Source organism: Sapajus apella, unplaced genomic scaffold (assembly GCF_009761245.1).
Source record: "Sapajus apella isolate SASKATOON/1434 unplaced genomic scaffold, GSC_monkey_1.0 scaffold90, whole genome shotgun sequence".
Classification (NCBI taxonomy): domain Eukaryota; kingdom Metazoa; phylum Chordata; class Mammalia; order Primates; family Cebidae; genus Sapajus; species Sapajus apella.
The window spans coordinates 5,100,346-5,172,434 of NW_022437030.1; the positions used below are offsets into that span (position 1 = coordinate 5,100,346).

Genomic DNA, 72,089 nt, shown 5'->3' on the forward strand with positions numbered 1-72,089 from the left:
CCCTAGGCATACTGTACTGAGTCCGCTCAACCAAGAGCTCCCTCTGGAAGCCCCCTGAGGGAGAAATCATGTCTTAAATTTTGCCAAAGACTTTATGAGGTGGTGGTATTCAGTTCCTTTCCTGAAACAAATGTTCAACATATTTGTTGACTTGGAATTCAAGGCAATGAATCAACATATGAATAAGTGTTAAGTTATGTTTTTAAAAAGAGAGTGAATGAAAATAGCTAATAAAATTGACAATGGTGGTAAAGAAAGCTAATATTTGCTAGGAATAATGTGGCGCTATGTAGATTTACACACCTCATTTAATCTTCACAACAAACTCATGAGGTGGGTACTGTAATCCCCCACATCAAACAGGAAAGGAGACAGGAGCTCCAGAGTTTAGGTAACTTGCCCATGTCACCAAATACGAGATGGTAGTGGGGATTCCAACCATGCCTTCTCTGACTTTAAACTCTTACCTAACTCTGAAGCATGACTTCCCACTTCTCTCTGTGCATTCCTATTTAACATTTTAATAGAATTATAATCAACAAATATTTGTGTTTAGACTTTGTGCTAGTGCTTTGTTAAGCCCTAGAGTTACAGAGATGTGCTTTCATCATCAGAGTTTTCATAATTGCGTAGAGGAGATAGACATATAAGTCATAAATAGACATTTACAGTTAGAAATATGTGCAAAAAGAAGGGAGTCCTCAATTCTCCTGCATTATTTTTTTGTTGTCTTCAAAAAAGTTGGTCAAGGAAGATAATAGATCTTAGATAGTTATCCTGTTCTATAGGGGAGCATTATTGTTACACAAAAAAAGGCAAGAACGCATACACATATGTGCATATATGAATATCAACACATATATTTACATATGTAGTATTGTATAGTTGGGCACGTTTGCAATGTTTCCTAAAATTTTCTGATTGTAAGAACTTGTTAAAAAAATTCCCAGAGGCATCACGTTTTATCCAGTATCCTAGGTGATTATTTCGGCTCTGACAAGTTCGGAAAACATGCATATACATAAAATGGACTTTATATCTCCTCATTTTATATGGGATCATAATTTTCTAGATTAATTTTTAAGTGTAATGAAATGTTTTACTGAATTTATTGTTACTTGGATTTCTCAGTACCACAAGTTAAATTGTGCTGCTTGAAACATAGCTACTTGTAGGTAAAATTCCAATATAATATAAACTGACAATAAAACCTTTAAAATATTCTCTCCCACAATACACACACACACACACACATACACACATGCACATTACTTTGTCCCAAAGCAAAGATGCTCAAAAACTTGTTTGTTAAACAATTCAATAAATGCAGTTAACTCTAAGCTGGACAGTAATTCTTTAATATATCAGCATTACAAAAAAAATTGCATCCAAATTACTATGTCTTACATAAGCCATGCATGCAAAATTACAGGGGACACCGTCAAATATTATTTTTCTATCTCTCATCTTTCAGCAAAAACACCTAAGTGCAAAATGCCTTTCTACACTCCACAGTCCTGTTTATTCGTCATAATGTATTAATGGGCAATCCAGATCTCCAAGTCCACCTTCCACTTTTTGCTCCCCTTGTTCCCTGTTTACTATTTCCAAACAATTTTACAGTGCAATTAAGGAAGGCCTGCATTAACATCAAATATTTATACCTCTGTGATTCTGATTTAGAATTTAGCTTTGGAGTAAAACCCAGGGCCAAATTGCTTCGTTAATCAGTCCTACAGGGCCTTTCGTCTATCCTCCTAGGAGCTGACAGTACACCAAGCCTGTGTTCCTCCTGTGAGCCTGCAGCAAAAACGACAGCAGTGGGATCTTATGATATGACACCAGAGCCTTCCATGGATGGGACTTTGATGGAGTAAGTAAGGTGGAATGTGAGAGTGAGCTGGCCCAGGAAGCACTTCCGAGTAAGTTTTGAAAGCAATCTCCTATAGGTATGCTCTGCTCAACACTCTACTACAGCTGCAAATGGTAGCCAGTTGTTGTAAGCCAGACAAGTCAGAGCCAGTAAGATTCCGTCCTGGAATTTTGTTTTGAAGGAGAAATTTTCTTTCTGCTCTACTTACTGAAAGAGTACAACTAACAATAGCTTCCTTGCTACAATATCAATTCAAAATGAGATCCCCTTTGGCTCTAAGTTGGCATACCTTTGATCCTATGGATTAACTTTATGGAAACGGATTAATCAGGACTCTTGCAAATGACGGAAACCAGTTTATTGGCTCAAACACAATTGTCATGACTTGGTTGCTTATCTCGTTTTTTTGATCCATTTGCCTCTATGTGGCCTCACTTCAGGCTGGGTTTTCCCATGCAGTGGCTAGAGGGTCAGCAATAAAATAGGCTTATATCTTATTATTTCTTTAAATCCAGCAGAAATAAATTTTTTTTTCACTGAAAATCCAGAATTGAGTCTCACTGACCCTTCCTTGCCTGTGGTCAATTGATCAACCTTACACAATGTGGTGGACAGGCTGAATGTGACACTCTGATTAGCCAGGTCTTAGTATCACACACCCCACTAGAAGTTTGAGCTTCTAGTGGAGCCGAAACCCACTGAACACACAGGAGCTAAAACCTGGGAAGAAGTAGCTTTGCTGTTATCGGAAGACAAAAAAAAAAAAAAAAAAAAAAAAGGATCCTGGGCAGAAAAGACCATGAGGAAACAAATTCATTTCTGAATAACCTTCATGGCAGAAATGCTTGCCCAGGTGTAGATATCAAACAGTAGGATTTTAGCTTACTATTGTTTAAATAGTATTCAAATAAAAGGTGAACTCATGACTCTCATACAGATATACAAGGAACACATGTCAAAATTTATATTTAAATCATTAAACAAAATGAGGAAACAAAGCAGATGTCACAAGCAGTTCAAAGGAGAATCCAAAGAACATCCATGGTATTAGATTGGGAATATTGAAATGAACTTGCAAATGAATGCAAAACAGTCTTTCCATCGCGAAGGAGGGCTGTTCCTCCACAAGACCAAATGTAGTTGCATGTCTGTAGAAAGAACCATTTGCACTGCCATGAGTTCTCCAGTCCTTACAATTCAAGTACAAGAAAGACTAGAACTAGAAAAACTGGAGGAGTGTGCCGAAACCGTATAAAATTTTCCAGGAGAGATGCCCGGTGATCTTTTTTATTTCAAATTTCTTTATATTCTTCCTCTAAAAGAGAGATTATTCTGATTACCAAATAAAGTTGATTTCATTAACACTGGCCTGATTATTTACATACATGTAACAAGACTATTCATTTGAGACCGGAGAATAGGGTTGGAGGCAGGGAATCTAAGGCCCTTTCACTCTGACTTCCTAGAACTAAATTGAAAGGAAAATCCTAGCTTTTGACGCCTAGGTAACGAAAGGACCAGAAGCTACTCCCTTTGTAAACCCTCACCTTTTCTGCACTGCACATGGGAAATTGAAAGTATCTCTGATTGGTTGCTTTTGCAACCAATCAGACCTTTGCACAGGAGCGTAACTTTGTAACTTCACTCCAGCCTCTGATTGGTTGCTGTCCACAACCAATTTGTATACAAATACATATGTATATTTCTAACAAATATACAGAAATTAAACAATATGCTCCTTAATGACCAGTAGGTCAATGAAGAAATTAAGAAAAAAATTGAAAAATGTCTTGAAACAAATGATAATGAAAACACAGCATACCAAAAAGTAGGGGAAGGATAGAGCAAAAGCAGTACTAATAGGAAAATGTACAGCTATAAGTGCCTGCATCTAAAAAGAAAAAACACTTCAAATAAAAAATCTAATGACATATCTTAAATAACTAGAAAAGCAACAGCAAATCAAACCTAAAATTAGTAGAAGAAAAGAAATAATAAAAACCAGAGCAGAAATAAATTAAATTAAAATATAGAAAACAATACAAAAGATAAATGAAACAAAAATTGCTTTTTGAAAAGTTAAACAAAATTGACAAACCATTAGCCAAACCGACTAAGAAAAATTAGAGAAGATCCAAATAAATAGAATCAGAGATAAAGAAAAATACATTGAATTTCTGAAGTATCAGAAATTCAAAGGATCATTAGTGGCTACTATGAGCAACTACACGCCAATAAATTGGAAAACCTAGAAGAAATTGACAAATTCCTAGACACATACAACTTACCAAGATTGAACTATTAAGAAATTCAAAATTCTCAGACCAATAACAAACAACGAGATTGAAGACATAATAAAAAAGTTTCCAGCAAAGAAAAGCCCGGGACCCAATGGCTTCACTGATGAATTTCACCAAACATTTAAAGAATTAATACCAATCCTACTCAAAAAAAAAAGTAGAGGAGGAGGGAATACTTCCAAACTTATTATACAAGGACACTATTACCCTGATACCGAAAGCAAAGACACATCAAAAAAAGAAAACTACAGGCCAGTGTCACTAAAGAATATTGATGCAAAAATCCTCAGAAAAATACTAGCAAAGTGAATTCAACAACATATTAAAAAGATCATTCATCATGACCAAGTGAGATTTATTCCAAGTATGGTTCAACATATGCAAGTCAATCAATGTAATAAAAGGACCAGAAGCTACTCCTTTTGTGAATCTTGACCTTTTCTGCACAGCAGATGGAAAAATTGAAAGTACCCATATAAAAGTACACCATATCAACAGAATGAAAAATAAAATAGCATATGATCATTTTAATTGATACTGAAACAGCATTTAATAAAATTCAAAATACCTTCATCATGAAAACCGTGAAAAAACTGGGGACAGCAGGAATATAACTCAACAAAATAAAAGCCATAAATGACAGACCCACTGCTAGTATCATACTGAGTGGAGAAAAACAGAAAGCCTTTCTCTAATACCTGGAACATGACAAGGATGTCTATTGTCACAACTGCTATTTAACATAGTACTGGAAGTCCTAGCAGAGGAATCACACAAGACAGAGGAATAAAGTGCATTCAAATTGGAAAGGAAGAAGTCAAATTATTCTTGTTTGCAGATGATATGATCTTATGTTTGGAAAAACCTAAGGACTCCACAAAAACACTATTAGAATTGATAAATTCAGTAAAGTTACAGGATACAAAATCAACATACAAAAATCAGTAGAGTTTTTATATGTCAACAGAGAACAATTTGAAAAAGAAATCAAGAAAGTAATCCTATTTATAATAGCTGCAAATAAAATTAAAGACCTATGAATTAACCAAAAAGTAAAAGGTCTCCACAATAGAAACTGCAAAACGTTAAATGCAAGAAATTGAAGCAGACGTACACACACACACACACAAACAAACAAACAAAAAACTGAAAAGGGATTCCATGCTGATGAATTGAAAGAATCAATATTGTTAAAAGGTCCATACTACCCAAAGCGATCTACAGATTTAATACAATTCCTGTAAAAACATCAATGACATTCTTTACAGAAATAGAAAAAAACTTAAAATTTATATGGAACCACAAAAGAACCAGAATAGCCAAAGCTATCCTAAGCAAAATGAACATAACTGAGGAATCACATTACCTGATTGCAGACACATAGACCAAAAGAACACAATAGAGAACCCAGAAATAAATCCATACATCTACAGTGAACTAATTTTTGACAAAGATTCCAAGAACATACACTAGGGAAAGTACAGTCCCTTTAATAAATGGTGCTGGGAAAACTGGATATCCAAATGCAGAAGAATAAAACTACACCTCTCTCTCTCACCATATACAAAAGTCAAATAAAAAGGGTTAAGCAGACAAAAGATTCTGAATGAACTTTTCTCAAAAGAAGACATACAAATGGCAAACATATGTGAAAAGGTGCTCAACATCACGCTGATCATCAGAGAAATGCAAATCAAAACTACAATGTGATATCACGTCACCCCAGTTAAAATGGCTTTTATTTAAAAGACAAGCAATAACAAAGCCTGGTGAGAATGTGAAAAAAAAGAACATTTACACACTGTTGGTGGGAATGTAAATTAGTTCAACCACTATGGAGAACAAGTTGGAGATTTCTAAAAAAACTAAAAATAAAGCTACCATACTATCCAGTGTACTGTCCTAGGTGTATCCCCAAAAGCAAGGAAATCAGTATATCCAACAGATATCTGCACTCCCATGTTTATTGCAGATCTATGCACAACAGCCAGTTTGGAAGCAACCTTAGTGTCCATCGACAGACAAATGTATAAAAAAAAAAGTGGTACATATACACAGTGGAGTACTATTTAGCCAGAAAAGATGAATGAGATCCTGTCATTTGCAACAACATGGATGGAACTTGAGGTTATCATGTTAAGTGAAATAAGTCAGGCACAAAAAGACAAACATCATATGTACTCACTTATCTGTGGGAGTTAAACATTAAACAATTGACCTCATGGAGACAGAGAGTGGAAAGATGGTTACCAGAGGCTGGAAAGGGTAGTCGGGGCAGTGGGGTATAGAAGGCATGGCTAGTGGGTACAAAAAAATAGAAAAAATGAAGCAGTCCTAGTATTTGTGGGCACAACAGGGTGACCGTAGTAAAAACATAATTTTAATTATACATTTAAAAATAGCTAAAAGAGTGTAATTGGATTGTTTGAAATATAAAAGATAAATGTTTGAGGTGATAAATACCCTATTTACCCTGATGTGATTATTATGCCTTTTATGCCTATGTTAAAGTATCTCATGTAATGCATAAATATATACACGTACTATGTACCCACAAATGATTTTTTAAAGATATTATTAACATGCAATAAATATCATTGCTGTGTTCGTATCAACCAGTATATTTAAAAAATGCTAACAGTTTAAATTTCTAATATAGTAAGTATCAGTAGTTATAATCTATAAAAACCAAAGTCCTGTGAGGCCTACAGATGGAAATAAACAGAATGGAGGTTCATGATTTTAGGACAAAACAAAATCTTCGAAAACTCTTGAAAAGCAGAAGCATGTATGATTATATTTCTCTTTTAGTATTTCTCTTAATACAGTCTCAAATATTTATACTAATTAAAACTCTAATCAAGGTAACTAACTTCCATTTTAGAGAGCAAACTGAAGAATGAATAATTGAAAAATGTCTGTCCCACACTGACTTTCAACAGCCACTCATATTCTTTATACAGCTTCCCTAAGTCGTAGATATTAACCTGGTCCAAATACATAGCTTCTCTATAGCATATTTTTTTAAAAAAAGGAAAGCAAAAACAGACAACCTTGAAAATACATTTAGTAGTCAATGCTTTGTAGTGTACTGTACCTTAGTTAGAAATAACCTACTATAGAATGATTATCCATTAATTTACTCCATTTAACATCATTTTCAGATTTTTAGTTGCCTAAAGATGTGGAAATTTATCTTCAAGCTGACACACTACTGAATACAATTGCTGTTGAAATAAGTAGTTTGTGAGAATTATTACTCCATTTTATTAAACATAAAGTTACATTTACATTTTTCATAATTTAAACATAATAGAATGTGTAAGTTTAGGAAAATATACCCAAGCATAATAAAAAATATTTGCTTGTATTATAATTGACATGGAAAAAAAAAGAGAAGATACAGTGGTTTTTAATAAACAAAAAATATTAAACTAGTCTTGTCTGCCAAAGATTTACCTTAATTATATGAAATTCAGTTACTGAAGTATTTTTGAGTTATTTCTGTAAGAATATTTTTTTTTCTTTTAAGTATACAGTAGTATCACAAATTTAAGTATTAACAATTTAATTTTCTTACATTTGAGAATTTCAGGAATATTTAATCTGCACATGCATATTTAGCATTATAAACCAATTAGAACATAATTCCTTTAATTCTTGGGGGATATGGAAGCAATACATGTGCACAGAGAAGTCAAGTCTTGTCTGAATTCCAGACATGAAATGTAGACAGGGAGACACGTAGAAAGCTTGGAGCTTCTATTCTATAATTTCAGCCAAAGATCAAGAGAAAATCCAGAACCCAAAAGCTCACCAGTCTATCAAGGAGCTGATTCCCCTCCTGGTAGGCACAAAGGTCTTATTTGATTTGAACTCAAAATAAACAAACAGACAAATGATAACGACTAACAAGCCAGATTCCGTCATCTCTCACCTAATGGAGACTAGATAGATCACAATCAACCATTAATCCACATCCAGAGATCACCAAATGCTCTGACCACAAAACTAAATTCCCAAGTCAGTATTGCCACCCATGGGAAATAACTTATTGGCCATAGACAAACCAAAAGCAAAAACAAAGAATAAAGCAAAGAAGAAAATTAAAATCAGAAAAGTGGAGAATCAGCAAAGTATTAGTGCCAATTCAGATTCGCCTGATTCAGATTGAGAGCTAAGCAATGACATACGTGGGCTTAAGCTGCCCATGAAGTTCACCCTTTGACAGTGAACGCTAATCAGCTCTGTCAGGTGAATCCACTGTACATCTGGAGGTATCTTGCAACCTGTCAAAATATAATTTTCAAACAAAGATATAGTTATAACTCTCATACAAATACAAACTGAACATGTGTCCACGATTCTATATAGCATTTTATTAGATGAAGGACCCAGGTAGATGTTACAACAAGGTCAAAGAAGAATCCAGTCACATTTACAGATCAGGAATATTGAAATGAATTTGCAAACAGATGCAAAACTGGCTTTTCCTTGGTAGTGATGATGCTGGTGTGATGGTGGGTGGGGAGTGTGCGTGAAGGAATGTTGTTTCTCCACTGGATAGAATTCATTTGCATGCTCATAGACAAAAATCAATTGCATTACCATCAGTTCTCCACAACTTACAGAGCTATAACACAGCTCAAAGTCAATGCAAGGCCAGGATCAGATTACCCAGATAGGTATCTTCTAAACAGTGAATAACTTTCTATTGGAGACACTCAATAATGTTTTTTGCTTATTCCAAATTCCCTTTCACTACGAATGTCAACCAGAGTTTGACTGACTTTGAGAAATAGCATGTTCCTATCAAAAGCATCCCCGAGTATTCAGTTATCCATTTCAGTTAAAGGAAGAGACTGAATTTAACAGTTAGCTGCAGCTACTATGTCCAATGTACTGTGCTAGGCTATGTTTCAAGGATTGAAAAATGAATAAGAAATTGGAACTAGTTCTTACTTGTGCTTAATGAGACCATGCTTAATTTGCTGCAGAAAGGCTTACTACCAGTCATCTACTGCTGTGTAACAAAGCACTCGAATGTGACTGAAACAATAAACATTTATTTAGCTCATAAATGCATGGGTTGGTTGAGAGTTTCTTTAGGTCTAGGATACGCTCAGCAGATTTTAGCTGTCATTGCTTATGTGTCTGCAGTTACTTGAAATATCAATTGGGAATTGGCTTGCCTAGGATGGCCTCCCTGGGACAGTTGTCCTCCACATGGACTCTTATTCGTCAACAGGCAAATATGGGTTGCTTCCATGGTGTTCATGGTAGGGTACCAAGAGAGCACTGAGAGCAGAATGTGAAGGCAAAGCAAGTGACGAGACCATTCCAGATTTAAGAGCTGGAGAAACAGTATCTACTTCTTGATGTGAAGAATACGCTACCAGGACGTGGTTACAGGAGGAGTTTTGCTGATAAATGCAATTTATCTACCACAGGTTCTTAACTCATACAAGTTCACTCTCTAGAGCAGGAGGGAGCCATGACGTGAAAACCTGCCTCACAAAGGAGACTTTGATAGGTGCTGCCCTGGAGGCTCATACCACCGCCACGTAACAGTGGAACAGGAAAAGGCCGACTTAAGAATATCTGGGAATGCTTTATACGTGTGTGACAGGAGATAAGTTTTGAAGGATGGGTAGAAAACTTCCTTTAAGGGGAGTTGGAGATGACCAAGCAGATGCTGAAAGGCCCAGTAATTAAAACAGAAATCTGTAACCACATTCACTTTTCAGGTGCATATTTACAACTAAGGCCATGATAACATCCATAGAGAAATGGTACAGGGTTAAAAAAAAACACATCTGGGTTTAAATCTTGGTTTTCCCAATTAAAGGCAGAATAAATTTGGGCAAGTCATTTTTCCTTCTGAATTTCCTTTCTTCATCACAAAACCCCTATTCTTATTTAACAACATTAATATTTTTAAAAGAAAAAAAAACTTTCTTAGGACCTTGTAAACAAAAAACTCAAATGAAAGACCAAGATGTATTTAATCACTAAGGAGTTAGTATTAATGAAAGTTCTACAAATTAAAAAGAAAATGATAAACAACTGAAAATCAACATTTGCAAATAACATAAACAGGAAGTGCTATGAAAGAGAAATATGAGTGACTAATAAACTTACAAAAAGGTACTCTATTAGCCATTACTAATTGGGAGAACACAAATGAAATAATAAAATACTATTTTTTTAAGTTGGCAAAAATTAAAGATTGATATTATCCAGAGCTAGAAGAATGGGAAAATGAGCCCTGTGTATATTGTTGCAGGTTATAAATTGGCAGAATCTCTTTGTAGGATTTAGCAGACTTTATCAAAAATTTGAATTATATATATTCTGATCCAAAACACTCTACCTTGCCTAAAAACTTTTATAACCTTCTCTTTCTTTCTCTCTACCTGACTCTTTATCACACACACACATACACATATGCACACACGTTATGTATATGTATATATGTATGTATACATGTATGCATGAATACATAGGCATTCACAAGTTAATTCGGCATTATTATAATAAGAAAAACCTGAAGGCACCCTAAATGTCTCCAGTGAGGCCAAATTTTCACATACTGACGCAAAGAATATCCACAATATGTTATTGAAGGGAGAAAAGCAAGTTGCAGAAAAATAGACATAGCATCATATGTATATCATGGTATGATATGTATGCTATGTAAAACATTGTTGTGCCCTGGCTCCACCAAAGACTATAATGTTAAAACAAGATAGTAGGTGTTTATGTGCTTTGTAAACTGTGAAGTGCTAAAATGTTATTCAGATAAGGCACATCCAAACTATACTGTCAAAACTTTTAAAATATATTCAGTTATTTAAAAGCTCTATGGCATTCATTTAGGATCCACATTTGATTTTCCCAAGAAGTTGAAGAAATTATGTAATAGGAGTCTTTGCAAACTGATTTTGGATGCATTGAAATGCAAGAAAAAAAAAATTCCTCCAACTAGACCTATCTAATTTTTCCTTGGGGGGGGGGATCAATCAGCAAAGACAATATTTTGCTTTTCTCTCTCAGCCCTTCTCTTCCCTGAACAAATGCTTAATCTGAATAACAAACTAATAAAAAATAATGTGGAATCTGGGGCATGATTATGGCCACGAAAGACGCTGATGATCACTTCATGTGATCAGAGAAAAACCTAAAATAGAGCACTCTTCAATTACCATAATTTCTACTGTCATTGCAATTTCTGTACATAAAAGCATTTGGTCTGAAGCACAACAAATTTATCTGTAAATTACACAATAAAGAATGGAGAATGGACTTTCCTTTATAAGAACAAACAGAATCAGTCATTTATAAGGACATCTTCATCTCAGTCGGTATGTGAATGCAACAAAATCCAGACTCCATTGTTGTATAAAGTTCTGAAGCTTGTCACCCAAGCCCACACCCACCCTCTCCCAAGTTTAATTAAACCAGTATCACACTGAGACTGGAAGGGAAACACAATGATACACCAACAAACAAACATTAATCATGATCATTACATACATTTTATTACATGAAATAAATAATACTGTGAAGCTTTCACCAGCCGATAAAGCTCTTCCTCTTGGATAACATCCTAAGGCAATTGAGGGGTAAAATAATACTAATAATGATAATAATAATTAGTATGAAAAGAAAAAAAGGGCTTATCACCACATGAAGCAGAAACTGTATCCTCCTTCACTTTTATTAATCTCATATTTGCTCATTTCTTCTGTTTAGGTTCTAGTAAGGATTTCTTTTCATCGAGATAAATGAAAAATAGTTTCTTATTTGTAGCCAGACTTTGGTGTACATAATTCAACTCTTATTGCCCCAGGCAAGAAGAAATATGGAAGATTCTGTTAATATTCAATCCACACTTATGGGATTCCACCAGGAAATAGGAGAAGGGGTTTTGAACACTCAGACTACACAGGAACCAAAATGAAAGGAAGAGAAAAAGGGATTTGGTAAGACTGAAGACAATGGTTTCTGTCCTTGCTGGAAAAAAGTCCAGACCCCCAGTCTCCCTGTGTTCATTTTGTTTATTTTCTGAACTAAGGTTCTCTCTGGTTTGTCTCTGAATCAGGAATGATCACCCTCTTATGTTTTTCTTTCCAGAAAGAGGGCCTCCTGGCATTCTTTAGTATAAGGACCATGTTGAGAATTGCCACTAAGCACAGAACATGGCTGCCCAGCCCTATTGTCTCATCTCCATGTGGGGACAGCAAGAAATAGGTCCTCTCCTACTGAGATGCCCAGTAAGGGCCACTTCACCAGCTAGATGTGAATCCCATGCTGCGGCCTCACTAATTGTCCAAACTTGATGTTTTTTTCTTATGTGCTGGCATGATAACATCTTGGGGAGTCTCCTTTATCCAACAAAGACACCCTATCTGCCCTAGCAGGCCCCATGATATAGAAACAGATACATATTTCACAGATACCTGGTGTTCCCTCTGGAAGACTCCTGGGCGTATAATCGCTCAGAAGGGTAATAGAAGATTCCGCTTTAGTCTTCTCTGGGAATTCCAGAGAACTGCCTCAGCCTATTTTGAAGAAAGAAGCGATGATTACATGAAGATCTACTTTTTACTCCTTTTGAAAATTTTTATCTGTCCCACAACCTAACTTCTGTTTGGGCTTGAACGAACCTGACGTTTAATGGCTCACAATTCATGAGGGGGCCCTGTCTCTAGGTTCAAAATGGCACCTCTGAGCTACAGCCATGAATAGGTAGCCCTCTGGCCCTGGCGCTGTGGCCTCTTGTGTGATGTTTTCAGAGCTTGTTGCTTTGGCTCCCAACCCAGTTAGGAACTAGGAGAAGCAGATTCACATAGGGCACTGTCCGTCCTCAGGACAAGGTATCTCTCCCTCCTAGGTGGAATCCTCAGTGAAACTGCTTGGGATCCACTGCACATGGAGTGTGATCAGGGCTTCCTTCTCCTGGCGTCTCACACATCTGGCCCTCTCTCCTGAAGATTAATCAGAAAGGGGTCAGTTATGAGGAGGCCATTAGGGTTCTTGCCCTTCCCTACCCCAGACACTTTTGGGCAAATAACATGGGAAGGAGTAGGTGAGTGGACCCCCTCTACAGCCTCCTCCCTACCCCGGTCTTTCAGGGAACATCTCCTGCCCTCTGCCAATGAATTTCTAGGGCTGCCTCCATCATAAATACTCTGATTAAAATGTAAATTTAGCCAACCTATCAGCTTCCCATTAAGGGGACTCTTTAAAAACGCCGTTAATCAGCTGAAAGATATGTAGTGAAATACCACTCATCAATTGTAACTGCTTATGACAGTTAACAAAGCTTTATATTTGCCCCAAACATGTGCTGATCTATCCATTATGCCAAGGTTCACTCTCACGCTAATTGTACATTTTCTTCTCTAATGCATTTTTTGCTGTTATCTCATAGGCTAATGAAAGCCAGGAAATCAATAAATATAAATTATACATGCAAAGAAGGACTGCTGCGAACATAAAGTTTCTAATTAATTGCACTTGATTAATTTATATCCTTTAATTATCTTGCTAAGCCACAAACAACATAAATATCTTTGCAATCTGGTTATTGCTATGTCAGTCATAAAAAAGCAGACACAGTAAATCTATGAAATCTAGCAAACTGCATTGCCAGAAAACATGGAATGGCATAACCCATAAATATTATCGGACTTACTCAAGACACATATGAATAATTTCAGTGTGACAAATTAACACTAAATATGTTGTATGGTTATTTGATGAATGTTATAGTGATGTGATAAGTTTAAATGGTGCATACGGAATAAGCAAAAATGTGGATTTTACCATTGGGCTTATAAAAATCTGTTCAAGATGGGGAGGAGTGGTGTGGGTAAGGCCCCACATGCAGCTAACCTGTGTAGTTTTGCAAGTGGAAGTATTCTTTGTTGGCCAAGTTGAAAAACAAATTGCTAATTGTGTTGTTTCTTAGTTTCCCTTAGATAAGCTCCATCAACAAAGAATAATCCATTTCTTCTGCAAAGGCAAAAATGAAATGCGTATTTGAAGCAGAAATTTAAACCCAGGAACCGAACACCAGGTTGGAAAGAAAGATAGATGTTGCATGCTGCCATTGTCTTAAAAGATGCAACTTTTACATGGAAAGTGGTTTCTTTTCACCCACAGCCCCCCTCTTTTAATTTTATCTGACTCTGCTAAGCCAGCCATCTGTCACTGATCTGAAATCTAATCCTCTCTGTCCACCAAGCTTGCTCTTTGTCCTAGGCCACAGCATATTACCAAGCATCTACATCTACAACTTTCATAAATGTGTAAAAAGAAACTGTATCTGTCCTCAGCTACGTTCAGACAAAGACCATCTGTCAGCAATTGCAGCCATTCTTTAAAAAAGAAAGCATCCAAAGGGATTTGCCCTTTACCAAGTAAAGCCACTTAACCCTTCCAATAAGATTAACTGTTATTTGTTTCCATTAAATAAAAATGACCATACTAATATACATTTAATAGTTCTGTAACAGTTGCAGAAAGATCAGCTCTCATGTGGGTATCTTTTGTAGATAAAACATACATGCGTATAAATAAAGGAATTATGACAGCAATTAGATAACCTATGAGGCAGAGGGATGTTTTGACTTCCTTCCTCCAGTCTGGGGCTATGAAAGAGAAGCCGACATAAAATATAGAAGCCAGAAAGTGTCATACTCTCCCGTTCTTCATTTTTACAGTAAATAGCACTCTAGCTATAACAAATGGCTGAATACACACAATTATTAAGATTCAGAGGCTGTCCTGCGACTTCTGCCCTCTTATCACTGTACATTCTTGTAGACAGTTTTATAGCTTTTAGGCTACCCATTTCTAAAGTCTATATATGTGTGGTATATAAATATACCCTCACTGTGTATCACTGTAATTATGGGAAATTTGTTGGCGGATGGAGAAGAAACGCTGCTTAGTGATGCTAATATAGAACCACAGATAACATTTTGGGAGTTTTGTCTCCTATTTTCCTCTTAGAGATTGCCAGGCTTTAGCATTTCAGAAGCAAAATAAATAATGCATTTGTTTCAATGGAAAAAGCCCAGGCAAAAATTTCGAACATTTACCTATTCTCTAGATGTTTATGGACAGATTACTTCAGAGTTTTTAATGTCACGTAGTCAAACTAGTAATACTGAAACTAGGAAGGCCAAGGGCTGCCCACAGGGTGGCTGAAGTGTACATTTCAACTCCGACTTCATTTGCACCAGATTCCGTAGCCATCATGATACCTTCAAGTGCCCAGGACTTTGTTTTTTCACTTAGAAACGTGATGAGTTGACCGGAGCAGGTATTTTGTAGGTAACTGGGGTAGGGTGGGCACACACACAGTGGACATGAAACAGGACACAGAGAAGACGCTTCCTGCCCTGGTCTGGAATTCCTCAACTGCTAGTCTTTGCTGTGGATCAAGACACATTCATTTCTGGAAGGTGCTGGGGGATTAGAAGCAGGGAGTGGGAAACTACCAGGCAGATGAAATGACTTTGTTTCTTTCTCTCCCCTTGAGCTTCTAGGTTTTCTCCCTTAAAACATTTTACGAAGTTGTGACTACTCAGTTTCAAGGGAAAATCCAATCAAAAGATTCCCCAACCCAAACAAACCTGGCATTTGGTGAGCGACGCCTGCTTTTCTCCTCTCTTTGAGTGAGATCCTAACTCCCTATGGCCCTTTTGCTTTCCCCAAATGCTCAGGTGTTTGCTGCAGCCCCACCCCCTCCCCAGCCTACTCTTAGCTTGTCTGAGACCTCTGCAGTGAGAGGTGAGCTCCTCAGCCCCAGGGCTCCCCTTCCCCTGTGGGCCTCAGCTCTGGGACCCAGACTTTCAGCTTCATACCCAGCAGGTAGCTAGGCTGCCTGCTGCGCCTGGTGTCTCAGGAGGGAAGTATTCTGCGTTGTTTTCGATGTGGGTGTCGCTGTCACTAAGGAGACTGGTAAATCTCCCAGTGCTGAAATCAGATTGGAGAGGAAGATCCGCTCTTGAGGCAACTGACCTGCCTCCCGGCTTCTATCTCCAAGGTAATGAAAAAGCCAAGCCGGGAAGGCAGGCTGGTGACGAGTATGGCCCCTGTGCATTCCTCGGGCTGATGGTAGGAAAAATCCCAATGTGTCCAGCAGGGAGGAAGTATGTATCTCCCACTGGAGTTCACTAGATTTGTCATTTTCGATTTAATTCACCTAGGTAGCAAGCCGACTCACTAGGTTTGACTGCAATTACCTTATCTTTCCTATTTTTAGTGACAGGACCAGATTATTTTAAGTGCATTTTATAGAAAACCCTTCTTTACTGAAGTATAAAGACTGTAATAAAGACAATACAATGTTTTGAAACTGTTTTAAATCCTTCACTCAGCGTTGCTTCTACAGATTTAACATGTAGGGGTTCTAATCTTACCGCTACTAATTAGAGCTTTAGTGTAATTGTGCCAACAGGGTGCTTGGCATAATAATTACTATTGAGAGATTCTGGTGGCGCGGTAGCATGCCTACATAATGCAGATATGTCTAGGATTACAGTGCAGTCACCTTTGTATGTTGACTCAAGTTGGATTTTAACCAAGTAAGGGGTTATTTTGCCTTTATAATAAAGCTTAAAAGGCATATACATATGTATGATTTAGGTATCCATTTTTCCTCTTTGAGTCTTTTGAATATTAATTAGGAACCCCAGAAGGCAACAGGGACACATTTTGTTTCAGATATCTCACAATTTGGGGCAATTCACTCTGTGAGTGGGATTGTCCAGGCCTGTGTGGCAAAGAGTCTATTTTGATGCAACAGTGCACTGCTCCTAGATCATTCCCAGGGTGAGGGTGGAATCTTGCCTTGTTGTGACAAGCAGGATAAGGAAACAGGGACTCTCAGGCCAGCCAGGAGCTGGATTTGTGTAGGATGTGTTTCTTGTTTCCAAGAGGAATCTATAAAAGCAGTTTCTCAGTAACTCTCTAGCACTTACATCTTAGAAAATGTCAGGAGAGGTTGGGGAAATCTAAATCTACCCCAGACTCGGTAGTTTTGATGATCATTAGCCCCATTCTCGGTTGTTTTCTACAAAGGGGAGGTCTAAAAAACCTGTCCAGGTGGTTCACATGGGAGGTGTGCAGATGTGTGTGTGCATATGGGAGACACTCAATCATGTATACTCGTCCTTCTTCACCTGTGAAAGACCCCAGCATTGGGCAGGTGCCTTTAAGGCTTCCTCCAGATTTATCCAGGCCACTAGCAGGGGCCATGTTGGTTGGTTTCACTTTGAGTCACGTCAGCTCTAGGGAGGCTCCGTGCCCAGTGCGGGGGCTTCCTGCCACTGATATGCTGGGCACAGAAGTGGCAGAAACTGCATGGACTGGTACTGATACATTGTAATGCATACACACTGGCCTGCTGTTTTGTATGTGTGTATTTTTTTTTCGTGGTTTTAATTTTTGGCATATGTGAAAGAGTTTCTACAAAACTGATTTCACAGAGCAATAAGTCACCTAAGACAGTGTCACCAGCCATTTAAAGTGCACTACCGAGGTTTTTTAATGTAATAAATACATTGGAAAGGTAGTGTATCATGGCCCGGAGCCTGGGCTGTAGCTCCACTTAGCTCCGACAGCCTTGTTTTTACTGCCCCTTAGTGCCTCACTTTTAAAGTGGCAGGAAACTAATTTCTGATTACAAATCAATGGATTAGGATGTCACCTCCGGACAGTGAATTTAGCTGTAAATCCAAGGAGTCACGAGCCCAGGAAATTGGGGGTCAAGACAGAAAGGCAATTGCTTTATACAATGAAAATGGAAATACATTTGTGAATATGGCTCTTTAGAACTCTGTCTCTGGGGAAGGCCCAGGTAGCACCGGCCTGCCACTCAGTCCCTCCTATCAGGCCCAGGACCCAGCAGGGTGGATTTTCCAATTGCATCCAATGTGGCTGCACAATTTCATGCTGCCGTCAAGGCGGCAGCCTTTCCCCGGGCTGAGGACTGAGTGGGATCTCTTTCTCTCTGGACTACGCCTCACCTTGGCCACATCATGTTTACCAAAACTATCTATGCTCCTGTCATGTAAGATATCTTTTGATGAAGCCCCTTTTTTCTTTAAGCTTTTAAGATAATCTCAGAGAAATCATCAAGCTATAAAAAGAAATCAATGAAAACAGAAAAGGTTCCCATCACCCCGAAAAAAATCCATAACTTTTGCATTTTAATAGAGACGCTACAGGACCAGACCCGTCATTTTCTTTCTGATGTGTTCCTTTGATTTCCTGCGCATCTCACAGGGCTCTTGACTTTCTTGAGAAAGGGATTATTGAATTGTGTGTCTCCCTCAGATGTACTTGATCACTCAAGTATCTGTACTTAAGAATGTTAGAGTCTGTTCAGCTGTTGCCTCTTTGGGAGCTCATCGGGGCTTGTCATCTTAATATTAATTGGGTTTTGTGCAGGAATCTTAAGTCCCACATTGAGTGGCTTTCAAGAGAGAAGATTATGCCCAAAGCCAGATACAAAGACAAACATATTTAGCACAACAATTATGATAATTGCAGAAACATTCTGTTATGAAATAAGCAAATCTGATTAAGAGCCCTTCTATATTAACAAATATTAATCTGATGTCTTCGGTCTAACCTGGTTTGAACATAAGAGGCTTCTTATGGTTTTATGTATTAACAGATTTGTAGAAGCTGAACATATAAAGCCTAATAGTATGAGACAGCCTAGCCAGGGTAGTAAAAACATCTTTGCTGAATGTAATCCACTTAAATTTAAAATAGACACAGATAGGATCATAAACCTCAAATCAAAATTAAAACACACCCTGCCAATGAGACTTTTTGTATAATTCCAACCACATGGCAATTCAGAAACATATCATGGAAAGCATTATTAGTGGTCTTTTCTGTTAAAACAAAACAAAACAAAACGAGGTCAATATATTTATGGTAAGCCATCACAATGAAATGGACAGTCACTTGAAACTTTCCAGACGTTCTTGATACCCACACAACCTGGTTGGATACTGGAAGCAGTAATATGCTTGCCAAGCCAGAGAGTTAAATTTATTTGTAATTTTCAGCTGCTTTCATTTTAATTGCACAATTTCCTTAATTATTAAAGTTCATTCTGCATACTTAAGTTCATTAGCCATTGTCAAATGGGCAAATTTCTTTGCAATTTTAATATTCGTTGGACAAAGCTGTGTTAATAGATTCACCTCTCCAAACACAGTTTTCCATTTTTGCTACAGTATCCATCGATAATAGTAATCCTCCAAATCAGGAGGCAGAAACAGTATCTTTTTTTCTTCTTTTACGAATATCTCTTAGATATTAGTGATTTTAACCACACAGGTAGGCTTTTTTGTTTGTTTACTTGGGAAGGAGGACATTGGGGAGAGCAGCAGTACTAATGACAGGCTTGGAGTCTTTCATAAATACATATGAAAAAGCATATATGATGGTGAAATTTCTCAATATGTGTATGCAATTTACATAGATTTGATATAGTCATATGCACATAGTATAAACATACAAAAACACAACATGGACTTGTGAATAATCAAAAAACCAAATTTCAATCAGGTTTAAGCTATAAAAGTTTTGCATCATTATGCTATGTATAGTATGATACTATTATACATTATACTATATATATATACACAGATGTGTGTATTTCCGTAAGTACTTATCTAGGTGTATTTTAATTTTTCCACAGCGATACATTCCATTGCATATGTGACTACTGGCATCAGAAAGGCAACCTCTCTCTCTCTTCCTCTCTCTCTCTCTCTCTGTCTCTCTCTCACACACACACAAACACACACACACTCAGCAAGGCGCTATTTAATGCATACGCCTGTAGACTACATTTAAATACACATCCATGCTCTTCTAACAAAAATGTCAGTTTCTATTTGTTTGCCCCCTTGAAGTTATGACACACCTTTGCCCCCATTATCTCATTTGACTCATAATACACACTTGTTTCCTCCTGTAGATGCAGTTTACCACCGCATCTTCCAGGGAAAGTGATTCCTGAAATGTATGGGTACCTCTAATACGAAAACAAATGCAGCCCAGTCTGCCGCTGTATCTGTTCTTGTGCACTCAGACTCACTCCAAAATGTCTGGGTGCAGATAGGTCCAGACCTGGAGGACAGAATCCTTGCCAGCATGGCTTATCTCCCCAGTAATTAGGCTTGTGTTTCTGCTTTATTAACTCCAATACAACAGCACCCTGCCCTCTGTCACCAGGGGGACTAATAGATGATAGTCGCTCTGATTTGGAAACCATACAAATCAAATGACGAAGTGAGAGGAAGTGAAGTTAAGGCAAATTGTGTCAAGATAAGGCGGTCAGTCATTTACATAGGAGTTTTTCAAATGTTAAGCAGGGAGCTTTTGATTTTTACATCTGCAGATGCAAAACTGCTAAAATAAATAAGCCCAGTTTCCTTGCTGTGTTTGTTAAACCTCAACAATATGTGAATTCCTGAATGATGTTAGGAATAATTGACTGTGGATGTTTATAACCCGGGTAATTTTCTTCTCCTGAAGTCCCCACATTTCATTGTTTTTCTTGAGAAAGATTTTCTTCTATTAAACGTGGGTGTGAAACCATGCGCTTATTTTCCCAGGAGCATTTCAACAGGTCTCTATCTTCATCACCCAAAGGGCAGATTTGCTTTCACATTTTTAAAACTCATGTCCAACCTCTCTAGGAAAAACAATCAAACATCTTCTGGAGGATTAAAATTACCCAAGGAAAGAAAATAAAATTGAATGATGGAAAGAAAAGAAAAAGAGGCCGTCCAGCAAAGCTGATTTCCATCAGTCAGCTGCGGGAGCTGTAACAATTTGTTTAGCAATATGATTTAACAAGAAGCATTAGCTCCGGGTGTGTAGCTGCCGGGTTTTGAGAAGGCTGATGAGATGTGATTATCTCCATGCAGAAATATCAGGGTGGTTAAAAGATAATTTGAAATGAGGTTAAAAATGAAGCGACACTAAGCTTCTCTCACTTGTGTCAAAACAATCGTATCTTTTCTTTTCTTTTCTTTTTTTCTCCCTTCACTTTGATGACATTTGCTCATATTGGAGGTGGAGACATTCTTCATAGCAAACTGTAATCCTTGACTAATTTTAAATTTAATGTGGTTCTGTTTGAAAGACAGCTCTAAATTTTGATCCAAAATCAACTTCTGGATATTACAGATAGAATTTGCAGTGTTTGTAATATTTGGTGAGCCTTAAACATTACTGTTTTTCATAGAACTAAAGTTTCATTTCACTTTGTTAACTATGTTCACGGTATAAACAGCATACGTTGATATGATAAATGATATTTGGTTAGAAAATGTCTTAAACTTTGCTTAAAAAATGAAAACAAGTGAAAGAAAAACAGAATCAAATGTAAAAAACCATATGTTAGTAAATGAATATACTCCTTCATATTATTTAATGAACTTAAATATAATTACTGCTCCAAATGAGTAAGTTTCAAAGCCTGAGAATATTTCTTACTTTGAAAAAATGTATTTTAGTGTTAGATATATATGTTCATCGTCTAAGAAAAGGAAATCTGCACAGGAATATTTACAAAATAAAGTAGTAACATAGGTGAGGAAAGTTAAATATTGTCTCTATGTACATTAAGAGAAACAAGAATTGAGTCGCTTGCTGAAAACTTTTAAATAGTCCAAGACAAGATTTCAGATCTTGTTCTTTTGTGTTAAAGATGTTTGGGCCATTCTGCCAGTTTTAAAAGTTTAATGAACATTTAAGTAAAGGAAGCCCAAAGTTACCCTGTACACACACAACAGAACAGCTGTGTACTCACTCTTCAGGGCTATGACTCATAGTTCAATTTGAGCAGTAAATGCTTGGAAATTCTAAAACGCGACATTCACCTCCATGTGGAAGGAAAGCCCTCAACTTTCCCTTCCATCCCTGCTTTATCAATCAGTTGTGCATCAATTCTGCAGTGACTAATCGCCCCCAAAACCCCTTGGTCCGGCATCTCCCCTAGTCTGCAGTGCTGGAGATGTTTACGCTGATGCGAGGAGATGACAATTAGTCATATTTATCCGTGCTGGGTCCATTTAATCCCCAGTGTTTTTACTCATGTCAAATCCATTATCCCAAACAAAGCTTCATACATCTTGTCGGAGATGCACACAGACTTGCCTTGTTTACTTTGAGAAGACGGATTTTATGGCAACATTAAATACATACTGAACCCTAACTAATGGAGCCACTTGGCATGGTGAAGCAATTGCACTGGAAATTCCCATCACCCTTAACCCATTGTTGTTTAACCGGGTTCTGAAAACCCAGACTTCTGGCTGTGCCTTGGATGTTCCGCACAGATCCTAAATCTTCTCCACGATTCTACATCTATGATCATTGCACCTCCTTGTTTCCAGCAATCACATAATGCAACCCACTTCCCCCCAGTAGCCAGAGACACTTCCCCCCGCCCCCGAATACCTGGAATCTCCTCCTGCCCACTCTCATGCGTAATTTTTGAGCCTAGCAAAGGAACACCCCCTCCCCGCTTTGTTTATTTAGAAAGACAAAATCTTAGGTGCTCTATTTACTTACATTTCTCAGCACTCCTTTGTCTTCCAAACCATTTTAGCTCTTAATATGGAAGTTTTATGAGTTATTTTATCAGAAAATGCAGACCTTTGCTAGTTGACATGAACACTTAGGATGAGGCTGAGTGCTTGGAAACCCCTGATTTCACCAGGAAAAAAAAAAAAAAAGTAATATGTGGCATATGTTAACATCTAGGCCTGAAAACACAGCCAGTAAGAGAGTGGCGCAGACTAAAGGAAATCACTACTTAATTCCACAAACATTTGTTTCAGTCCAGGAATGGCACTAGAAACTTTGAGCCGTCTGTCTCCTTCCCAGCGCCGGCCGGGCACACGAGGGTCCATAACGTGCGGCACAGCGCCATCTGCTGGCAGGCCTGGCCCGGCCGCCTCACCAGCCCGCCACCGGGGATGGCTCTGAAATCCACACGTGTTGGTGCCTCCACCTTCGGCCCCCAGGGCTTCACGCTGCTGGGGAGTTCTGACTGTACTAAAGAAAGAGAGAAGGAGATTGTGTCGGAGAGAAAACACAGTGCTGGAGAAACCGTTTCCAAAGGCTTATTTAACATGTAAACGGAGGAAGATTAATATCTCTGGAACAGTCCCCAAACGTCTTGCCAAGGGCACAGGTTTTCAGCTTTAAAGGTGAAGTCGAGTTTATTTGCATGTAAAGCAAATAGTTGTTTCTCCTCTTTTCTTTCTCTCTGTTAAACATCATACCCTAACCATATCCTCCTTACACTCCGGGCTCTGTCTCTGTGTGCTTCTTTATGGAGGGGAGGTCGAGTTAATGGCAGCTGTCTGGGTGTCCAGGTTAATTCATTTCCTGGCGGCCTGCGGTGGTGGTGAGGGGATTCAGAAGTGCTTTTGGAGACACTAAGGCTCTGTTTGCCCATCCATTCCAGGAATCAGTGGAGGGACAGCCTCTCTCAAAGGCAGAATCTGAGGATTGTGGAAATGCAATCAACACACTTATGCATGCGTCCACACTGCTTTGAATGGGATCCCAGACTCCAGGGAACTCATCTCCGATAAATTGCAAAAGACCCAAACTAAATGGACCAAAGAGGCAGTCATTATGCTTAAGGGAGGAACCTCACTGGAACACAGAATAAAGCGTTATCTGCAATTATTTTTTAAGGCTGTGCTGGAAATCTCGGTATTTTCATCCCACTTCTAACTACGCTAACTGACTGCAACACTGCCTTCCAGCATCCTCTCCTCTCTGTCTTGCTCTGTCTTCCCACTCCTACTCAGTCTCGTAACAAACAGGTTGGGGTGGGTGCTGTCCATCTCCATATGACTTAGGGAGAAAGCGGGAGGCTGGATCCATTCCTGGTTTCCACCTAAGGATGGTTTGTTTAGGCCAGTCTTGTGGGGATTCTCTGATTCTGGGTGCCTCGTGGCTCACAACAGGGATTAATTGCATTTGTCTTTGTTTATGGAAGGGACAAGAGATATCTTTCTTCACTAGGCTTTTTCTTAGGGCACTCAGCACAGCACTGCCTGCCATTGAGACTGTTCAGGGGACAGAGCTCCCTAGACCAGCAAAGAGGTCTGGCTCTCGGGACAGCCATGGGAGGGGCCTATGCCATCAGGAAAAGGTGTTGTTTCCTCCAAGGCTGCCTCTCAGCCTAAAGGGACTTTTCTAAAACAGCGGTCCTCTAATGCCATGAGCTGTCCTTTTGCAGACTAGCAATCAGCTGCTGAGTGCTTTCAGGGGATTGCTCCTCTCTCTCTCCTCTCTCTCTTTCCCCTTCATTTTAGAAGCAAATACAGTCAGAATCATGAATTATAGAATTTGAGGCCTAGGGTTGCCAGAAAAATTACAGAACACCCAGTTACATTTGAATTTCAGAAAAAGAAGGAATAGTGGTTTGATTTTAGTATAAGTACGTCCCAGATATTACATGAAGCATACTTATACTAAAAGGTATGAATTGTTTATATGATATTCAAATGTAAAGGGATGCCTCTGTGTTCTTTTGGTTTTGGTTTTGGTTCCCTCCCTTCCTTCTCCCTTCCTTCTTTCCTTCCTTCCTTCCTTTTTTTTTTTTCCTTCTTAACCTGGCAACTTATTAGAGACCATTTTGTACAAATCTTTAGTCAGGAAACCAAAATTGACAGAGGCAAAGTAATTTGCCCAGTTACACAGCTGGTTGGAGGCAGAACTAAGGTCAGAAATCAGGTCTAACAATTTAGTTTAGGTTCTCTTGATTAACCACACTGTCTTTGCCTCCTCCAGGATAGCCAATTGGGAGCTAAGATACCACATAAGCTCACGTCATAAAACCAGTTCTTCATATAATCAGAGTGATTCACACGTGCTTCAAAGAACCATAAAGTAAAATACCACTCATCTGGAAATGCCACTAGTTTATAATTTGTGAGATTTCCTGGCAAAGTGAATCTTTACCTAGAGACCCTTTTCTCACTGCAGAGTCCCACAGCTTCCTTTTCTATGACCATTGTTCATGATTGTTTTTAAGGACTGTTCTACCAAGTGATTTCACACTCTTAAGCACACATTTAGATACAAGCAAAGAGTGTGCCAATTAGCCTTCTCTTCCCATTAAAGCAAAAGTTCTAAAGCCATTTCATCTTATCTGGATGAAAAGATTAATCTTAAAATATTCTAATATGTATCATTTCAAAGACTAACATTAGTTACCTATCTTGAGACTGTCCAAGATTGGGGGCAAAACTGTTATTCCGTATTGTGGCCAATCTCAGGGCAAAAATGTGTATTTGTATTTTGGCTACACTATAACAAAGTGTCCTTGTTCATGTCTCTTATGATGTCTGAGCCTCACTTTCATTATTTTTAAAAGGAGGGGTTAGTTCCTTGTTAAGTCCTGAAATCCATTTTCATTCTAAAACACTAGGTTTCTAAAAATCAGACATTCACTCTGTCAACCTCATCTATGTTTTAAGTTCCAACTGGAATTCAGCAGCAAGAATTGCATCTAAGTCTTTTGTAAGTATCCACTGTGCCCAGGATGGTGCTACACGCTGCCTGTGAGCCCCACAGCAATCTGGTCATCAAAACCAAATTATAAAACCTCACACCGAGGAAGGAAAGAAAAGGTGTTAATGAAACTAGCTGTAATGCAAAGAAAGGTCAGCTTCAGCTGCAAGCACTGAAATGAAACCGTATAATTGCAAGTGGCAAAAAGGGCTCCAGGTGAGACGAGGCCTGTGTTTACACCGTGCCCTTCCTTTCTGCCAGTCTTATAGTCTGAGCAGCTCTTTCTGGACCAGCGAAACAAGAAGTAATATTCTGAAGATTTGAACCTTCTAGAATTCGCTCCAAGTGCCCCAGCCTAACAACATATCTCCATGAGCATTTGACAGGCTCATTATTACTGGCGAGGGAAGGCTGCAGTCACGGGCAACAGAAAGAAGGAATGTTCTGGCAAAAGATAGCAAAATCTTCTTTTGCCTGGGAACTCTCTATTTTCCACTTGGACTCTGGATTTTTACAATGAATGTAAAAGAGCAGTAAATGAGGCCAGGTAGAGATAGAAAAGTGAGGTGTCCCTCTTTTCCTTTCTTTTTCTTCCTCTTTTGACTTTTTTTTAAGCTTAAAATAGTTCCTGCAGAGAAACCATTCAAGGAGGAGACTCAACCCAGAGCCAAGATGCTGGAGAAGCACAGGCTGCCTTTGTTGGTGGCCTCAAGCCAGGAGAAGCTTTTGTGCCTCTTGGGTGTGGTGCCCACCAAGGAGACCAGACACACCTGTTCACAGTAATGACAGGACTGTGCCTCCCAAAGACTAATGAATGAATTCTTTCAAAATATAAAATCCTCATGTACTCTGTCTATTTCATGAATGGAACCAGTTTAAGAACTTTGCTCTGAAATGCTATGCAAATTGTTTTCATTGAAATATTTTCCTGTGGCTCTACTCCATCTTTGAGACATACCTGGGGGCTCCTCTCTCGAGTACATGCTACAGTTTTGCAAGCTCCTTTTCTAGGTTGGAGATGTACTCTCAGGACTCTATTGGCCAAATCTAGACATAACTAAAATCCCAGGCCCAGCATGCTGAGGAGGGTGTTGACTATTCAATGACTGAAGAATTAAGATCTATCTTGAGGAAAAGGTAGTGACTTCGCAGCTTGATCAGGCAAACACTTAGGGCTGTGTCCATTTCTTACAGGTTAGAAAATTCCCACATTTGTTGCTAATAGCTGATACTTATGAGGGCTTACTATGTGCAAAGTATCTCTTGTCCAGGCCCACTGACAAGTACTGTAATCAGCATTTTATGGATGAGTGAAATAAGGCTTAGAGAGGTTTAGAAACTTGAGTAACATCACATTGCTGTTAACTAGTAGAGGCAGAACTAGAAACTAAGTCTCATTGACTCTGTAATAGTCAACCTTCTCAATGGCTTTTGACAATAATAGGTAACTTTTCAAGGCTGTGGTCAGCTATGATTGAATCACTGCATTCCAGCCTGGATGACGGATCGAGACCTCATCTCTAAAAAATAATAATAATCATAATAACAATAACAATAGGTAAGTGTAATTGAGCACCTACTAACTGCCAGGCACTATCGTGAGCACTTTAATGCATATTATTGCAATAAACCTTCACAATGACCTTGTGAGACAAGTACTACTATTAAGCCCATTTTATGGATGAGGAATGTGAAGGACAGAGATTAAGCAAAGAGCTGGTGACTTTAGTTACTCACCCATATTGGCCCTCTGGGTCAATGGAGGCTGTTGGCCTCTCGTCATCCTATAAAGTCTCATGCAAAATGCAAAAGAAAAATGAATTAGAAAACAACAAACATACGACAAAACCTACCTCTTCTCTTCCCACCTCCCAACTGGACAGCTACGTGTACCTTCTTTAGTCGTTCTTAAATTTCCCAACAGAGTTTCTCTTCTATTCTTCTTCTTTGTATAAAAATAAGACTTGGGGTGGGAGGCAATGTATGCCTCTAAAGTACCCGTGTTTCTCTTATTCTTTGTGGCCATAGAGAATGAAGTCAGTTCTCTAACAATTGCACAATCTCTCTCTTTTCTTCTCTCCTTCTGCCCTCTCTCTCTTTACAAACACACACACACACACACACACACACACGCACACATACACTTTCCTCCTTTGATTTCAAAATTCTGAAATGCAGTTTCTATTAATAGAACTTTCTATTGATTCATTAGCTAAGTACCAGCATACCAGTTTAGGATAGAGATGCTCTGAGACCATCTATTGCTGTGAGGTTGGGGTCCGGGCTCCTAGCCCAGGCACTAACCCACAGGCTGGTCAGCCCAGTAGCTGCCTGATGAAAGCTTAACTCTAAGGAAGCCAGCAGGTTTATTTCTCTCAGTAAATCTATTCTGATTAATGTAAACACTGTATAATACTCCACCTGTAGGTGCTGTAATTAAGGTGCATGGGGACCACAATCAGCATAGTGACAGGCAGAGGGAAAATTATTGACCTCCCACGGATTTTTTAAGTCAGCACATTTAGTACTGTGAAAATCACCAAGTCATTAGCAGAGGGATATTTTTTAAAAAATTCAAATGAAAGAAGTCTGCTCATATTACATTTATTTATTTGATAGCCTCCTTGTCCCCTTTTTTAAGGACTTAGTTGAAAATTCTCCCCCACTCCATCAGAGCCTCCGCAGACTAAGGGGCACCAGTCTTGGTAGGTGGTAAAAGTTTTCCGTCCCAGATTTGTAGGAGCAAATGGTTTCTCTACAGGAGACTGCCACCCAAGCCCAACGCGGAGGGTCCTAGCACAAGGCCACCAAGAAAGCATCTTTCTCTCATGTTTATAGAGCCAGGCTGACCATCAGTGTGCCTTACCGGGCTCCCATGTTGCCTAAGAGCTCACACCTTGGGGCCAAACTAAGCTCCATGGACACCTATGTGGGAGGGAGACTGATAGCTGTAGTTGGTGGCTCTGCTTTCTGTCTTCGGCATGGTAGGTGTCAGCATGCAGCCCTAGGAGGTAGACAGGCCCCTTGCCTCTCCCTGTCATCGGATAGTTTTTGTTTCAGCTCACAGCCTTCTTGCCGAAGTCAATACTCAAGCAGTCAAAACAGCCAGCTTGATATTTTTTGATTGAACAGTCTCCTTAATTTAACCAGGGACCTAAATTGTGGAGAAGTCTGAGATGTTAGCTGCTAAAATGGTTAGAGAAATGAACAGAATAACCTACCTTCAAGATACAATTCCAAAGACGTCATCATTTAAACACATTTTGGGTTTCACAGATGTGTCAAGGAATGTGTATCTATGTAGCACTCTATCAATCTATCTATCTATCTATCCGCAACTTAATCTTTAAAGTCAGTAAGATCAATTATACACAGATAGACAAGCAGTTGCTTAACATAGCTACTCATCATCTGAAAAGAAATGAATCCTGTTTGAGAGATAAGCCAAACTGACATTTTCTGCGTTACAGACCATGGACTTTTCATTCATTCATTTTACAAATACTATTGAGAGTACAAGATCTGCATTGCTTGGAACTAGGAGATAAGAAATGCAAAAATGAATAAACTTAAGCTCCTGTTACAAAATGATTAGACACAGCATATGGAGAAGACCATATTGCTGATCAGGGGGCTCTCTGGGAAAAATCCACACACCCCATTCATTACTCTGAAGAATTCTGATCAACATTTAGTTTTTACAGAGGCAAGGCCCCTCTTTTAACAAATGACACCATTTTAATGGAAAGAAAGAGGCTGTGTCACATGATTGTGTGCTAATGGCACCCCCTAGACTGATGATATTGACCAACTGGCTTTTAGATCCTGCAACAACAGGAGATTCACCTGTTCCTGTGCTCTCTTTCCTCTGTATGAGTCAGGCCACTTCTCTAACAACCAAAGGAATATTCCTTTTACAAAAATTGCTGAAATGAGTGCTACCTTCCTGCCACATCTATTTGCTTCTACTTCCTGCTTTTTCATCTCTAAGTGATTTGCTTTTCTTTCACTTTCTTCTCCTAGCACACACAATCTTTTCTCTCTCTCTCTGTCTCTCTCTCTCTCTCTCTCTCTCTCTCTTTTGAGACAAGGTTTTGCTCTGTCACCTAGGCTGGAGTGCAGTGGCGTGATTACAGCTTACTGAAGCCTTGACCTTCCTAGGCTCAGATGATCCTCTCACTTCAGCTTCCCAAGTAGCTGAGACCACAGGTGCCTTCCACAGTGCTGGGCTAACTTTTGTATTTTTTGTAGGGATGTGAGTCTCATCAGGTTGTCCAGGCTTGTTTCAAACTCCTGGGTTCAAACAATCCTCCTACCCTGTCCTCCCAAATTACTGGGATTAGAGGGTTGAGCCACCTCACTTGGCCCACTATCACAATCTGTAGGTTCAGCCATTTCCCACTTCTCCTGGCCCCACTCTAAGTACCCCAGAGGAGTAACCTGGTTCACAGACATATTTTGGGTTTCCTGCACTCTCGAACTTCCTTCCTCCTCTGATGTTTGACTCTATCCCAGATGTGAGGATTGCATGGTAATACAGTAAAATTCTATAAATGTGCTGGCTTCTGGGATGCGAGGGGCTTGGAGCTCCTGAGTTCTAAGCCCTAGCCCAAAGTTGGCCACGGCGCTCATTTTCAAAGGCAATCACAAGATGAATATCAAAGAATGTGCACAATGCACATTGGGAAACCTGTCAGAACATTGTTGGGAAAATAAAGTGAATCAATAGAATGTCAAGAGACCCAAATGGAAAAAATATTGAATATTCATTTTCTCAGTTTCACAGGGGTAGGGATTTACTAGGACCAAGGCAGCTGGTGGGATTTTCGGCTTTCCTTGGAATGGTTCAAATAATTTTTGTGCTGTGCATTGGATTAGTATTCAATTAACTCCTTTAAAATTATAATGTGCAACTTCAACAAACTTGTTAACGAGTCTACAGCACAATTAGAGCAGTTAATAGTCACCAGGTACAACAAATGAATCTTGTATTTCTATAAACAGAGAACATCTGAAACAAATTCAGCCATGGTGTTTCCTATTTGCATATCTCTTCTACTTTTAAAACCAGCGATTCCTGTAAACACCAGAGGAAAATTACAGAAGGGTCCTTTCCTCCCATATATTTATCAAATAAAATTTGATGTCAAAACCTTGTAGAGATTGTTTCTTTTTAATGTGGTCGGTCCCAATCCTGGAAATCTGATAGGCTAACACAACCAGCTCTTAGTGGAGAAACCTAATCGGCGCAGTTTGTTACTTGAGTTACAAACCCATCACATTAGTTGCCGAAATGTTTTCAGCATAATCTCTCTTTTGCTCCCACATAGGCAGTTTCAATTTAAGAAAACACAAGATGATCCTGTGAACACTGTATCAGACATCATTAATGGACTGAAAACAGGATCACTTGATGGACATGTCTGGCACTTTGTTCAGGTACATTTCACACAGTCAGACACTCACCCTCATCCAGAAAAACAGAGCAAACAGAAACATCCATAGTAGGGCTGGAAATTCCAGGAGAGGACCTAAAAGCCATCTGTCCTCCTGTTGAATATAAAAAACGATTTGAAAAAGAATGCATCAGACTTACATTATGATGATAGGATCAAGAATGTAACCTTTTGGACATTTCTGAGTTTTCTTAAACTGGATAAATAAAATGCAAGGTAAGAGCTTTTAGCATTTGGTTTAATGCTAACCCATATCTCCTGGCTGAAGAATTTTGCATGTGAATTGGATTTATTCTAAAATAACGGTGAAAAATTGATTTTAAAAATGAAGGTTGTATTCTCAATCATTTTATTCCCAGCAGTATTTTTTATAATTTTTCGTAATAGATTTTTACCACAGGATAAAACGATATCATATGTGATGCATCTTTATTTGTGCCTCGGAAGGTTTTCACTCCTTTTACAAATAAGCGAACTTACCCACACTCTTCTCCATGCACATCCACACAATTATGAAAGTATCATGTTCCGATTTAAATAGATTCACTACTTTTGATAGTTGTGGAAGAAATGCTACATCGCTTTTCGGCGAGGCTGTAAAACTTTCTCACCATTCTTAAATAACAGCCGAAATAATAAAATCTAAAAAAAGTACAATTTAATTTTTTTTCTAAGAACTGTTTCTTCTCTGGCCTTAGAAGATTAGTTTTCAAAGCGATGGTAAAATCATTGATGTATGTCTTTTCAAGTCAAAAGAAAAAAAAAAAAAAAGACTCCTAAATGCCAAACATTTGCTCTTTGGAGCATAGCAAGAAGAAAGGGAAAGGACCAGACGGCCACATCCTAAGAACAGAGTATTGTCCAGGTAGCTGTCGCCCAAAATGGGATCTCTTTCCAGGTCTTTCTGTTAAAGTTTTTCTTTCCTAAGTAAAGCTTAATTTTCTTTCACAAATCTTTCCAGTGGGTGTCTGCTACTTCCTCATGTCTTGCTATAAGAAAGTTCGTAAAAAGGAAGAAATCTAAAGCTAGAACAATTCTATATTCACCGTTTCTCTGACATTAAAAGGTATTCAAGAGAAGAATTTTTTTTTTTTTTAATAGTCGTTTGGAATCTTTAAGCATGCAAAAGCTTTGAACAGAAGGGTTCACAAAGGAACCAGGGTTGTCTTATGGCATCCACTTAAGCCAGAGCTGGGAATGTCTCTAGGTCATCCACATCAGGAGCAGAAGTGCTTGACTTGTCGGTCCTGCTGCCACGGTTTGGGCGCCCACCACGAACACGTCCACCTCGTCCTCCTCTGCCACCACGTCCTGGGCGGCCAAGGTCTCCAAAATTGATCTCTAGCTGTGACGTTATATCATTTGCTGGCTTCCGGAAATGATGGTCCATAACTGAATCTTCAGCATGAGCCTCTTCACTCTTTGATTTATGAAGAACAAATCCCTTCTTCCACTGCCCATCTGCACCTTCATTTGGTTTTCGGGTATTAAATTCTACTTTTGCCCAGTCCTTATTTTGAAGAGCCTTCCACTCATCCAAAGTCATCTCTTTTGGACCCTCCTCTTTTACCTCTTCAACTTCATTCTCCTTATTTTCAGTGTCTGCCACTGGATGATGTTCTTCACCTTCAGGTGTTTCCTCAGTCACATTTGATTGATCCAAGTCAGTTAATTTGTCTTTGACAGTTCCCCAGTTGTGAGATCCGCTACCTCCACGTTTGTCCTCGTGCTTCAGGCCACTGTAATGTGAAAAAGAAGATCTATCACTTCCACTATGCCTATCAAATTGACGTTTGCCACGAGAATCAAATCCATCTCCTCTGCCCATTCCACGTCCACGGCCCCCTCGACCTCTTCCAAGACCACCATGGCCTCGAATACGTCGGTCAATAATCGGTCTATCCACTGAGAATTCGCCCCCTTCACCCTTTTCTTCAAGTGGCTTTTCAAATCTTCGTTCACGAGGTGGTAGCCTTTCTGGTCTTCTATCAGTTATTTTCCCTTCACCCTGAAGTTGTTGATCAGGTCTTCTTCCAACGCGTCTTATTCCTTCTTTCTTAAGCGCCACGGGCGGCTGCGTCTCCTCTTTCTTTTCAACCACGCCAACGCTGGGGGGCAGGGGGTTCTTGCGGTTTTTCTGGGACTCTGTGCAGCTGCTTGCCTGCCGCGCTGGAGTTGGTCTGTGCCGCGGCCAGAGCTGGTCTGTGCCGCGGCCAGAGCTGCGCTCTTGGCCCCCGGGCCCCCAACGCCGCCCCCGCCGGCTTCTTTTTTCTTGCGCTCCGCTGCCTTCAACACCTCGAAGGGGTCCGATTCGTCGTCAAATAACTGGTCGAATCGGCTGGTGACCACGCAGCCGAAGCCTTCCTGTAAGTGCCCTGGCATGATGGTGGCTCGGCGGCGCGTTCCTCCACGGATGGCAGCGCCCGCGCTGAGCCAAGAGCACCTGCTTCAGCTCTTCCCACAAGATGGTCGGGCCGAGAGCTTGTGTTTTTTTTTTTTTTAATTTAAAGAAACATCTGTCCAATATGGATGATTCTGAAGAACACCCCCCTTTGTCCAGAGCCACAGAAAGATAATTTAATTACACTAATCATTACACCCTCCCCAAATTAGACTACAAATGAATCGTGATTTCTCATGATTTTTTCACTTCATAAAATAATTTTAGAGTTTAGGAGGAAGAAAAGGTGCATAAGAATAATCACGAATGCTAGGAAAAGAGGAAGAAAAGGGAGAATTTCTCCTACTGATACAGCAGTGCTGGGGTCCCTTTAAATGATAGGGAAATGGGGCAGGGAAATACTGGGTAGAGAGAGGCGTGGTCTCTTGCTAGGGCTCCACCCTCACAGACCTAGGTGAAGACAGGTACTCCTACCTTCCGCCCAAATGTTGCATTTTCCAAGACTACGCTGGCCTGCCACGCCCCCATTCTGGGCCTATAAAAACCCAAGACCGTAGCGGAAAGATACATGGGCGGCTGGATGTCATGAGTGACACGTGGGTAGAAGAAGGTGCAAACAGCTGGTTGTGGAGAGCACACCGTAGGAATGAAGCAGAATTTTACCTGAGCAGTCCAGGCAGGCCACCAAAAGGCCCAACTCCAGGGGAAAACCATCTCTCTTCTTGCTCCTCATTTGCTAAGAGCTACTTCTACTCAACAAACACTTGCACTCATTTTCCAAGCCCATGTGTGATCTGATCCCGGGACAGAGAAAGCCCTCTGTCCTACAGGGAGAGGAGCACCACACACTGGGGTCTATTGCTGGGAGGGATGTCTATGGGAGGGACAACAGGGGGTGGGGAGGTTGGGGAGGGATAACATGGGGAGAAATGCCAGATATAGGTGACAGGGGGATGGAGGCAGCAAACCACCTTGTCATGTGTGTACCTATGCAATAATCCTGCATGGTCTGCAGAATCTGAAGCACAGTTGGTAAAAAAAAAAAAAAAAAAAAAAAAAGAAAGCCCTCTGTCCTTGTGATAAACAAGGAGGTCTAACTGAGCTGGTTTACACAAGCTGCCTATAGATGGCAAATCACAAGAGTACCCTGTAACAACCCTCCGCCCCACCGCACTGGTGCTTCGGCTGTAAATATTCATCTCTAGACACTGCTGTGGGGTGGGAGCCCCACAGCCTGCCGGTCTGTATGCTCCCCTAGAGGTTTGAGGAGCGGGGCACTGAAGAAAAGAGCCATACTCCCGTCTCATGCCCTGCAACGGGGACAAAGAAACCTTTTCCAGATTCACGACCACCATTAGAATATCTTATAAAGTCAGCTAGGCACGATGGCTCACACCTGTAATCCCAGCCCTTTGGGAGGCTGAGGCCGGCGGGTCACTTGAGTCCAGGAGTTCGAGGCCAGGAGTTCAAAGCCAGCCTGGTCAACATGGTGAAACCTCATCTCTACTAAAAATACAGAAATTAGCCAGACATGGTGGTGCATGTCTGTAGTCCCAGCTACTCTGGAGGCCGAGGCAGGAGAATTGTTTGAACCCAGGAGGTGGAGATTGCAATGAGATCGCCCTGTTGCACTCTAGCCTGGGCAACAGAGTGAGATCATCTTATAGTGATGTGGCATAGGAGTAATGAAACAGAACAAAAGTCTTAGAAATATTCCCAAGTAAATATAAGAAATTTGCATATGATCAAACTGGCATTTAAAATAAAAGGAAGATGTAGTGTATTATTCAATATTTTGGTATTGTGGCAACTGCCTATTCATTTAGGGGAGGAGAGAAAAGGTAGTCTCTGAGCCATACAATTGAAAGAATAAATTTGAGGTTTAATAATAAGTATCAAAAGGAAACTCTTACATAGATATAATATACTTACAAGTGTCAAAACCAATAATAAAATTTTAGATGTAATATACTTATACATGTAAAAAAGGAAATAATTATTTTTTAAGAATATGGTGGTGGATATTTACACAATATTGAATTGTGGAGGCAGGAGATCTAAGGCAATAATTATAAAAGAAATAAATGAATTCAGTTTACTACAGAAATACTAAAAATGCCTGCCCATCAAAACATACCAAAAATTATGCCTAACAAGAAAGGACAAAGTGAGTAACATATTTAAATATACACATATATATATACATACATACATATATACACACACACAAACATATATACAATACGCTCAACATAGAAAAAGTTTTCATAACTTTACAAGACAAAGATGAACACAATTTACAAAAGAAAAATAACACAATGACAAATAATTCACCTACTGGTATTAGGGTTCTCGTAGAGGGAGAGAGCTAATAGGAGACACATGTGTAAAGTGGAGCGTATTAAGTGTTAACTTAGACCATCACAAGTTCCCACAATAGGCTGCCTGCAAGCTGAGGAGCAAGGAGAGCCAGTCCAAGTCCCAAAACTGAAGAACCTGGAGTCCGGATGTTTGAGGGCAGGAAGCATCCCACACAGGAGAAAGATGTAGCCTGGGAGGCTAGGCCAGTCTCCCTTTTCAAGTTTTTCTGCCTGTTTATATTCACTGACAGCTGATTAGATGGTGCCCACCAGATTAAGGGTGGATCTGCCTTTCCCAGCCCAATGACTCAAATGTTAATCTCTCTTGTAATACCCTCACAGACACACCCAGGATCAATACTTTGTGTCCTTCAATCCAATCAAGGTGACACTCAGTATTAACCATCATTCTACCTAAATGCCATTTAAAATTTTTTAATACTCAGCGATAGGTTGTGGAAGAATGGGAATTCTCACACATTGCTGATTACAATATAAATAGAACTTCTTACAGATAATAGCTTAGATTATTAGTCCAGCAATGCCACTTCTAGAAGTTTTGGCTAAGGAAATAACCAGGGATATAAATAAGATTTAACTATAAAGATGCCTATGAACTGTTGTTTGCAATGTTCAAAACATTTAAAAACAATATTCTGTGTATACAAGAACAGAAGACTGAGCAATATTTAAAATGTTTCTGCAGAAAATAATTATTGTCATATTTTGCCAAATGAAGAAGCAAAATAAAAATTTTACTAAAGATAGTCATTGTAATTGATTCTATTTATTCTTTTTGCTTCTCTCCAACATTTTCTATATTAAAAAAAAATCGTGTGTGTGTGTGTGTGTGTGTGTGTGTGTCCCTGTCCCCTACCCTGGCAAGGCCTGGGTTCTCTTTATTTCTTTCATTCAAGACTTGTAGAGGATCAATTTCCCCAGTGATATCCCTCCCCCTCCTTCTCTTCCAAGTACCTGGTGACCATCGTCTTAGTTATAATTTCACAGAAGCAAATTCTTTTTTTTGTTTTTCTTTGTTGTTGTTCTTGGTTGATTTCAGAGATGACTCAGAGTCTAGATGTTTCTTTTCTGCCTTTTTAACATTTTTCATTAATGTTTTAAGTAATTGCTGAAGTTCCTTGATTATTGCTCACTGTAGTCTTGATTTCCTGGATTCAAGTGATCCTCCCAACTCAGCCTCCAGAGAAACACTCACTAGCATGCCTGGCTAATTTTTAATTTTTATTAATGTTTATTTTTTTGGAGACAGGATCTCGCTATGTTGCCCAGGCCGGTCTTGAACTCTTGGCTTCAAGTGATCCTCCAACCTGAGGTGATACAGAGTTGCCTAAAGCAGAAACTCATCCTCAGCCCTGCAACATCTTTTAGTAATGACCTAACTTAAAGCAAAAGTGGGATGTGTGTCTATTTTCTGGTCTTTTTTTCTATTATTCTATACATATTTTAATGATTCAATTCATTACAGTACATATGGGCATATTTTGTCAGGCAAAATATAATTGCTTGCATGTAACTTTATGAATGCTAGGAGCAGCCTTTATATTGCAGCTCTTCTTTTCTTTCTTCTGGGTTAAACAAGAGAGAAAATCAGGGATGGATAAACATAAAATAACTTTTTTTTCCCTGCTATAACTGAATTTTCCAAACGTCTCTTTTCTCTGATCAAGTAATTTGAAATATTTATTTTTTGATAAGATTAGGCTGATAATCAAGAATTGTGACTCTCAAACTATAAGAATTCAAATTCTTGTAATTTCCAGCAGACAATATAAATGAGAGATGTGGACTGCATCTCAGAGATAGTAGGGAGTGATGGCACTAGCTCCGGGTCATGTATTTGTTGAGGAAATGAAGTCTGGATTCATTCTAGAATTCTGTTTTAGAGAGAAACCTGAAATTTGACTATGTTATATAAAATACCCAATTTCGTATGTTGGCAACTAATTTAAAAATTGAACAAATATAACTTTTATAATAAAGGAAAAATTATTTTTAAAATACATGTTAAATAAATTAAGCTATAAAGCTTTCAAATGTAGAAAATCTCCAAACTTATTCAGAGCTTTGTGGATAATGTTACTACCAACTAGCTGGAAATACTTTTTTTTTTTTTTTTTTGCTCTGTTGCCCAGGCTAACTTGCAATGGCACAATCATAGCTCACTGCAGCCTCAAACTCCTGGGCTCAAGCATTCCTCCCCACCCAACCTCTGGAGTAGCTGGGAATATAGGCACATACCACCATGCCTGGCTAATTTTTAAATTTTTGTTTTCTTTTGTTTTGTTTTAGAGACAGGGTTTTTCTATGTTGCCCAGGCTGGTCTCGAACTCCTGGCTTCCAGTAAGCCTCCACCTTGGCCTCCCAAAGTGCTGAGATTATAGGTGTGAGATACCACACCCCATGTGGGGAGAAATTTTGAGTTTAATCCACATGATCGGGGACTTCAATTGTCCACCGCAGAACTCCACAAAACAAATATCACCCTTCTCCATGTCTCTCTGACATCAAGACTTCAGTGCATCCTAATGAGGTGACTTTAGCAGGGGAAGCTTCTATATAAAACAAAAACATAAATCAATATTCGAATCCTTGTTATGAGCCAAGCATGGTGCGAGGCACCTTATTTTCTGTAATACATTATTTTCCTTAAACCCTATAAAAAGCGTATACCTAGGTACTATTATAATTGCCATGTTATAGTTACAGAAACTGAGGCTTATAGATGGTAAACAATGTATATAGTAGCAAGAACTCCCTTTTGTTGGAATACAAATCTTGTGTTCTGACCATCACACACATTATTAGGAGGGATTCCTAGCCTAATGCCTTTCCAATCATTCTTTATCTTTGTGTCTGCAACTTTTTCCAGAAAGGCTCTAAAGAAGCCCACCTTTCCCCATGAAAGCACCTTCCATGCTGATATTATGCCTCGCTTTCTGGAGGAAGTGTGGTGTGACAGCACCTCAGAATGGGACCCAGGCACACCTCCGTTCAAATCCCACTCCTTGCACTTATGAGTCAGGAGAGTTGGAATGAGTTACTTCACTTTTCAAAAGTCCAGTTTCTTAATGTATAAAATAGGAAAAATGCAACCTACTTCTGAGGCTGAGGATGAGGCTGAGGATGAGATAGGGGTCTCCTGTGAAGTGAAGGCTTAAGAAATGCTAGTCGTTTATCTTCCCCTTAAGAAAACGTTATTACACATTGTTTATGTCATTCTACCATTGTCTTAAGAGATCTATGAAAATATGCAACTCAATTAATCAAAGTTTGTCTCTGTAATATACCTTTAGGAGAAAAGGATACATTGTGAGGGGTAGAGAGGAGAAAGATTAAGGAATTTGGTGGTCACATCTCCTGGAAGTTTTCTTTACCAGGCTGAGATCATCTACAGCCCAACTGTGTACACTTGCATCATCTACTGTCCTTTGAAAGCTTAGTAATAATGATCCCACTAATGCTCCTACTAAGTGCATTAAGAGTATGAACTCATTATCACCACCACACCCCAAGAAAAATAACTACTGTGTTTATTAAGGTAGGAAAGTTGTTTCAGAAGAAGGTGAAAGTCATTCACCAGAAAATAAAATTATCTCCAATCCCACATCAGTCTAACAACTGTATATCTACACAATTTATTTCCTTGATTTTCAACTTGGAGTCACTGAATTGATTTCAGGAGATCCATAAAACTTATGAGATCAACAACTTTTATACACATATGCTAATGTGTATTTTTTTGAAGAGATGGTTGATTTTCTGAAATTCTCAAGGGAGTCTATTTGCCTAAAACATCTAAGACCCATTAGGCTAGAAGCTAACTACCCAAGTCATACATGCTGAGATCAAGAAAGACACAATCAGACAGTGGTGTATTGATATGGAATTTAGGAGAGTGTGGTCATGGATAAGGTTGTATGTATGATTTGTGGGCAGAAGTGAGTTTTATGCACCCAAAGAAATGTATGAATCTTTCCTGAGGAAGGTTTATTTTGAAGGCTCAGTCATCTTTTCTTTTTTTTTGCCCCTTGAGACAAGGTCTTGCTCTGCTGCCCAGGCTGGAGTGCTACGGTGTAATAATGGCTCACTCCAGCCTCTGTCTTCCGGGCTCAAGTGATCCTACTATCTCAACTTTTCGAGTAGCTGGTACTACAAGTGTACACCACCACGCCCAACTAATTTTTGTAGAGATGGGGTTTTGTCATGTTTTTCAGGCTGTTCTCAAACTCCTGGGCTCAAGAGACCTGCCGCCCTCAGCCTCCCAAGGTGCTGGGATTACAGGCATGAGCCAGCACACCCAGTTGAGACCTTAGTCTTAAAGAAAATAAGACCTCCCTTCTTGAATTATAGGTGTTTCCTGCATTGTCTCTGCAACATTAAATGACCATACATTCCCATCCAAGAGAAGGAAATAACCTACTACCTAATTGAAACTGTTTCAGTGATGCATCTATTTTTCTATTTAACACTCCTTTCTCTCACTTTCACTTTTCATTTCTTGCCTGGGTTCACACGGCCCATTCCTTGTCTTTTTTAATAACCGGCCAAATTATTACTATTAGTAATTTGAGGAGGGGGAAGAGAAACACAAATAAGGGAAATGGGTTTCCATGGCAACCACAGCCAGGTGAGATCATTCTGAATATCCTTTCTGGGACTATTTCAATGGCACTCTCCCGAGAACCTGAATCACCATTAACCCATTTATGGACTAAGTATTCTTCTGCAGAAGGCTCTCGGGCTGCTCATTCATCATTTGGGATGTCAGTTTATTGTTTTTAGGGGACATTTGGATTTTGTGACCGGAAGCAACTGGCATCTATATATGTGTCTCCTGCTGAGAATGTGTCCTGTGATTCTCCAGCATCCTTCCAGAGTTTCTTGGATGAGGACAAATGAAAACTCATATTTTTAAGGAAGAACTAAGTTAATACTTTAAAAAGCAGAATGTTCATAATGACAGTTCTACTGAGGCTAAACTCCATTCTCTTTGGAGGGGAGGAGACAAAGGAGGAAGTATTAGTCAAAAGTGACAGGGTAGTGCCCTGGTAACAAACAGTCCCTATAATGGTTAATTTCATGGGCAGACTATGGTGCTTATTTGTTAGGTCAAACTCAAGTTCTGTAATGTGGGTGGGCTCCATCCAGTCAATTGAAGGCTTAAGAGAAAAGATAGAGGTCTCATAATAAGGAAAGAATTCTGCATCTAGATTGCCTTTAGACTCAAGACTGAAGCACTGACATCTGCTAGAATTTCTAGCCTGCTGGCCTGCCCTACAAATTTCAGACTGCCAGCCCCCATATTTGCATGGGTCAATTCCTCAAAATAAATCTCTCTCTCTCTCCATATATATATGTTACATATGTATGTATGTATATATGCACACACACACATACGTACATAGGTTTCTGTTTCTCTGGGAATCCTGACTAATATAGAACCTAAAGCTCTATGGCATAACCCAACCAACCAAAGTTTATTTCTCCTTCATGTTACATGCCCAGTGTAATTTAGCAGGGTACTCCAGTCATATTTAATCATACTGATCATTCAGGGGTCGCAGCAAAAGGAAGCTCTGTTTCAACCTGTGCTCCCATGATCACAGTAGCAGGGGGAAAGGGTCATGGTAAATCACACAGTGGCTCTTAAAGCTTCCCTCCGGAACTGATACTTGCTAATTTCACTTGCGTTTCATTGGTCAGAGCAAAAAGCTCACAGCTATCCTAATTTCAAAGGAGACAAGAAGGTGCAATCTTGCCAAGTGCCTGGAAGGAGGAAATAGAGAAATATTTGGTGAACAAACTAATGACTACCAATCATGGGTAGACATGACTGATGCCTTTTGTTCCACTGAGGTGTTCCACTGTTTAGGAACTGTGAACCGAGAAGTTCAAGCAATCACTTTGATCCTATTGACTGTGTGATTTTTAGAAAGTGACTTAACATACCTGGGCATCAGTTTCCCCATCTGTTCCATGGTGGGAGTAGAAGATAACATCCCTTTTCCATCTCTCCTGTAGCTATGGAGAAAATGGCCAGCCTTCTCTCAAAGACTATTCTCTTCATGTATGCTTTTATTCACATCAGATGCCTATGTGCCATATTTCATTCTATTTTTCTCCCACAACCCAACTTCCAAGCCTTTAAAGAATCCTGCTGTTTCTTACTTCACATTTATTTCAGCAAAGTCACATCTCTCCCTATCCTGTGCCACCATATTCTAGCCTCCCATATTCTCTACCTGAGCTTCTGCAATAACCTGGAGCTAGTTTCTCTGCTGCAATAGCCAGTCAGTTCCTATCTACCTTCCTACAAATCTTTCACAGATGATGTTAAAATGAGGGAAGGGATATAGCTTATGAATTAAAAAAAGAACAGGATCTGAACATGCACAGCCTGGGACTGCATTTCTGCTGTGCTACTTGCTAGCTTCATGACCTTACAAAATTACCTAACATTTCTGCGCCTTAGTTATCTTCATCTGTAAATTGGGATAATAAATGTATTTATTTAATAGGACTGTTATGAGGATTGAGATGATACATACAAAACACTTACAATGTTCCCTGGCACATACTAGGCACTGTATGTGCTTGTTATTTATATTATTAATAGAAGTTTTTGTTATAGCATTATTTTTTCCTTGCCAGCATATCTGTAGTTCCAAATATAAAACTTGACACATAGTAAGGAATCAACAATTAGTTGGTGATATAATAAACAAACCTAGGTAATGAAGAAGTGAATTCATGGTTGTGACAGGCAGCTTATAATCTGGCTGCCAGTGATCTCTGTCTTCTGGTTTTTATATTCTTGAGTTGGGCTGAATCTAATGACTTTCTCTGAACAAATAGAATATAGCAAAAGTGATGGGATGTCACTTCTGAGATTAGGTTACAAAGGACTGTGACTTTCCCCTTGAATCTCTTGCATCTTACTCTCTCTCTTTCTTGCTTGCTTATTCTGATGAAGTGAGCTGTCATGTTGTGAGCTGCCTATAAAGAAGCACATTTGACAAGGAACAGAGGGCAGACCTCCATCCAACAGCCCCCAAGGAACGGAATTCTGCCAACAATCACAAAGTGAGTTTGGTAGTGGTCCTTCTCCAGTCTGGCCTGGAGACAACAGCAGCCCTGGCTGACATCTTGATTGCAGCCTTGTGAGAATCCTTGAGCCAGAAGACCCCTCTACACTGCATCTAGACTCCTGACCCATGGAAACTGAGCTAGCAAATAGTGTTTTAAGCTACTAAATTTTGGAGTGATTGTTACGCAGCAATTAGCAATTGATAACTAATACAATGATAAAGGTTACAACATACGGTAGCATGCTTTGAGAACTCAGGAAGGTATTTTTTTAAAACCCAAGCTCTAGAATAGGGGAGCCACCTCACTGCGCACATGGAAAATCACTGGTACCTCCAGAATCTTCCTCTTCCCTTTTTGTCTATCTCCCCACTTCCTACTTAAGCTTTGGAAGCAAATAGAAAATAATTGAAAACCGGGATCTCTTATTTATCTAACCATGTGAAGTGGGTCAAATTACTATATTCTGGTCAGGTCGCTCTGAGCAACTTTCATCATTAATAAAGTGGAGGTAATGATACTACTGTGAGAGTTATGGTGGCAAGTACCTATATATGAATAAAATACCCCATAGAGTATCTGGGACATAGCCAGTAATCAATAAATGTTGGTTCTTGTCCCTAATAACGACTGGTGGCTTCTTCACACATTTTCCTTTTTAAAAAAAGGTTTGAATGGACCTGGTAGCTGATGCCTGTAATCCCAGCACTTTGGGAGGCCAAAAGGGCAGATCACCTGAGGTCGGGTGTTCAAGACCAACTTGACCAGCATGAAGAAACCCCATCTCTACTAAAAATATAAAATTAACTGGGCATGGTGGCACATGTCAGTAATCCCAGCTACTTGGGAGGCTGAGGCAAGAGAATTGCTTGAGCCCAGGAGATGGAGGTTGCAGTGAGGCAAGATCATACCATTGCACTCCAGCCTGGGCAACAAGAGCAAAGCTCTGCCTCAAAAAAAAAAAAAAAAAAAAAAAAAAAACTTTTAGATTCAGGGACTACATGTGCAGGTATGTTGCATGGGTATATTGCATGATGCTGAAGTATGGACTTCTGTTGATACCATCACTCAAATAGTGAAAATAGTACCCAATTATTTATTAGTTTTTCAACTCTAGAAGAATCCCCAGTGTCTATTGTTTTCCTCTTTATATCTGTGTGTACCTGCTGTTTAGCTCCAACTTATAAGTAAGAACATGTGGTACTTGATTTTCTGTTTCTGAGTTAATTCATTTGGGATAATGGCCTCCAGCTGCATCCATGTTGATGCAAAGGACATAATTTCATTCTTCTTTATGACTGCATAGTATTCCATGCTGTATATGTACCACATTTTCTTTATCAAATCCACTATGGGCACCTAGTTTGATTCCATGATACTGTGAATAGTGCTGTGATAAACATGTGATAACAGGTGTCTCTTTGGTAGGACAATTTCTTTTCCTTTGGGTATACCCCTGGTAATGGGCTTGCTGGGTCACCTAGTAATTCTATTTTTAGTTCTTTGAGAAATCTCTGAACCCTTTTCCACAAGGCTGAACTGATCTGCATTCCCACCAACAGCATATAAAATGTTCCACAGTTTTTAACTTCATTTATAATCAACACCTTCTTCAGTGTTAACATTCTTCCTAATTCAACAGAGTACAAGTGTCTTTCCTATGGAAAGAGTTCAAATGTGGTGTCTTATCAGATGGAGAAAAAAATTTATTCATTTTTGAACTCATAGTTGGACAAATGATTTACAGTGTTCAAAGGACAGAAAACTGTAATACATATGAAAAGTTAAAAAAATAGAAAAAAAGATTGAGTCTGCCTACCTACCTACTTGTAGTCATCAGAAAACAAGTTTATTCTGTGGATGGGTACAAAACTCCCTCACCCTTCCCATTCCCAGTCCTCCACCCCACAAATATACACATGTTGCTGGCCATTGTGGACATGGAGAACAAAATCATTGCTATGGAGACAAATCCTATAGGTGAGTGTCTAGCGGGGGCTGGAGAAAAGACCACAAAACATGTGTCATTGCTCTGAGATGGCATTGTCAGAGAACTGAGTTCTAATCCTAGGACTCAGGTCATTAGGAAAAGTAAGAAAAGGCAGAAAGTTTTCATTTACAACTTGGAAGCTTGCCTTTCCTGGACATCAAATGGCACAATTAAAGACTTGCTTTTTAATAAACACAGCCATGAGTTGGTAAAAGGCAAAGCACCGTTCACATATCATTTCCTGCACCACTCAGCTCATATTAGCAGACTTAGGAAAGCATCAACCACAAACATGTTGCTGATAGAAATTTCCTAATGCAAGCAGTCTTTATAGATTTCTGCTATTTCAATGTAGGTCTCCAAGGACCATTTGAATCCATATTAATTTCCTTTCTGGCAGTTATGCTGCTGAGTATGAACTGCACTATTTCACTTTTAATCTGTCAGTAATTTAGTAATGTGTAAACTAATTATGCACAGATATTAATGTAATCGGTTTGGGGAGCTATAAAATCAATGTGTTTTACAGACTGCATTAAAGAGAATTGTGGTGTTATAATCACATGTCAGTTACAGATAAGATTATGGAATTAAAAAATGGACGTCACCCCCGCTTCAAGGAGCACCTACTAACTCCATCAAATAGTAAGAGCATAATCATCACACATTCTGGAACTACAGGAAAAATACTAACATCACAGTCATCTTGCTTCACTCTGACTTCAATAGCATCATGTCCATGACTCCCCTTCTCCACTTCTTCTTCCCCTTCCTCTGTTAAATAAAAACTTGCCGTTCACAATTTCAAAGATGGTGTCACCAGTCAACCTTCTAAGGGTCATGCCAGTGCCTCATGGTAATGGCTTCCTTGGGTGAAGTCTACATTAGTACAATTAATCAGATCATCGAGCAGAGGAAGATCAGTTAGTATGAACCCCTTGGTTAAGAGAGGTTACCATAGCTTTGTAGAATGGTTCTCACTAGGTCTGTGACCCTACAAGTAGTCCAAGATATGGTCAAATCCTTTCATGGGGATAGAGGCATCTCACCACTTTGGCAGGTGTGTACGCACACAGATTTTCTACCTGCAACAGAAGGACTCTCATTACTCTATGATAGGTCTTTTATGCTTAGTTCTTGTCCAATTAGGTGTTTGGATAAGTTATAGAAATTTATGTTCACATACGTGTATTGAAAGACCTCCCTCAACCCCCTGAGAGTTTATCTCTAATTATTTGCCTCCCTCTAAAGACATTTAGGCCATTCTCCTTTGTAGTCCTGAATAGAAAGTCTGTGATAGAATGCGTCATCTTCTGCCAAACTGAAGAGGACTTTAGCAAGGCATGGCTATAGAAAGGAATAAGGACTAAGATGGAAGATAGAATTTCAGCTTTAGAAGCCTAACTTGGAGCCATGCTGAATGATAGGTCTAGGATAATCATGATTCTAACTTTCCTAAGATGTGTAGCTGTCTTACCATTTGAAATCTTACTTTCCTAATTTGTAAAACAGGCTGGTAATAAAATTCTCTACTTCATGGAGAATAAAATGAAGATTGCATCATGATTGGGTCATAGTAAATGTTCAGTAAATTAGCTAGTAGAAGGCGGAGGAGTAATAATGCTCATTTGACTCCATGGGTCTACTTGCTTTCTTCTTGTTATTTTACAAGACAACCTTTTCACCAGTGAATCTGAGGTCCTGCAACTAGCTGCATCAACAGTCCACTTGCAAAGTGGATTCTCAGGTGGAAGAAGGTTGGTCAAGGCTCTTCCCATATAACTTCTCCTGTGCACACATTCATCCATCCTCATCAGTAGTCCCTATCCATCATTCTACATAGCTTCATGGTTTTGCTTCCATTTATATCCATCCTTCCTCTAACTATCTAGTCTCTTAACTCACACTCATTTAATGGGCTCCCTCATTTACTCCCCAAATACTTATTGATACCTACCAGAGCAGAGAGGAGTCTGCAGGGAATGCTGATATGGATCTAGTATGGCTCCAGCTTTATTAGAGATAATTGCCTATTAGCAAAATAAAAAAAGTCTGCAATAACTATAATTTATTATCAACACCTTCCAAATCCCTCTTTGCATTGACTGAAGTCCGAAATTCCTCATATGATGCCATTTTCTCTTAGTAACCTCTCCAAAGGAGTCTGTGCCTCCCTTCTCTGGCCCATGTACTGTGTGGCCCCTTACATCACACTCTTTGCCCCTTATAAGTAATATTTCCCAGTTTAACTTGACACAGTCCATCTTTCCTCATTTCCAGGTTTCCACAATACCAAAATGAATTGTGTGGCCAATCTCCAAAACCCACACCCACAGTGACATTTTTACAACCTGATGCAAAGTTTCTTCTGCCACTCCATCCTCTCATAATTGCTCACAATTCCAGTATGCACCTACTTAGCTGACTTTCTTCTCTATCTGGCCTCACTACACCTTGATTCCAAAGAAGGTCAACCACAAGCCACAAGGCCAACTACTGGCCAACTACCCTGCTCATTATTAAATGAGATAATGTATATAAGCTACAAAGAATGTACCTGATTCATAGCAAGCACTCAATGCTGTCAGCTGCACACCCTTTCCCTCTAGCTTTTTGTTATTTAGTCTGATAGCTATCATGTCCGCTAGGAACTTGTTCACACACAGCTTCTAGAGGAGGTTCTTGGGGACAACATTTGTATACTATCCTAGAAGCTGAGGACATATTTTCAGAAGGATGGCATTGGTACTCACTGTCCATAATCATTAACATTTCATTATAAAAATCAAATATCACTAAGAGTCCAAAAAACAGGTTAGAGGTTAGAGTTTCATTACTTATACATTTAACTTTTATAGAATCAACTTGAGGTCCTTGAGCAAAAATTCAAAAACAGAAAGAGAAGAACATAGAGTAATTTAAAATATTGTAAACATAGATTTTGCATGGGCAGTCTTTGTTTTTGTATGAATATGTGGGTTAATTATTTGTACACATACAATATTGTACAGGGCTACACATTCAACATTATAAAACTGTTCCCTAGAGGTCATTTAGGAGATTTGCAAGCCTAATTTTGATCATACCTAACTTCTGTGTTTAGAAGGTAATCCACATCAAACATATTGTTCCATCATAATTCATTTTGGGGTGTTTTTTTTAGCATGTTGGTGGAAGTCCAGAAAGGATTCCAGGCCAGGCTGCAGTCAACGAGAAGCTGGCATTATCCTAAACCCCTCTCGCTACGTGGATCTCAGTAAATCACGGTTGTTAATTGACTTCATTGCTTTTTCTCAGACACCGTGTGTAAGGAGACCCCATACTTCACCAGGAAGGTGCTGAGAGAGGTCACTACCCTGAGATGATTTGTCTCCTCTCTCCTTCCTTACTCAAGTTTCTGCAGGGTCTGTTTATGCCCACTCACACCTGACAACAGGATCATCCCCTCCAACCATCCTCTTGGCTGTTGAAAGTCAGCAGTTATCAGGATTCATGTGTAACTTCTCTTCTTTGCAACAATCACTTGAGGCTGGTCCCAAAATAATTGCCAATAATAAATGTATCCAGGCAGTGGTCTTCGTACCTTTCACTAAGGGAAGGGAAGGCAATGGCTTTTTCATTCTCTCATCAAGAATGTCTCCCAGGACAGTTTTGTTTGTGCCAAGTTAGTGAGAAATAAGCCCCAGAGAGTTCTATGTTATGATTGTCAGGACACGGATTATTGAGAAAGGAATTAGAATCAACTCTGGCAGAGGAAATTTGAGAGGCTGAGGGGATTCATAGGCAATGCGGGCTTTTATGGTGAATGGTCTGCGTTGTAGCTTTAGCTCTTTTTTCTCTGCTTCACTGATGGAGTTATGGACATTAGATTTTCATCAAGAGCAATTCATGCACTACTAAAGAACTGTACAGCTGAGTTCTTCATCTATGAGAAAATATTGGCAATTTAAAAATTTGAAGCACCTTGATTCAGCTTATCTTGAGCAATCTAGGAATACCCACAAAGCACTGAGATTGAAGTCAACCGACCTTGGTTCAAATCTAACGCTGTTACCTTATACATATTGACCTGTGCTGTCCAATATGACAGTCGCTAATCATAGGGTCCTTTTAAATTTAAATTAGTTAAAATTAAATACAATCACAAATTCAGTTTCTATTTACACTAGCCATATTTCAAGCGCTCAATGCACTGCCCCCCCATGTCTTGGTGCTGCCATGTGGACAGCCAAGCTCTAAACTGAAGACAAACAAGCATTCCAAGCCCCAGTTTCCTCTTCTGTTAAACAAAGAAAGTGAAATCTGTCCTATTTACTAAATGTGGTATAAGGTAATGAATACCAAAGCACCTAAAAAGTATTAAATCTTTTGTTAAAGATGAACTATAAGTTATAAAGCACTTAATTAGCTGTCTTGAGCTTCACTAAATAGAACCAATCCTCACATTGTTATTTAAATTACTTGGAGGGTTTTTTTCTTAAAAAAATTATCTGTCATTGTAGTTATTTCCTGTTGCTGGAATTTGAAAATTAGGAATGGATCAAGCTCTGCTTAGATTATCTAATCTTGCTCTTGTGGCCTTCGGAAAATTAGTACTTAGTATTTGTAATGGGTTTAAAATTACAAGTAATTAGTAATTTTACCACTTGTATGAGACCCAGGCAGCATCTACAGAGAACTGGATGGAGAGGCTAGGTTGCTGGTGACTTATACAGAGGAAACATTGGTGGCTGACTTGTCCTTGGGAACATCAACAGGGAAATGGCATTTCTTGACCTCTCTCCTATTACTAAGAAAACAATAGGGACTCTGCTGTATTGGGGATTTACATTCCTTTACCTTACACATTTCCTTGAAAATACATGCCTTATGTCTCCATCTTACGTATATTTGGAAAGGTCCATCTAAAAGACAAGAAACAGGTCTTCAATTTTTTGCTTTATGAGTACCAGTGTCTAGAAGAGGGTAATTGGGCTTAATAAGTGGATGTAGGGAGAAATATAATGAAGGGAAGATTTCTGGGGGAGGGTTTTAGAAATAGAGCTAAGAGCTGGGAGGCACCATGGAAGAATGACTGAAAATTTCCTCTAGTTTTAAGAGTCAAGTGATAAGGATTCTATATAGCCAGGAAAAGCAAGTATGATTTTCTTGATTATATATGAATGGGTCTTCATCACCTTCATCATCATCATCATCGCTGTCAAACCTTTCACTGATATTGGACTTGCAGGTCTAAAAGCATTTTCACATACACACACGTATTCGATCATTGTGATAACCCACACATAGGGCACAGTGGACTGCTGTATTGAACTTGCAGGTCTGAAAGCTCTTTCCCATAAACGCACACATTCAATGGTTGTAATAACACACACAGAAGGCACAGTGGACTGCTGTGACATCCTCTTTCTCTCCTCAGGTTTACTCCCCCTTATTCTCAATTTACTCTGAAAAACTGTCTCTTAATTGCAGTCTGTATGTTTTAAGGGGGTTGACAGCACCCCAGATCTAATTTGAGTACACTCCTGAGGCCCTGACTCATCATAGATCACATCCCCCAACTACAGAGCCTGCTGAGGGGCAAAACCATAATCCACGTCTGTCTAGTGAAACCCAATCCTGGGTCTCTAATAGAGCCAGTGAGAGAAGATAAGCCTTTTCCCAGGGAAGTCCCTAAGTTTAGAGGATGAAGCCTGGAGCTCCTCAATCCTTTGCTTGGAGATAGGTGGTCTGAGAATAAAATGAACCTGAGGACGGCACAGCCAAAAGCTGGAGAGCAAGAAGCCTGGGTCCTCAGGGCATGGCCTAACCTCTCCGATATTGATCTGCCTAAGGCAGGGCTTGGTCTGGATGGCTTAGTATGAGCCAAGTCAAGTTGAGTTTCTGTTATTGGCAAAGAGAGCTGGGTATTGAAGCTAGCAGAGACAGACTAATACCTCCTTTTTCAGATCAGAAAACTGAGGATCAGCACAGTAACCATTAAAACACAATTTGGACCATTCCAGTGTCTCTGAATATGGAATTTCTAAAGTCTTTTTGAAGCCTGTCATCAGGGAGGATGGGAAGAAAAGGGTTGGCAGGCCGTAGCTACAAAGAATGTTTAAGGGTCTCATTAAAAGAAAAATGAAACGAGAAAGAACAGACCCATGCTTATGGTATTACAGGACCTTTGGGAGAGCAGAAATGCTGAAGTTTACGAATGTGTAAGAGGTAGGCAGATAACTACAGTTGGGTTTTACTAAAGAAACAGTATTCAAACAAGAATGGAATTTAGCAATAGTGCAGTACACATTGGGAGAAAAACCACTGTAAATATTTCTTCTAATTATCTTACACATAGATACTGACAATATAGCAAAATATGAAAAAGCATTCCTCAATATTCACATACAGTGTGCGTATGTGCATCAAATTTCCAGCTAGAGCATTCATGGGGTGATGATCCAGATGGGGAGAGCTTGTGTATCAGGATGGCGGTTCTCAATGTGCTGTCTCTGGACCAGCAGCAACAGCATTACCTGGGAAATTCTTAGGCCACACTCCAGCTCTATTGAATCAGACCCTCTGGGATGGGAGAACCAGCAATCTGGGGTCTAACAAGGCTTCGAGGTGATTGTTAAAGTGTGAGGACCACTGCAATAAAAGATACATGAATATGGCAAAGGACATGTGTGTGTTTCTGCAATGTTTAAGAAAATGCTTATCAAGCTATCAACCTCCTCTTCTGGAAGTCTTGATAGAAAAACTGTCAAACTGTCACTGGTATGAACCTGTCCTGGAGAGGGAGGTACAGACTTGCAGCCTTCTAGGCCTTTCTGGTCTTTTTGGTTGTTGGCTCTTTCTTTGTTTGTTTTTGCTTGTTTGTTTTTGTTTTTGAGATGGGGTCTCACTCTGTCATCTAGGCTGGAGTGCAGTGGACTGACCTCAGCTCACTTTAACTTCCACCTCCCAGGTTCAAGTGATTCTCTTGCCTCAGCCTCCCGAGTAGCTGGGATTACAGGCATGCACCATCACACATGGCTAATTTTTTTTTTTTTTTTGTATTTTTAGTAGAGATAAGATTTTGCCATGTTGGCCAGGCTGCCCTTTAACTCCTTACCTCAAATGAATCCTCTCACCTCAGGCTCCCAAAGTACTGGGATTACAGGCGTGAGCCACTGTGCCCGGCAGCCTTTCTGTTTTGAAGAGTCCTCTGTGGTCGTAGAACCCATGACACTCAGAGTGAAGTAGGACTATTTGATTTTCAGCTTCTTATTTTTATTTTTTAGAGATGGGATCTCACTCTGCTGCCTAGACTGGAGTGTGGTGGTATGATCACGGCTCACTGCAGCCTCAAATTCCTGGAGTCAAGCAGGAATCTTCTTGCCTCAGCCTCCCCAGTAGTTGGAACCACAGGCACATGCCCCCACACCAGACTAGGTTTTTACATATTTTGCAGAGACAGGGTCTTGCTATGTTGCCCAGGTTGGTTTTTGAACTACTGGCTTCAAGCAATCCTCCCACCTCAGCCTTTCAAAGTGCTGAGATTGCAGGTGTAAGCCACCACACCTGGCCACGGCTTTTATCTTAGTTATAACTTGTGTGGTGGGCAGAATTCTAAAGATACTCCTTCCACCAAAATCCCAATTTCCTGGTTATTTAATCTGATACCAATCTAGAAACTGCTGCGAAGGAATTTTGCAGATGTCATCAAAGTTCCAAGTCAGCTGACCCTGAGGTGGGGAAAGTTATCCAGGTGGGCTGTGTCCAGTCAGATGAGCCCTTTAAAAGCAGAGAATTTTCTCCAGTTGGTGGAAGAAGGACGAGTGGGAAAGATCTGAAGCCTAAAAAAGACTCAGTATGCCAATGCCGATTTGAAGATGGAGGAGCCATGTGAGAAGGATTGTGGGCAGCCTCTAGTAGCCAGGAAACTGGGGCCTCAGTCCCACAACCAAAAGAAATGAATTTTTGCAACAGAGTCAATAAGCCTGTAACTGGATTTCTCTCTGGAGCCAGGGGATGAAGACCTAACTTGGCCAATTTCTTGATTTTAGTCTTGTCTTACTCTGAACAGAGAATTCAGCCATGCTATGCCAGACTTCTGACCTCCAGAACTGTGAACTAATAAATGTGTATTGTTCTGGGCTGTTAAATTTGTGGCCATTTATATGCAGCAATAGGAAACTAATATAACTTGAAAGAGAATATGGAAGCTGGAATATGGAATTTGGAGTTACATGGGATCAAATCAGTTGGAATGAACAAAATAGTTGAAGTGGGAGAGAGGAGAGAGCCTTTGGAGAAAGATTCAGCTCACTGAGGAAGGAAAAGTGCATTGAAAGAAAGAGGAAACCTGACTAATAGATAATTAGTAGAGACCAGAGAAGACATTAAAAACCAAAGGGAAGACGGATAGACAATTCCATGGAGGGTGATGGAAAGCCACTGAAGAGGTCCATGCTGCTAAGTGACGGGGGTTACATGGCAAGATTATTACTTAGAAGTATGTTTGCTCAACATTTTACTATTTGAAGGCATTGTTGAGGCAATATAATTTAATCCTTTTTTTAAGATACATATTTAGAGATGAAAGAAGAATATATGGATTGGTCATGGTTACAGGCAAATTGATTTCTGAGTCAAGACCACAATTCACATATTCCGATGGCTCCTTTTATTTTGCCAACTCTTTCGGCACTGGGACCAGTTTCCTAAGGAAGAGGAATAGTTTACGTTGTCACTGGGAAGAGAGCTGAGGTCTGCACGAAATGGCTGGACTATTGGTACCTTAGCTTTGCGAGATTAAGCCAAGCCAGGATATGATGACTGTTGCTCCCTAGCCATCTACAAAGTCCCTCACTTTGTCACAAAGCCAAACGCAATTAGCACGCAGGGCATGATCTTCCAGGGAGCCTCAAACCTGATTAACAAGTTAGAAAATAAGGCCTGTGGAGCAAGACAGATAATATTGGGAAGCTTGTGCCTGGCAACAAAAAGGCTAAAGGATGCCCTCCCAGATGGGAGGGCAGAGTGAGGTTTGCAAGGCGCACAAACTGAACTGCCCTTCTTAGCACACACACACACTAGGTCTTGCCCTGCTAATACTTTCCTCTTCTATGTGGTTTTGTTTATTAAATAAATGATGGTTTATTAACCTCAAAGCCACTGCCCTCCCCCCGAGAAACTAAATAGAATACTAGTTCATGCAAAAGATCCTCTTGTTCAGACTGGAAGAGAAGTTACCCATGGACTGGTATCTGTTTCCATGGAAACCGAAAATAAATATTGATACTGCGTTAATGGTCTGTGTCTCACTTAAGCTCCATTAAATTTCGAGCACTTGCAAGAAAACAGCCCATTGATGGCCCAGCTGAGGGAGAAGGAAGAGGCTTTATAAAAAGCAACAGTGTGGAAGGCACATGGGGTGCAGGCAGGATTTCTGAGCGCTTCTCAACCAGGGAGCTCTTTATGGAATTCTTCCAACCGAGGAGACCTACTTAGGTGCACTCAAAGTTGCTGCTTAAGATGCTAGTTGCAGACTGAATGGATTTTTGTGAACCTGTCCTTTTTACAAAGAATAGTTGTATGTTTTGGAAAGCTAATCTGTAGACAACATTTTCCAGGAACCCACATGCCCAAAGCACAATCAACAAATGAACCGAGAGTCCAAATTAAAATATTTCTTCTTATACCAGTTTTCCCAAAGCAATTCAAGTGCAGACTCTGAGGTCTGTATTGTTGCCTTTTTATATTTATGAACCTGCTTTTAGGAGAAAAGTATTTGATTTATTGCATGAAAGTATTTTACAGCGTTAAGTACTGCTACTCCTTGGAATAAGGAACATCACAGCCTGCTTAATTTACGCAAGGGATGTTAGGACTATTTAATGGCATGTAAACATTTTATAAGGCGAGTTCAAATTGCAGGCGATATTTAATATACTTTAGCAAAATGGACCACAAATGGATTCTAGTTCTTATTTATTGGCCCAATCTTTCTTATGGCATCAAAAGTGAATCGCGTTTTAAAAGGTGTTAAGAGTTTTCAGTACAGTTCGTGACACTGGGCACAATAGGTAAGGTTGCATAAAACAAGCAGCATGTGAATTAATTCCAGAACCAGAGAAACTGTGAACCTCTGAATCAGACTTTATCATGTGGCTTCTGGGGCTCTGTCAATAGGAATTCTTGTGCGTTTGGCCTCTAGAAGAAAGAGCTCAAAGCCCCAAGAGGAGCTGCCAAGATGAGCACTGGGGAAGAACATGGTCCAGAGAGTGTGGTTTCTTATCATGAAAAGCTGCCAATGAGAAAAGCCCTCCCTGGCAAAATGGAGATTTAGGAAGTATCATTAAGCTGGTGATGAGAGTCCTAAGTTACCATAAGAATGCAAAATAATCTGTGTTATAAACTTCCAAAGTCTCTGAGTGGTAGATCTATGATTCTTGCCTAGAATTTCTTTACGAAGCACCCCTCACCTTGCACCTCTAAAGGCCAGCCTAATGCCAGGCTCCTAACCCCTAACCCTTATCTGGGGCTGTGTTGGGACCTGAGCACACAGGCTAACAGTTCAGGAAAGGCTTGTGACCCAAGCTGGTTCAGGAAATGCACTTGAAGACTGTGATTGTGGTTCTGTATCTGAACCAAAATTTGTTCATTTGCCTGCAGGCAACAGAAAGCCAGACATCAAAAAACCAAGTCTTTGAAGGGAGACAGGTTTATTTGTCAGGTGACCCAAACAAGGAGACAGGAGTCGAACTCAAATCTGTCTCCTGGAGTTGGGGGTTGAAACAGGTTTTATAGTCAGAGGGAAATGAGATGTGATCTGATTGGACCCTGCTATGGGCTGTTGCCAAGCCTCAATCTGATTGGTTCTTGGATCCGGCCATGTGGAGTCCACTTCTAAATTCAGTCCCTCTCCTCAATCTGGGCACTTAGATTCTGCCTGTGGTTGCATGCTTGATTCCTCTGGGCGTGGTTCTGTGACCTTCAACCTTTTCAGCACCTGAAAAGCTCACCACTTTGTGACGTAAAGATTGAACCAGGCTGGGTGCGGTGACTCATGCCTGTAATCCAAGCACTTTGGGAGGCCGAGGCAGGCGTTTCTCGAGGTCAGGAGATGGAGACAATCCTGGCTAACACGGTGAAACCTCGTCTCTACTAAAAATACAAAAAATTAACCAGGCGTGGTGGCGCTCGCCTGTAGTCCCAGATACTCAGGAGGCCGAGGTAGGAGAATCTCTTGAACCTGGGAGGCAGAGGTTGCAGTGAGCCAAGATTGTACCACTGCACTCCAGCCTGGGCGACAAAGCCAGACTCTGTCTCAAGAAAAAGAAAGAGAAAGAGAAAGAAAGAGAAAGAGAAAGAGAAAGAGAAAGAGAGAGAGAGAGAGAGAAAGAGAGAGAGAGAGAGAGGGGGGGAGGGGGAGGGGGAGGGGGAGGGGAAGGGGAGGGGAAAGGGGAGACGAAAAAGGAGAGGAAAAAGGAAAGGAAAGGAGATTGAACGAGATTGGCCTGATGTGGTCACGGTTCTCAGAAGGACGTCTGAAGCTGTAGCTGTTAGCTGCCAGCCATGTGCCACCTTGTGTCAGGAGACCACTTGAGAATGAAGGAGGACAGTGCTGAGAGATGTACCACCAAGGACCCTGTTGAGTATCAGAATTGTGTTGTGCTGAACCTGACCTTAACTCCTGGTCTTGGCGTTCTGGGAGACAATAAATCCCATTTTTGACTTTTTAAAAATTGTATTTAATCAAGATGTGTCAGCTCTCATGAAGAGTTTTAGAACAACCCCACTGCTCACCAGTGGGAAAAAGAAAGGGAAAACTGGTTTCCACATCCCTTGAGTTTAATCAAATGAAAAGGACCTCATTTCATATGCCTCCCTCTGCATTCCTCACCCCAGATTCCTGGATCTTTTTCCAGTTATCCTTCCTGAAAAAGAAGTCAATATTGACTTCTCTCTCCCAGCAGATAGCTCAGGTTCCAATTCTAGTTGTCGTCTTCCTGTCTGGCTAGAATCTTCCTGGCTTAGACACTGATTATGAGTAAATCAGTTAGATTTTCAAAGCTGTTATCTCAACTGTCATGAACTTTATATGAACAGATATCCACTTGCATTTCCCCTGCCTGCAAACCCTTTTGTCAGAGGTATTTGAACAAGAGCAACTCCGTCTTGAATAGAGGCTGGGTAAAATAAGGTTGAGGCCTCCTGAGCTGCATTCCCAGGAGGTTGGGCATTCCTGGTCACAGGATGATATAGGAGGTTGGCAGGACTGATTTCACAAGACCCTGCTGATAAAACAAAATGCAGTAAAGAAGCTGGACAAAGCCACCCAAACCAAGATGGTGACAAAAGTGATTTCTGGTCATCCTCACTGTTCATTATAGGCTAATTATAATGCATTAGCATGCTAAAAGAAACTCCCACCAATGCCACGACAGTTACAAATCCCATGGCAAAGTCTGGAATTTACCCTATATGGTCTAAAAGGAAGAGAAACCCTCAGTTCTGGTAATTTCCTGCCCCCTTTCCCAGAAAACTCATGAAGAATTCACCCTGCATTTAGCACATAATAAAGACACAACCATAAGTATACTTAGTCAAGCAGCCCCATGTTGCTGCTCTGTCTATGGAGTAGCCATCTTTTCTTTCTTAATTCTTTATCAAACTTGCTTTCCCTTTACTTTGTGGACTCACCCTAAGTTCTTTCTTGCATGAGATCCAAGAACCTTCTTTTGGAGTCTAGATTGAGACCCCATTCCTGTAATTATTATTATTGTTATTTTTTTTGAGACAGGGTCTTGCTTTGTCACCCAGGCTGGAGTACAATGGTATGATCTCTGCTCACCACAACCTTCACCTCCTGGGTTCAAGTAATTCTCCTGCCTCAGCCTCCTGGGTAGCTGGGATTACAGCACGCACCACCACACCCAGCTCATTTTTGTATTTTTAGTAGAGACTGGGTTTTACCGTGTTGGCCGGGCTGGTCTCAAACTCCTGATTTCATGATCCACCTGCCTCGGCCTTCCAAAGTGCTGGGATTACAGGCTGGAACCATCGTGCCTGGCCACCGGTAACACTTTTGCACCCACATTTCATATTAACCCTGTGAAGGAGGTAATCTTATCATCATTTTACAGACACAAAGAAATTAAGCTAGCCTCCTAAGTCACTTCTTTAGAGGGTGGTAAAGTCGGTTCCAGAGCCCCTCCCCTCTCCTTCCTTTCCAGCTCTGTACAAGGATGTGCTACTGAAGAGTCTTCGGGCCCCGATTTCCTAGTTGTCTTGACCTCCCCATTCCTTTTATGCCCCTCACGACAATTTCATGGTTTAGGTAATGTAGGGGCCAAGGGAAAAACTTTCTTTTCACCCTCTACAGGGTCACTGAAAAAAATCAACTCACAAAAGGCGGATTAATTGGAAAAAAGGCAATCAAATGTATTAACGTGTACATGGAGGAAGAACCACACAGTGGTTACCTATCTCCCAATGGAGTACAGAAGCTTACACACCATCTTGAGTTTACGGAAATAATGGGGACTTGGATCCTGCCAAACAGGTGATGGGAGTGAGAAGGAGAAGAGAAATTCAGTTGAGGGGCAGTAAATAATTACTAGGGAGAATGAATGGAACAGGAAGAGATTAACTTGTAAAGAGTTCTCTTTGGGATTTCAATGAGCCTGAGAAACAGACATAATCTTCTGAAAGGGTCTGTTCAGTTGCCGTTATACTCTTGGTCTTTTCTGTAATACATGAACAGTAGGAGTGTGGAGTCAGAGAGATCTTGAGGCTTCTTCAGTGTCATACTTTGGGGCATCAGGGTTTCTGAGCCACAACAGTAACAGTCTCCCTATTTTACAAGTGGGGAAGTCGAAGCAGAGAAACTAAAGTGAACTGCTCAGGTTCTCAGGGTCAGGATTTTTACGTAGGTCTTTTTGAACAACGAAAGCCATTGTGTCTACTTTGTCATTGCTGGGGAGGTGAATAGGCCAGCATGACAAAGTCTACTTACCTTTTAAGTCTGCCTTAGCTGGTCATGCAGTCAACAGTTAACAAAATGTGCCACATATGTGAAAGCAGGGCAGATATGGGGAAGACAAATCCCAACTAATGATGGCACAGCAAGCTAATTTATGATGGAAAACAATGAGATACTTCCGGTGTACATGGGGGAAAGAGTATGGGAGAGTAGGAGGAAAGGCTGATTAGGGAAAGTGATACCTAAGGTAAGACTTAAGGGATTGTGCTGAATCTAATCTAATAACAGAGCTCTAAAGGTCCTTAGTACGTACAGCTTCTTTCCCAGCTTAATTTTAAAAGTCAAAATAGTGTTGCACACATAGCCCTTCCCCGCTTTGGGGTTTCTTCTTATATTTGCTCCTTACTTTGGCTTCAGGCAACCCTTTGATGTGTGGCTGCCAAGGGCCTGCCGAGAGGGGCCTGCTTCAGGCCGAACCATATTTCATCCAAAACGGGGGTTCAAAATGGGAGACCATTACCAGTCATGTAATTAACGCTGCTGAAGACATACTGCTTTATGAAAAGGAAAATGCTAGTGCTGATTATGAAATTTATGAGGTGCTTACATCTAGTGGATTGGAGTGAATTATCTAGTTCCACTGATGCTCTGACCCATTTAAAATGAGAACAGAGAAGGGCAATCTGTTTCCCTCTCAACACCCTCCACCAAGAAGGTAAAGCGGGTAATTTATATCTTTGTATCTGGCCACTTATTCAGTCTAGAATTAGATAATGAGTTTGTATTTACATCTGTAAACCTCTGTCAGGAGATGACATACTGCAGAAGAAAGCAGAATTATTTCACACATACCCTCTCTCTGGGCACCGCTGCCCATGAAGAAAATTCATTTTGCTTGAGAAGAGCCTGTCTGATGTAGGAAGTGCTTGGATTGGGGTGAAGAGTCTGCGTTTCTCCAAGTCAGCTTTTTTCTGTGCCACCCTCCTTTCTCTCCTCTGCGCATTCTCATTCAGCATGAAAAGACATTGGAATTAAAGGACAGAAGCTCTGTCTAAGGCTCCCACTACCAAGTCTCCCAAAACAGCTTTGTTTAGCAGTCATGGGTTTATGAAACCTGCATACTTTGTCATTTCCAGCTGTGTGTAAGATTCCCTCCAGAACCACCTTCAATACATGGTACGGAGCCCAGTTACCATTCCATTACCAAAATCTTCTGCATTCCAAATTTAAAATGAGGCCTCACATCTTTAACACCCAATTCATTTGTTAAAAAATAAAATAAAATTTTAGGAAACACCAGAAGGCCAAGTTTTACCTAAAGAATTCGGAAAGAAAAATCCCTAAAGTGCTGTTAGCTCAAGGAAAGGTTTTTATTCTATCTGAGCAAAGAGTTTTGCTGGAAGGAAGGAGTTTGACTGGAGCAGTGACTCTCAACAGGGGATGATTTCAGCACATGAGGGACATTTGAAAATGTCAGGAGTTGACTGTCACAATGAGGGGATGCTACTAGATCTCGTGGGTAGAGGTCAGAGATGTTGTTAAACAACCTATGATTCACAGAACAGTCAGTGCCACATAGAGAAAAAGCTGATCTAAAATACAGCTAGTGCTGAGGTTGAGAAACCCAGCATTAGAGAGAGATGCAAAATAATAAATAATGCTCCAATATTTTATTTTATTTTTTATTTTGAGATGCAGTCTTTCTCTGTTGCCCAGGCTAGATCCAGTGACATGGTTATAAGTCACTACAGCCTCACCCTTCTGGGCTCAAGAAATCCTCCTGCCTCAGCCTTCTGAGTACCCAGGACTTCAGGCACATGCCGCCACACTCAGATAATTTTTAAAAAAATTTTTTGTCAACATGGGGTTTTGCTTTGTAGCCCAGACTGTTGTCAAATGTCTGGCTTCAATCAGTCCTTACATCTCAGCCTCCCAAAGGGCTGGGATTATAGGCATGAGCCATTATGCCCAGCCTGCTTTTGTCTTTCAGATTATTGGATTTACTGGAGCTGGTGTAAGCCAACAGATACTAGCAATCATACCTTCAGAAAGGAGTTCAATACACAGGCTATAGGACATAGGAGCAGAGCAATATTACAGGGAGGCTGGGGTGATTTGGTCAGGGCTGATGAGACTGAGAGGGGAACCCTGGTATTATGTTTGGAAAAGCTCTGGGAAGCTCTAAGTGACCATCCTCAGGGGACACAGGGAGCAGACAACAGAGCACAGTGGCCTGAATGCGGAATTGGACAGGAAGATTAGCATATTCTCAGGACTTAGCCAGCAAAAAAAAAAAAATATTTAAAACAATTTTGTGTGTGTGTGTGTGTGTGTGTGTGTGTGTGTGTGTGTGTGTGTTTTGTTCATCTAGTAAGTAAATATATTGTACTATTAATAATGCAACAGCTAACATGTAGGAATCACTGCTATGTATTGAGTCAGAAATTGTGGTGAGTGCTTTACACTGAGTCCTCATCACAATCATATTTCTTGCTCCATTTTACAGATAAGGAACCTGAGACATGGGATTGCTATAATAGCCCCAAATCACATGGCTGCTAAGTGCTGGCTCTAAATCAGTTTTATTGTCAGAAAAGTTCATTTTGTTGCTGTCTTATACTGCCTTCCTTGTAATAAAATGACTTTGTTTAGAACAAAAAAGAGTGCAGGGAAGGCTCCATGTTTATGCATATGAATAGGTGTCTACACAGACTGGGTTTTTACAGTCACAGGCATTAAGTGCCTCAATAAAGAAAAGAGCAAGAACATGATGCAACCTCAATAAATTTTTTTCTCAAGCCCAAGAGAAGCTCAGCCAGAGGCTGCAGAGGAGGTAACCCTTCACACATTCCTTGAGTCTCACAAAGCGTCTCCCAATAAATCATTGGAATTTAGGTATTCAGGTTTCTACTCCAGGTGTCCATCTAAGGATAAATTTTTGGTAAAGTTTATTGAACTGGAGCCAGTTATGCAAATATGAAGACTGGATCATCCTGAAGATAATTCCAGGGCAAATCTAAAAAAAAAATAATATAACAAGAACAGCAGCAATATCTAAAAGTTGAACAAGATCAAAATTCAAAGTAATCTGCAATGACTAATAGTTGAACAGGATCAAAATTCAATATAATCTGAAGTAGACCTGCAGCTGTACCCACAGCATTGATTGTAGACTGAACATGTGCTTTACCATTTAATCCCTTCGACAGCCCTGATGCGCTCTCATTCTGCAGATGAAGAAATGGGGATAAGGGTAGGTTCAGATAATTGCTCCCAGATATAGGCAGGGCCAGAGAGGAGTCAGAAAGCAAGATTTCTGGCCCCAAATTAATTGAGCTTTCTACTACAGCACTCTTGCTCCTCAGCTAGGTGGATATCTCTTCATTTAATCCATCAAATAATAACTGGGCCACTGTTCCTAGTCTTATAGGATCCAATTTAGAAACAAGTAAGTTCAAGCTGAAAGGAAGCATGATCCATGTTCAGGAGTATGGATCCTGGCATGTGCTGGGCTTAGCAGAAGATTTGAACTCTAATTCACCAACTTATAGTTATACCAAGGAGTCACCACTCAGCAAGTCACAGTGGCTCTCTGAGTGTTTGATTCCTCATTGGTAAATTAAGACAAATAGTAATATCACTCCATAAGGTTGTGGCAAGTATGAAATTATCTTCAATTGCAAGGTGAAGGTGATGTGTGCAACATTGTTAATATTATGCCTGATGCAGTGTGAGAATTCATTTAATAGCAATTATGGTATTATTATTATAAATTATTTAGCGTAACTATTTTTTCTAGAGGTTGAATACTCAGAAAAACCACAAGAGCTGGGTATAAAATATAGTGATGAAAGCAAGCCCATGTGGTGCAACAGGGATTGGTGGTGACTGGTAAAATGTAAAGTGCAGGTTCTGTCAAAATTTATTAAAATAATAATAATTAATGACCCTGGCACGTACCATATACTTGTGGGTTTTGGGGTTCACAAGCCACCAGTTTATAATTGCTATTTAAATCTAATTTTTGTTGTAATTATAAGGAAAAAAAAGGCCCAGTGAAGGAGATAATTAATGATAAAATTCAGATTAGAAGTAGCAAAGTACCCTTTCCTTCATATTCTTTTACTGCCAGCTCATAAAATTATGAAATCTCAGTTTTTTTACTTATATTTTCTTTTTAAAACCAAAGAGGAAAAAATTCATATCATCAGCCCAGGGAAATAAGTAAAGTAGATAGGAACAACTGAGAAAGAATCATAAGAAATTAAGTTTCATGAAACATTTGTTTTCCCTTTTGAGGAAGAGATTCATGCTCCTGGTGAGTGGAACTGTCACAAAAGGTTAGAGGATAGAAGTCCCATTAACAGCCTTGTTGACACTAAAGAGAAAGAGGGAATAAAATATATAATTTCAAAATCATAAAATACATCATTTCATTAGTGCCATATTCAAGGGTTCTCTCCTACATCTCAGAAGAACAAGGTATTGATCTGACTATTAAGCTGCGACAATAAAACAATGCTCTATTGACTGGTCCTGCGGGGTTGCCTAATATTATTTATTGAAGTAAGTTGAATAGCAGAAGGAAAAGCACTGCCTCAGTAATAAGTGGTAATTGCCGGGAAGTGAGGCATTGCAGTTCTCATTGACCCCTGCATCCTGATATTTTGATGGATTCTATGTAACTCCATTAGGATTGGCATTGTAATATTACACCAGCTCAGCTGTAGAACAACAGACCTCAGTTTGGATCATTGATTTTTGATTATACAGCTCCTCAGAATACCCCATGCCTTAGTCTGTTTTATATTGCTTTAACAGAAAACCACAGATTGGGTAGTTTATAATAAACAGAAATTTATTCGGCTCATAGTTCTGGAGCCTGAGAAGTTCAAGAGCATGGAACCAGCATCTTGCGTGGGCCTTCATGCTGCACTGGCTCATGGTGAAAGGCAGAAGGGCAAGAGAGGGTGAGAGTGAGAGAGCAAAAGGGGCCCCGGCTGGCTTTTATAACAAGCTCACTCTTGTAATAACTTACCCCCTCCTATAATAATGACATTAATCCATTCATGGAGCAAAGTCCTCGTGACGTAATCACTTTTTATTAAGCACCACCTCCCAACACTGTTGCATTCGGGATTAAGTTCCAACACATGAAATTTTGGGGACTACATTCAAATCATAGCACCCATAGGCAAATCCCATTGCTAGGGCTGGGAAAGTGGAATTGTTGGGGGTAAAGGATGAAATATTTCATAACCTCCAGTTAACTCTATGGTGCTATAAGGGAGCTGCTTTATCTAGAAGCCTAAATAAGGGGACAATTACAACATTCACTCTGTTAGTGGGCACAGTTACAATTTAGGCTTTAAAATTGTGTACACATGAGTATGATACAATTTGGGGCACGTTTCTGGAAAATTAACTTCTTTTCTGTTTTTTTTTTTTTGTGATGGACTCTTGCTCTGTCGCCAGGCTGGAGTGGTGTGATCTCAGCTCGCTGCAACCTCTACCTCCCGGGTTCAAGAAATTATCTGCCTCAACCTCCAGAGTAGCTGGGATTACAGACACCCACTACCACGCCCAGCTAATTTATTTTGTATTTTTGGTAGAGACAAGGTTTTACCATCTTGTCCAGGCTGGTCCTGAACTCTGACCTTGTGATCAACTCAGCTTGCCCTCCCAAAGTGCCGGGATTACAGGTGTGAGTCACTGTACCCAGCCTGAAAAATTAACTTCTTAAGGTATGGGTTGAAATTGGCTGAATATATAGCCCATGCTTAGAATACACTAGTTAGATCTTTGACATCTTTATGATTGCTTCACTCATGTTCTTTGAAGGATCATGCCTAGAGGAGATGCCTTCATTTCTCTCTGTTCATGTATTCATCCCTTAACTCATTCCAACAGTGTTGAATCTAACTCTCCTGGGAGAGGGGGTACTCAGATGAATTCTTGAAGCTCATCTCCATCACTGTGCAACTCTAGTTTCTCCGGTTGAATGTGACTTTGGCCATGTGACATACAAATATTAGATTTCGTTGTTGAAAAAAATGTAGGTAAGAACTTAATTGATGTGGTTTAAAAAAAACTGCTAGGGAAAGCTTTCAGAATAGAAGCAATAAGTATTTCACTGTGAATGATTTTTTTGACAATTACCTGTCAGCAGAAAAAAACACCATATATGCTTAATTAATTCATATATAAGCTGGAGTTGAGCTGTCTTCTGAGCTACAGTAGTATGATCTTCCACAGCATGTCATAACTGACTGTTTAGGACTGTTTTATTTTCAATATTTTCCATGATGCATTTCTATTTGTTTTCTTAGAATCAAAGGTAGAGTTGGACACAGAGTAGGTCCAAGAGCCAGAAGTTTTTCTTTGGCAAATAGCTTAGGACTAAGAGGTTTTGGGACTTGTCATCAAACCTTGGCAAAATCTACAATCTTCAAAGAATGACATGGTAAGAATCAGAGAAGGTTCAATATATTCCTCTGAATAAATTTGCACTGGGTATCTGGGGCCAAAGACGAAAATGCCAAAACAAAAAGGTGAGAGACCTCCCTGAATCAGAGGACTTCTCTCTTGTCACATTGACTGTTTTCCTATTTCCTTGACTTTGCTTCTGTGGTTCTCTCTTCTTACAATGCCTTTTTTTCTCTTTCTAGAAAAATACTTACCTGTCAATGCCTAGAAGTTCCTCACCCCTTAACCCAGGGTAACAAATTTGTGTTATTCAATCTTATTCATGAACCTTTTTGCAGACAGATTCATCTAACTCATATGATTTGTGCCTTAAAGGACATTCAATGAAGGCTCTTCTGATTTTGCTTTTTTATTTTTTGAGATGGAGTTTCACTCTTACTGCACAGGCTGGAGTGTAATAGTTCAATCTCAGCTTACTACAACCTCCACCTCCCTGGTTCAAGTGATTCTCCTGCCTGAGCCTCCCAAGTAGGTGGGATTATAGGCGCACACCACCACGCATGGCTAATTTTTGTATTTTTAGTAGAGACGGGGCCAGGTGGGTCTTGAACTTCTGACTTAAGATGATCAGCCTGCCTTGGCCTCCCAAAGTGTTAGGATTACAGGTGTTAGCCATTGCACCTGGTCTGATTTTGCTTTTAATAAACATTTTTCTGCAGTGAGGGGACATGCTGAGAAGCACCCTCATGGGCGTTTAGCTTGCTTAATAGTTACTTTTCTAACTACGAATTAATAAACATCAGTCAGGCATCTATTCATCAGCCTCTGGGAGTTTGGTTAATATAAGTTCCACCCCTAAAACAATAATCTATTTAAGATATAGGGGCTTCCTTAGGTGACATGCTGCCTCAAAGAAGACCGTCCCATCCCAATTACAATTGCAAAGACATTATCTTGTGCAGAGAAGTTTGTTTAAGGGGTTTCATGATTTATGGAATTCCACCAATCCCATGTGTGGCCACCAAGCAAAAGTTCCTCTCCAAACGAACAGCAAGGCACTGCCTATGATTCCTGAAAACAATTGGTGAGGGTGGGGTGCAACTGAAGAATAAATTCTGCAGTGATTCTTGGCAATATTTATGGAGGGGAAACTAAGGTAAGATTGGACTTTCTGATAAACAGCATAGGTGGGGACATGAAGTCACAGTAATTCATTTCCCTCTCAGGTAAGGCAGGATATATCATCTTCATCTTACCGCAGGAGGGAGCACCTGTGTGGCTGGTCACTCAGGCACTCAAGCCAGGCCTCCACTCCAATGCCCCGTAGTTGGAAGGGCACAGCTGATCAGAGATTTTCACACTTCTTTTGCCATTTGCTTAGCTTTAATTGACAAAATCTTTTTTTAGTTATGTTCCTGTTGCCCAAAGTTTTGCTTTGTTCAGTTGTTGTCTTTTAAAAATGCTATTTCTACATGAAATTCACAACAAAAGTGATCAATACAGAAACTAAATGTGAGAAATGTGGCATACTATTGCTCCCTTTTGGAATTCCTAGTGTAGCTTAAGTTCTGTAAAGTCCTATTTGGAAGAAACCTTCTTTAAATTATTTAAAATTATTTTCAATGTGCTATCTCCAATCTATTTGACTGCAATTTTTTTTTCCTAGCTAAACCAAAGACTCTTGTCACAGAATTAGTGATCTACAGAAACGACTTCAGGAAACGTTTAATCAGGAACTACAGTCAAATCTTGCCCCAGGCAGCGTGCTGTCTCTTTATGGCGATTTTCATCCTTTCTCATCATATTCAAATGTTTATTATTATTTTATTTAACTTGACCTCCTAGAGAGCAACCCCATTTCCTTATTTCCAGGAGTTTCCTGGGGTTCCTCACTGCGGCCCCTTGCGCCACCTGAACGACTGGGTTTCCTAATGTTATCCTAAATTACTGTCAAAAATAAATACATGTTACCACGTAAGGCCCTTTAATGTGACTAAGGAAGCTTTGTTTCTATATACTTCCTCCTAAATGCATTTTGATAAAGGGCATTTAAAAAAACACATTAAATTTTATGACGACTTTAACAAACACGTCAGTGATCATGATTTTAATATGAGCAGCAAGCAGTTAAGGAGAAAGGTCAGCTAAGCCATGGCATATAGAGTTTCTGCTGGAAGAGGGAGGACTGATGCTTTCTCTCTGTAGCAAATGTAAGTCAGAGGACTCCCTAATGCTATAGTTAAAACATAGATTCTAAATAGTCAGGCTAATGACTCCAAAATTAAAATAGTCCTGGCCCCTGGATGCAGCTGGTAATTAACTTTTAATTTTATACAGAAGCATGTCATGCTTTTGACCCTTAACTTTATTTAGTTCTCTCCTGGCATTTCAAAAGCACGATCTGCTAAATAAGGTGGTTAAAATCCGTATTACAGAGAGAAGCAATTGTGGCAAATGTGCATATGGAAATTATAGCTAGAGGGGCATTTCATAGAGAAGCTGCCTCCACGAACTTAAATTTGTGCTAATTGCTATTGCTGTATTATTCAAAATTATAAATTAGACTATTAGCAAATGGAATTATGTAAGACCTACGGAGCAAAACAATTATTGTCTTAGAGCCATGGAATATTATAGCTGAAAAAGAATTTATGGAACATCTATTAATCCTACTCTCTTACTTTATAATTGGGGAAACTGAAGCTGACGGAGGGAATCTGAATCATCTATAGTTATAGTATCAGTAACGGGGAGTTTCTGTTTTAGCACGCTGGAAAGGGGGGCATTTGTTATTTTGTAGTTTTCAAAAAAGCACTCTCCAGTTTAACTTTAACCTGCTCTTCACTCTTGAAAGGTGGAGGGAGAAATGTGGTTCAAAGGTTAAATTAGAAAAGTATGTACATGTGGCAGACTGAGTCATGATTACCCTGTCAGGAGCTAAGAATTATGTACTTGAACCGATTTTTATTTAATATAGTTTTACTCTGCTGGGGCTGCCATAACAAAATACCACAGCAAACTGGGTGGCTTAAACAACCAGAAGTTATTTTTTTCACAGTTCCAGGGGCTATAAGCCAAGATAAGGTGCTGTCAGGATTGGCTGCTGGTGAGACTTCTCTTCCTGGCTTATAAATGACAATCTTCTCACTATATCCTCATATGGCCTTTTCTCTGTGCAGTGCAGAGGGGTGTGGGGCAGGGCAGGGAATGGGAGGAAGAGAAAGAAGAGAGATGGGCAGGGAGAGAGAGAGCTGCTGGATTTTTCCTCTTTTTATAACAGCACTAGTTTGAACAGATGAGGATCCCGCCCTTATGACTTCATTTACCCTTAATTAATTTCCTAAAGACCTTATCTCTAAATATAATATTGAGGTTAGGGCTTCAACATTTGAATTTTGGGGGACACAATACAATTCACCCTCTAACTCCTCAAAATATGTGCCCTTCTTGCATGCAAAGTATTTCTACCCCTTTCCAACAGCCCCCTTCAATTTTTAACCCATTCCAGTATCAACTCTAAGTTCAAAGTCTCGTTTAAATACCTAAATCAGGTATGACTGAAACTCAAGGTATGATTTGCCCTGAGGGAAAATTTCTCTCCAGCTATGAACTCCTAAACTCAAACAAGTTATATGCTTTCAAAATACAAAGATGACACAGGCATAGCATAGACATTCCCATTCTAAAGGGGAGAATTCAGAGAAAACAAAGAGGTGATGAGTCTCTAGCAAGGCAAATGACATCAGATCTTAAACCTCAGGAACAAAGAACAATGCTCTGTGGCTCAATGCTTTATCTTCCCTGCCTACCGGAGGGCAGTGTCACCTCTATGGCCCTAGGCTACCGCTCCACCCCCTTGGCTCTGCCACCTTGTCCCTGAAGCCCTGAGTGTGGGCATTTTGGCCCCCTGAAACAGATGAGATGGCCTCATCCTCTGAAGCTGAAGAGAAAACAGCCATGCCCATTGGGCCTGTGGTGAGAGTGGCACCCTTGATGATCTCTGAATCAACTTTGAGGTTATTCTTTCTTTTTTTTTTTTTAAGGATAACATGTTTGAAGCCAGATAGCTCTATTGCCTCATCCTGTAAAATCCCAGTCCACTGCCATACTTTGTTCCATCCCATTTCCTCTGCCTTCATTCATTTAAACTGGCAGTGTCTCTGCTGGTATAATCCCTTTTCTATTCTTGGCTTCTGCTGAGTTGGCTGATTAAAATCATGAGTAATCTCTTTTTGGAGTGATTGTCCAGCCACATCCTTAGTGTTCTCCAGAACATGTTCTCATTTTTTTGCAATAGGGATAGGCTGAGAAATTTCCACATCTTCAAGTTTCTTTTGCTTAATGATTCCTTAACTTGATATCTCTCTTCTCACATTTTGCTATAAATAGTAAGGTGAAGCTAAGTCACACCTTCAACACTTTGCTTAGAAATTTCCTCAGCTAAATATCCAATTTCATCACTTACAAGTTCTGCTTTCCACAAAATACTGTAACACAATTCCATCAAGTTGTCACTTTATAATGATTGCCTTTTCTCCAGTTTCCAATACCATGTTCCTCATTTCTGTCTGCAAGTTCACCAGCATTATCTTTACTGCTCATATTTCTATCAGCAGTCCCCTCAGGGCAATCTAGGCTTTTTCTAGTAGGCACCTCAAAACTCAGACTCTAACCCATCACTCTGTTTCAAAGCCATTTCCATATTTTTAGGTATTGGGTATCATGACACCTCACTTATCAGTATCAACATTTGTTTTGGTGCCCACAGGCAGCCACAGCAAAATACCACAAATACCGGAATTTAATTAAATGACAGAAATTATTTTTTTTCTCAGTTCTGTAGTCTACAGGTCCAAGGTCAAGGTACTCTCTAGGTTTGTTTCAGGTGAGACCTATCTTTTGTTCTTTCTTGGAAAAATGGCATCTTCCTGTTGTATTCTCACATAGGCTTTCCTCTGAGCACATGAAGAGGGAGGGCTAGATAGATAGGTAGATAGATAGATAGATAGATAGATAGACACTCCTATACTCTATATAGAGATAGTTAGACAGATAGGTAGGTATGTAGATGGATAATAGATAATAGATGGATAGAGAGATAGGTAGGTATATAAATAGATAGGTAATAGATAGATGATATATAGATAATAGATGATAGAAAAATAGATGGTAGATAACAGATGATGACAGATAGGTATGTAGATAGACATATACATAATAGATGTGTATAGATAAATGTAGATAAACAGATGACTGATGATAGATAGATAGATAGATAGACAGATAGATAGATATCTGGTGTCTCTTCCTCCTCCTGTAAGAACAACAGTCCTATCAGATTAGGGCCCACCTTTAGGACCTCGTTCTAGTTTAATTACCTACTTCAAGGCTCTGTCTCTGAATACAGTAACATTGGGGGTTAAGGCTTCACCATACAAATTTTGGAGGGACGGACTTTAGTTCATAACAATATATTCAATATTTATTTTGAGGAGAAGCTCAGGACTCACTGAGGAGGTTGTGACACCAAGAACTTTGTGGTTATGATCAGTTCCTCCAGTTGTTCTAAGCTTTGGCCTTAACTTGTACCCCCTGTTATATTGTGACACCTAACATTTTAACTTCTGCCTTGACATCTTTGAATCACATAAGGCCTCAAAGATATAATCATGTGTTCCTTCTGCTTTTGCTGGGTATACTTCCCACCCACTGAGAAAGCATCCCTACCTAGCTAGTTCTCTATCAGCAGGACTTGCTTTACTCTACAGGGTCCTCAGCCTAATGGGTTTTGCTTCTCTGATAACCTGTAAAATTATTCATACAAGCCAATCACATCCTGCTGGAGGAACCACGAGGCACCTCACTCTCTTGTTACAACAAAGCTTGTCTCTCTCACAGCTCCTAATGCTTCACTTCACTTTTCCAGGATGCAACTGCTGTGTGGCCTTGTGTCACATGTGGTGCCCTCTTCCCCAAGCTGGGAGTCTATACAACTAATCATGTGTTTTCAATCTTATTTGTCCAATTTTGGATGTCATTAAGGTAAGGGAAGCCTCTTTTGCCAATGATGTGCATAGAAGATCATCAGAATACTTGCCCAAGAACACAAAACTCTTCCATTAACAAGATCTTGCCTCTTTGGAATGCACTAGTTGCTCCATCCTGGGTGGGGGGGGGAGGTCCACATCCTACTCTATTCCTTGCAAGGAGCTTTCTCATGTTTTTCTTTTGATTATATACAGTTTTCTCTATGAGAGCTGAATAAACACAATTTTCTCCATCTACTGACATTTTCAGTGATATTTTATCTGCATTTATTGATTGGCACTTGGGGATGCTTCCCTTAAGAGTGTGTGTGTGTGTGTGTGTGTGTGTGTGTGGTATGTGTTGAAAGAAGCTGGATACCAGGAAAAGCCCATTCAGCAGCCAGGCTGTCATAATCCATCAATGAGCACATCGAGGATAAGGGGTGCATTCTGGTATCAAAAACAGGAAAACCTTAAACCATAAAGTTGACAAATAAGATGTGCTTTTGAATAGAATCAAATTTTATCTATCTCAAAAAACAATTGTACTGTTTTAAAATTACATTACCTACTTTTAACTTATCTTCTCCTCTAAGAGTAAT

General features: G+C 39.8%; 1 long non-coding RNA gene and 1 pseudogene across 2 annotated transcripts; one reads left to right on the plus strand and one right to left on the minus strand.

Moving 5' to 3' along the window:
- Positions 1-23,326: 23,326 nt before the first annotated feature.
- Positions 23,327-32,266, plus strand: LOC116534930. Its single transcript, XR_004261953.1, has 3 exons — positions 23,327-23,441; positions 31,095-31,203; positions 31,896-32,266. It is a non-coding gene; the product is annotated as an uncharacterized LOC116534930 (long non-coding RNA).
- A 46-nt stretch (positions 32,267-32,312) lies between these two features.
- On the minus strand, positions 32,313-33,617 carry LOC116534931 (annotated as a pseudogene). The gene has a single exon (XR_004261954.1). The product of XR_004261954.1 is annotated as a plasminogen activator inhibitor 1 RNA-binding protein pseudogene (transcript).
- Positions 33,618-72,089: the final 38,472 nt, after the last annotated feature.